Here is a 60,948-nt window from a genome sequence, read left to right as displayed (position 1 = left end):
ATAGCACCAGAAAATAGAAAAAAAAAAAAACAGAATTAGTAGTATGTGTGCTACACCCTTTGGAACCTGGTCTGAAGGATTCTGTGAGTGTGAGCGGCAGGGAAGTGGCCCTTTCTGCATCATCTCGTGGAGTTTCCATCCAAACTCTTTTGGCTGACTGTCACCCAGCTTTTGGCTTATGTCTACGTCACCAGGCCGGACCACCACCTTGCCACTAAAAATGACAGCAGAACTCTGTTGATAAAGAGAAATGTTTTATGAAAACACAGTGCAGGCAGGTGCACCAACAGTTCCTGAAAGAGAACTTGGAAGCCTAAGGAGTTGAAAAACCAGCAGTCTTTTTTTAATCCCAGGGACTGGGGGGATTACAGTCATTGAAGCTTTAAGTTTTTGCTCTAAACTCAGTGTCGATATGAAATGTACATTTGAAATCCCGCCCGTGTTTACAACGTCTGCTTCCTTCTAGGGTATTTTTAAGATGTAGTTGCTTGAACAGGTGCGGTGGCTTCGCTCTAGTATTGGTTTGCATGGAGATGGTTCTTCATCTCCGTTATCAAATGGCTTGTTTCTTCCTACCACTTCCTCAAGGCCACTGGAATGAAATGGGTGACTGCAAAGGTGGTCTTTGTGATAAGGAACACAGAAAAGAGGGGACTGGGGGAGAGAACAAAAAGTCAAAAAAACATGAAGCTGCCTGCTTTAAGAAACCCCAATGCAATCCTGTCAAGGGGGAAATGCCATGGCAGGGGCAGGGTGTGCTCCCATCTAAGTAGGAGGAGCTTTCTGAGCATAAGCTCAGAAGAAACGCATTTGAAGGATGTTAGTTCATCGGTCAACAGGGGCACAGTTATTGGCTGGGGAACGTGGTGAGGGCGCCCAGTCTCCAGGTGCCTCACTTGACCTTCCGGAGGTGGTGAAAGCTCTGCACTGTCCTCTCCATGGCGTCATCCATGGTGACCAGGGGCCGGTAGCCCATGGCCTTTTTGGCTCTCTCGCAGCTGTAGTAGTGGAATGTCCCAGCTAGCGCAACCCGCATCGGGGTGAAGGTGGGCTGGATCCGGATGACCGGACTGAGCACCACCACCAGCAGGGACAGCAGGAAGGCCAGATAGTAGGCCAGCCAGTAGGGGATGTGGTACTTGGGGGCCTTGTAGTTGAGGCCTGTCAGGATGCGGGACAGGAACGTCCAGAAAGGGATGGGTTCATCATTGGTGATGTGAAATGCCTGGCGAGAGAACAAGAATGAATAAGAAGTTAGAAACACTAGCTGTAGGCTCAACCCAGAGATCCAGAGCAAATACTTTGGGAAGCTAGCAGCCATCCCTGCCTGCCTGCTCCAGCTCTTCTGCAAGGCAGCTCAAAAGTGAGGCATACGTGCAGCCCGTGCAGACCGCACCCTCACGTGCCTGACTTCTGCAGCGTGTCACGTGGTCTGCCCCTCACTCTGCAATTGGGCAGTGTCAGCGTGTAGAGAGGGAAGGTGATGAGAGTTTTATCTATGGGCCAGTATTTTAAGTGAGGCTTAGACTACACTCAGGAAGGCACATTTGTTAATTTAATAATTGTTAGTCATGGTAAAACTCACCTTCTTATCTTAGGGTGCAACAAATGGGTCATATAACATTTCTCGGATGTGCTGTGTTTGTTCTAAATCAGAGGCCATACGGCCCCACTCTCAACCACTCTGACAGTTAGTTATGAGGGGGGAAATGGCAGAGGCCCAGGGCAATAAAAGAGGACCCAGCAGCGAGGGGGGTCCAAAGCAAGGGATGAGAAATGAAGAGGACGGGGCCCTTGGAGGGGGAGGAAAGGGTGAGGGGGACCCACATGTCCACCCTGCTGCAGAGAGGGCCACCATCCCAGCCCTGCTCTGCCCACCAGCTGCCAAATGCCAGCAGATTCCAATATATCACTCCTCTGGAGGGTGAAAGGTGACAGGGGAAATGGAGACCTGAGGAATAAGTGGGAACAAGGGTGAGCCATGGGACCCTGCCCCCAGTAGCCACAGCGACACGTGGGCAGCCAGGTCATGGGTGAGGGAAAGTTGTGTCCCGAACCTGTTCAATCCCAGCTCATTGGCTCCCAGATGCTGGCTGCCCCAAGTGCTGTGACACTACAGAGATACCATACTTCCCATTAGAGGGGCTCGACCTCAGCACAAGGGGGTCCTAAAGTGGACCCTCCATGATGCAGGATCATAGGGGCAATTTGCCTGCAATCCATACCAGGGAAGAGAAACCTGAAGGGAGGTACCCATGCAGAGGCAGGGCGTGGCGGGCCAGCTGCCGCAAGCTGGGGAAATGGGCGCCTTACCTTCCCACCTAGGGCTGTGTCTCGGGAGAGGTGCTCTGCAGCCAGGATATGTCCATGGACCACGTTCTCCACGAAGGTGAAGTCCACCAAGTTCTCCCCATTTCTGCAGGTGCACAAGGAGCAACTAAATTCATGCTGGGGGCGCTCAGCTGCAAGTCCAGCGGAGATCCTGCATGTGGGCCCAGGCCACTCCCATGTCTCAGCATTTGAGACACTAACTGCAGAATGGCTGCCACCTGCCTTGGCAATGCCAGCTGCCGGCACACATGGATGCCTGTACTGGTTAAAGATGTGCACTGGGCCAGGACTTCTGGGGCCCCCAGGGGTAGTGGAATATCTAAGGGCCAACCAGTGAATCTGAAAGCTCGGTGTACCACCCAGTCCATCCTAGCGTGGCCAACACTGGTGCTGTTTGCTCTGGCTCTGACGTGGGCAGCAGCTCTTCAACCCCTTCCCACGATACACTGGGCCAATGCCTTTCTCTGGCCTCACATTTTCCGACCAGTTGCTCTGCAGTCTCTCAAAGTGGCAATGAGGCTGAGTATGGAACGGGAAGGTCAGGTGCAGGGCAAAGGCAGGGAGAGAAAGGGAGGAGAAAGAAGAAGGAAATGAAGGAAGAGAAGGCGTATTTGGCGTATTTGGGAGACGGCTGCACTCTGTGGTCACCTGCAGAGGCCCCTCTCCCTGCGCTTTCCTCAAGGAGGAACGTAAAGCCCCCACCTGCCTTCCTAGATACAAGAACTGAGCCCTTTACCCCGGGCCAATCACTTTCCCTCTGAGCCTCGGTTTCCTCATTTCCAAACAGGGACATAAATATTCTCCCAGCCTATCTGAGAGGGTGTACTGGGTTGGATAGTGTCCTATCAAAACTCAGGTTCCCCTGGAACCTGTGAACGTGACCTCATTTGGAAATAGGTCTCTGCTGATGTACTTAATAAAGCTGAGGTCATACTGGAGTAAGGTGGGCTCTAAATCCCATGACTGATGTCCTTATAAGAAGACGGAAATTTGGACACAGAAATCAAGGAGTGCCAAGGATCGCCAGCAAACTGTGGAACCCACAACAGGCCTGGAACAGCTTCTCCCTCAGCGTCTCCAGAAGGAGCGAACCCTGCCAACGTCTTCATTTTGCACCTCTGGCCTCCAGGAGTGTGGGAGAATCAATTTCTATTGCTTTTAGAACTACGTGTGTGCTAATTTGTTATGGTGGCTGCAGGAAATGTATACAGACCACAGTAAAGAAAGTCACTGCTATGGTCTGAATGTTTGTGTCCCCACACATGCATATGCTGAAACCTAATCTCCAATGCAATGGCATTGAGATGTGGGGCCCCTGGGAGGTGATTAGGTCATGGGGGCTCTTCCCTCATGAATGGGATTAGTGCTCTGATAAAAGAGGCCCAAGGGAGCCTGTTTGCCTTTCCACTGTGAGGACACATAGCAGGTGCCACCTATGAGGAATGGGCCCTCACCAGACACCCAATCTGCTAAAGCCTTGATCTTGGACTTCCTACATGTTTTTTGCTCCAGAACTGTGAGCAAAACATTTCTGTGGTTTATAAATGACCCAGTCTCGGGTATTTTTTTATAGCAGCACAAATGGACTGAGACAGTCCCATCAAAAAAGAGCTATAAAGCTGCATGGCTACTTGCAAGGTGCTCTGTGATGGTGCAGGGATTGGGGAGGGCTGGGGAAGAGCCACTGTGGGCTGACTTACCCGATCATAAACTTCATCTTGCCGTTCCTGGCTGCCTCAATGAGGATGGGGACCAACTGGGTGTCCCTTGGGCCAAAAATGCCATGAGGGCGGATGGCCGTGGTGAAGAAATTCTTCTCAGGGTCATTGGCACCCAGCACCACCTGGAGGAGGGAAGGAGCATGTTTGCTGCAAACCCGTCGGCCTGAGCCAGGACAGTTCCTCACTGGGTGAGCAGCACCTGCCATGGGGGACAGACGACAGTGGTATACTTCTGGGCTACCTCTCTATCCCACCCCCTGCCACCCACATCTGAAAACGCAGGAGAGACAGCCAGGTACAGACCAGTACGATCAAACAGAAAGGCCTAGGTGTGGGTCCAAAGGCTAAAAGGTGCAAACCCAGCCAGAAGATGAGCCTCGGCAGCAGTCTGCGGCAAAGATCAGTGGGTTCCGGTTACTGAGTTAGTCTTGAGCCTCTAGTGAGCTGATGCCACCAAAGGGGTCCTGACTTAAGCTGTGCATGTGGCTGCATGTCCCCACCAGGCCAGGGCTGCTCCAGGAAAAGGACTCTGACCAAGTCCAGTGGGCCAGAAGGTCTGAGAAGGGAAGGGGCTGAAGATCAGGCCCTGGAGAAGCAGGGCAGCGCTGGAGGCGAGCTGGCTCGTGCAAAGGGCCTGAGCAGGCGCTCCACCAGCCACAGCTCTTATTCCTGTTACCACTGTCACGAAGACGTGAAAGATGTCCTCTGCATGGCTTGCTGCACAAACTAGAACTCAAGAGCCTGAAAACAGATTTGCCTCAAAGTAACAAAACAAAGGATTTGTGTATCATCGGTAAAAATGCGGATCATAAAGGCGCCAACCCTGATGGGGACGCCATGTCGGTTGCTTCAGTAAGGTGAGTCTAGTCACTGCTGTATCCTGTTGTCGAGGCTTTTTACTCTAGGGTGGCAAAATGCTTGTACATGTTTAGGTCCTAGCAATTTTAAGCTAATCGTTGACTGGGTTTGTAATAATCAGAGCTGCCCAACAATGGAGAAGCGGCTCTGTCAACACATTCCTAGAGCTGCCCCTCCTCTGGTCCCCACGCTAATAGAGGAAATGACTAAATAAGCCTTCAAACGACCTCTACCAAGGCTCGTCCCTGTGACTAAAGGGAAGAGAGTTGAACTTACATTTCCTTTATTATCAGTAAAGTGGTTTTAAAGCCAGCAGTGGGTGCTGACCTTGGCTGAAGGGAGGCTGCAGGTGACTAACTAGCAGGGTCATTTGCAAGCTTCACTTATTTCCAGTTGAGCACCCAAACGTTGGTGAAAGTGAGACACTGGTGGTTGGAGCCAAGGCTGTCATCTGGAGCTCCTGAGCCTACACGGGCTCAGCCCCCGTGCAGTCCTAGGCACCTTGGGTGAGAGTGCACAGGGTCTCCGTGGTGACTGAACACCTTGCAGGGCCCAGTGGAGACTTCAGTGCTCCTTGGACCAAGTCTGAGCACACCCTGGAGATAGACAGGACTCTGGCTCGCCAAAGGCCAGGCCTCCATCCCCTGGTTTGGGGCGGCCCTCATGCCTCCCTGTGGACCGGTTCTGCTGGGACTTTCTGAGCTGCAGTTATACCAAACAGTCAAGAGGCAGCCGGCTCTCAGACAGCACAGGGGGATGTGTGCCAGTTGGGTGCTCAGCTCCAGTTCAGTAAGTACTAGCTTTGAAAGAAAACCTCAGTGAGTACAATATGCTGCGAACAGCTGGGAGAGGTAAACTCAGCTACCCAGCTAAGGCAAGTTGTCTGGGGCTCAGGAGATCCCTGGCCTGCAGGTTAGGACAGCCTCAGGGCAGCGTCCTCCACCAGGAGCTAGCAGCTGTCAGCCGCAGCCCTGCGGCCCTGCAGCCTAAGGCTCCGAAGCTATAGCTCAACCCACTAAAACCAGGTGTCCCCTGATGCAGCTGGTTTGCCAAGTGGAAAAGAACTTTTCCTTAAAATAAAGCAAGATCCTTCCATTGCTTAGTTTTTTAAAAAAAAGGAGCAGGTAAGAGTGCCATGAGGAAGGTGCACACAGCCCGAGTCCTGCCTGCACACTTGCGGTCGGCACTCAATTCCCACAGTAGGTGAGGAAGCTCATGTGGCAAAAAGCGCGGGCTCTAGAGAGAGACTGCCTGGGGCAGCCACCTGCTCGGTGCACGGCCTCAGGAAGGTTCTGAATCTCTCCGTGCACAAGTCCTCATCCGTAATCTGGTGGTGGTAGGATTGTTGTGAAGTTTAAACATGGAAAATTCCCTTGGAAAATATTCAGAAGTATCTGGCCACATTAAGCTATTCTGATATTACTGTTAAAATTTAAGTTTACCCACAAATTTTACTTCCCAATTCTGCACTTAGGTCTCAGAATGCTAACTTCATAAGCTCATAAAGGTTTTCTTTAAGAATCTAAAGCTGTCAGATGTCCCCACACTGAAACAGTTTTAAGTACATACTCTCTCCTGTAAGATCTTAGTCTCTGTGTAGTAGTCAATAGGTTTCACGGCATAGGGGAGGTCTTCAGTTCCATTCTTGATGTCGACGCCCTCAAAGACGACACTGGCACTACTGGTTAAAATGAGTTTCTGGCAGAGGAAGATTAAAAAAATACCAGTCATGCATTATTGCTGTTCAAACAGTCTGATGAGCCTGTGTGAAAGAGAATCACATGGCATCTCTTTGCTACCCTTGCATTCGAGGCCCTCCCTGCACAAATTATCTGCTGCAATGCCTCTGCCTTTCATGCCTTCTTAAAGTAACCCAAAGATCACCATCTTTTGCAGCTGTGTGGATTCCAGACACATTGTGGTATTACATTCTAAAACAGCAGATCGTCATTCTATAACAAAGACACCTGCACCCGAATGTTTATAGCAGCACAATTCACAATTGCAAAGATGTGGAAACAACCCAAATGCCCATCAATTCATCAATGGATTAGCAAAATGTGGTATATGTATACCATGGAGTATTACTCAGCTATAAGAAATAACGGTGATATGGCATCTCTGGTTCTCCTGGAGAGAGCTGGAACCCATTCTATTAAGTGAAGTATCCCAACAATGGAAAAATAAGCACCACATGTACTCACCAGCAAACTGGTTTCCCTGATCATCACCTAAGTGCACATTTGGGAATAACACCAATTGGGTATCGTACAGAGGTGGGGGTCGGGGAAGGGGATGGGTGAATACCTACATGATGAGTGCGATGTGCACTGTCTGGGGAATGGACACGCTTGAAACTCAGACTCGGGGAGATGGGGGGGTATGGGCAATATATATAACCTGAACTTTTGTATCCCCATAATGAGCTGAAATAAAAAAAAAAAAAAAAATATATATATATATATATAAAATAAAACAGCAGATCTCACATTTTTTTCTATCCTATCACATGTGAGGGACAGAACAGACCCCCGTTATGCATGGTATCTCACTGCAAGAATGACTCTCCATGAGGGCAGGGTGGCCCACAAACTTCTAGAAGGAGGTCAATTTGGAAAAGATCACTGGTTGTTCTCACACTGACCGTGTGAACACATGCACACGTAAGCGCACGCACACAACTGCTTCAGAAATGCTATTCTTAAAGGAAGATGCTCTCTTCTGAGGGTCCCTAGCAACCAGCCTTCTGGTTAAGGGCAGCTCATCTAACACTGGACACTACTGGCTTGAATCACATCTCTACCACTTTTATTCAATATTGTACTAGAAGTCTTAGCTAGAGTGGTAGGATAAGACAACCAGAAATTTATAATGATTTCAAAAGAAACCAAAGTGCCATCACTTGCAGATGATAGAAATGTCTACACAGAAAATATGACAGCAGCAAAGCTGTTGAATTGAAAATCAATATACAAGAATTAACTGTATTCTTATACATTAGCAACAATTTAAAATATAATATAAAAGTTATTAAATAACAAAAAATGAGGTACATAGGAATAAATTTAACAAGAGATGTACACAACTTTTATGAAGTGAAGTATAAAGCTCTATCGAAAGACACTAAAGAGAGAGATAAATGGAAAGAGCCCATATTTATGGAACAGAAGGCTCAATATTGGGAAGATATCAATTCTTTACAAAAGTGCCTACAAGTTCAATGCAATTACAGTAACAATCTTAACAGCCATTATGAAAGAACCCGACAGGCTGATTCTAAAACCCGTGTGGAAGAACTTGGCTCAGAATAGCCAAAATCCACTGGATTTTGAAAAAGTTGCTCAGTGGGTGACTTGTCCTATGGGATACTGAGACCTATCCTAAGGCTATATTAATGAGGGCAGAGCTTCCTGGTACGGACACAAAGAGGATAATGGACCAGAGGAGAGAGCCTGGGGACAGGCCTATGGAGGATATAAACACCCAAGACACCCTGTGGGTGGTGTTGGACGGTGGGGAAAGAATGGGTTAGGCAATAAATGGTGCCGAACTGGTTATCTATATGGAAAACAATTAGATCTCTACTTCACACTGTATGCAAACATAAATTCCTGGTGGATTAAAGACTTAAATGTGGAAAGTAACACTGTAAACTTTTGAGGAAAAAAATACTTCAGACAATCTTTTGATCTCAGTGTTGGAACACGTTCCTTAGATATAACACAGAAATCATTTCCTGCACCCGTACCCACTAAGCCAATCTGCCCTTTCAGGGAATGAACCAGAGCCATACATACCAAGCTCAAAAACATAACATTGGGGGGAAAAATGCAAGTTACAGGAGGATATGTTCAATGAGATACCATTTTTGTAGGGTTTATAACATGTGGCTGCACATGGAGCAAATAGAAATGATAAACCCAAATTCAGAATATTGTTGCAGGCTGGGTGCGGTGGCTCACGCCTGTAATCCTAGCCCTCTGGGAGGCCGAGGTGGGTGGATCGCTCGAGGTCAGGAGTTCGAGACCAGCCTGAGCGAGACCCCGTCTCTACTAAAAATAGAAATAAAAATTATCAGGACATCTAAAAATATATATAGAAAAAAAGTTAGCCGGGCATGGTGGCGCATGCCTGTAGTCCCAGCTACTCGGGAGGCTGAGGCAGGAGGATCGCTTGAGCCCAGGAGTTTGAGGTTGCTGTGAGCTAGGCTGACGCCACGGCACTCACTCTAGCCCGGGCAACAAAGTGAGACTCCGTCTCAAAAAAAAAACAAAAACAAAAACAAAACAGAATATTGTTGCCCATGGCCAAAGGAGGGTAATGGCATCGAGGACGGGCAAACGGGACCTTCGCCTCCACCAGTAACATCACTTCTTCAACACTACGATGAGTGTCAGGGTGCTGTATTGTTCCTGAATCTTTTTTGTATGCCATTCAGATCTTCCATTTAACAAAGAACAACAGTGTACTTCCCAGAGCTCCAGCTACACTAGCATGGTGCAGTGCAGACAGTCTGGGATTTGGCATCAGAAAATCTACTTCAAATCCCACTTCTTCCATTTACTGGCAAAGAGACCTCACTAGCTGCTGGTTACCTAATGAGGAGCAGATTAGGTGATAATTGCAGCAGCAGAAAAGTGTCCTATCAACTGCAAAGTGTAGGGTCACTATTATTATAAGTGATCCTTTCCAGGGCATGGAGCCCAGAAGACCTCCTGCCCTGCACATCCCTGCTGGGGCAGCTGATGCCGGGGACTGGCCAACAGGACTCCCCTCCCCCGGCTCACTTCAGGCTTTTCTGTGGCATGTGTCACTGTGAGGGTCAGGGTGTTGGGCTGCGAGGGAGCTGTTTCACACAGTGGCTGGCATCCTATAAAGAACCAGAATTTCTAACAATGTAGCAAGCTAAGGCATGGCAGAAATTCACATCCCCTCCGGCCTGAGTTATAACATGCTTCTACTGGCTAAAAGTAAACAGTTTGTTTTTCTTTTAAGATATAAGCAAGGTCTGGAAAACAGTGTGGCAGTTCCTCAAAAGGTGGAACACAGCATTACTGTATGATCCAGCAATCCCCCTTCTGGGTATATCACCAAAAGAACTGGAAGCAGGAACTGGAACAGGTATCTGTAAACCATGTTCACAGCAGCATGGTTCACAACAGCCAGAAGGTAAAAACGACACAAATGTCCCTTGATATGTCATGGATAAGCAAAAGGTGGTCCATCCATACAACGGAAAGGACAGGAAGGAAATTTGGACACACACTACGACATTGATGAACCCTGAAACATTACACCCAGTGAAATAAGCCAGACATAAAAGGACAAATACTGTAGGATTCCACTTACATGGGGGGCCTCCAATGGTCAAATTCATAGAGGCAGAAAGTAGAATGTGGTTGCCAGGGGCTGGGGAGAAGGGGCACTGGGGAGTTGTTTAATGGGTACAGAGGTTCTGTTAGGGAAGAAGAAAAAATCCTGGAGGTGGAGGGCGGTGATGGTTGCAGGACACTGTGAACGCACTTGATGCCACTGAACTGTACACTTAAAAATGGTTAGGATGGTAAATTTTATGTGATCTATATTTTATCACAATAAAAAACTAAAAGCAAATCTCTAAATTCTGTAGCTCTTTAACCAAAGACTAACAGCCTTAGGGTCCTTAGATAGTCTATTTGTATACAGTTAGAATATAATTCAAACTGGCCTTGGCGAGCAGATCTTCACGATACCCAGCGACTTCTAGAGCTTCATTTCCAAGATCTTCACGACACTTTAAGAAGTAATCCTGGCTAGGCCCAGGAAGACTACAAGAAGAACCACGGCCTTCTGGCCCTGAGAAAGGGCCATCAGTGTTCCTGACAGCACTTACCCCAGCTTTCCCCTTACCTGAACCCCAGCCTCTTTGCAAGTTTCAATGACATTCTTGGTGCCAATGTAATTCACTCTATAAAAGAGTTCCTTGTTGTTACTGGCTGGTGGGGGTGATGCACAGTGGAAAACTGTGCTTACGCCTTTCAGAGCTGGGTACAGGTCCTGGAAAAGCAAACAAAGACAAAATAGTCACTGCTGCTCGGGCGGGTCAATAACCGTCTCACATTCTCACTGTCCAGCCTGGGGCTTGCGGGTTTCCTGTCCTTTTATAATTCTACAGTCAACATGCAAACACATTCTTATAAAAGATTCAACAATATAGAAGTGTATGGGATAGAAACCAAGTTGTCTCTTTAATCACCCCCCTCCCCATTAACCAGTCCCCGATCAAAAGGGGTCTGGGGCACGAGAAGCCTGTGCGATCCAGACAGCGGCAACACCGCTCTGGGTGTTTGGGGTACTTGGGGGTAAAACACCTGGGGAAGATGAGCACATAGACAGAAATTATGAATCCTATGAAAGCGCTCCACACCATTAAAGACAGTGTAAACAACCAATACACCAGGATATTCCTTCTTGGGAAACTAGACATGATACGGCAACCTGAAAGGGATCGTCCAATAGGTCTAACTTACTGCTAAAAGGAACCAGAGCTCCTGCGGGAAACGGCTGATTGCAGATCTGGGGCAGAAAATACACAGGATGAGCCAGGAATACCTTGTGGTACCCGAAAGTCAGGAAGCCAGCCCAGACTACCAAGGTCATATGAAAAGGACTCGAGGGCCAACCTGAAAAGGCTCCCACTGGTCAAAGAAGGACAAGACAGTTTGATTACCAGTAAGAATAAAAATTCTTTCTAAAACTGATAAAGGGAAAGAATCAAGCATTTAATCTGCATAAGGTACAAAGATTTGAGGCACTAAATGAAGAGGCAATGATAGCATGTCACCATTTTGCCAAACCTTAAGTAAACAGAATATGCTTCGTGGTGGTCACCAAAAGAAAGACAACTGTGAATTACGTGCTTAGATTCACTAACTAATATTTTGCCACAAAGTCCTCTCTCTACATACACAGAGACATGATTTTTTCTGAAACCATTTGAGAGGAAGTTGCAGACATTGTGCTGCTTTGTCTCTAACCTCTTCACCAGGCATCTCCTACATAACCACAAAACAATGACCACACTCAAGAAATTCAACAGATATGACATTCTTATCAAGTAATTAGTCTATATTCAAATATCCACAATTATCCCAACGATGTCTTTTATAGTCATTTTAATTTTTGGTTCCAAGACACAATCATGGATCACACACAATATCTAGCACTCATGTCTCTTCCATCTCTTTTAATCTGGAACAATTCCCCATCTTTTCTTTTTTGTCTTTTATAACTGCCATTTTTTTTCAAGGCTTCAGGTCGGTTATTTTATAGACTGTCCCTCAATTTGGATCAGTCTGTTTCCTCACTAGATTCAGGCTTAATAGTTTTGGCAAGAATACTGCACTGGGGGTTAGAAGGTATCCTTCTCAGGGCATAGCCCTAGGAGGCACACGTTTGTCCCACTGCTGGTGATGTTAAGTTGGATCACTTGGTGAAGGTGATGGCTGCCAGATTCTAGCCATCAAATAGATACCTTTCTCCCATTGTAATTAATAAGTAATCTGCAGGGTGATAATTCTACAGATTAATTTCAGCATTCATTGATGGTCCTTGCCTGGAACACTAATCAATGCACTAGTTTCAAAATGGTGACATTTTAATTATAGCATGGCTTTTACATTTATTAGCTGACATTCCTCTGTAAAGTATAGCTGCTGCTTCTTCTGACACCAATTTTTCTTTTCAGTATTTCCATGGCCCCACGTATTCTTTTATTCAATGCATTACAACCTATTATTATGATCCCTTTTGAGGCTCCAAATGTCCTAAATTTGACCAGTGGAGGATCTTCCCTTGGCTCCTGTGTTCTTTTGACATGTCCTCATTAATTTGGTCCTAAGAAAATGTTCCAGGCTCATTTTGTATTACCCTTGCCCCAGAGTCCTAGAATAGGCTATTTTCCCAAGGAGCCCTAGTTCCTTTAATGGGAAATGGTATGTAGAAACCAAAGTCTGGGCACTAGGCACGCTTATTACTATTGGGGTAGCAGCCCATGTTGCCCCAGTGGTAAAAACTGATCCAAATTCAGATCAAGTCTTTAGTCCAACAGAAATATAATAAAGCCACAGATATGACTTTAAATTTTGTAGTAACTACATGAAAAAGAAGAAACAGGTGAAATTATAATAACTTTGATATATTTTATTTAATATATCTAAAGTATCATTTCAACATATAATTAATATAAAATTATTAACGAAATATTTACATGCTTTTTTTCTGCACTCAGTCTTTGGAATCTGATGTAGGAGGGAGTGAGGCCAGACAAGTCGTGGGGGCACACCACTCGGGGCCTCGTGGGTGATTATACAGGCCCCTGCTGTTTGCTCTACACAGGACTGGACACGAAGGAGGCTTCTGTACAAGGAGCAGTATGGTCTGATTTATGTGTCAGAAGGGGCCCTCTAACATCTAGGTGAGAGGTGATGGTGGCTTGGACCTGAGTAGCAGCAATGGAAGGAGTGAGAAGTTGCTGGATTAGGGACCTATTTTGAGAGTGGAGTCAACAAGACTTGCTGGTGGATGGGATGGAGAGTATGGGAGAGAAAGGAATCAGGGATGAATCTAAGACTTTTGGCCAATGCAACTGGAAGGACAGAGTGAGTCGTTTATGGAGATGGAAAAGACTAGCAGGAGTAGGTTTGCTGCGGTGGGGGAAGGACTTGCGGTAGGAAACCAGGAGCTCAATTTGGGACATGGCAAGCTTGAAATGTCTGCGGGTATCCAAATAGGGCCGTCCAGTAGGCAGCTGGATATATATAAGGCCAAGGAGCAATGGTTGGAGATATGACACTGGGAGCTTGTCAGCCTCTAGACAGTGATTGATCCATGAGATACTCGAAGCCCATGGCCATGAAAAAGGCAAGAGGCAGCAGGCTCATGTGCTCCTCCCCAGCCCTGTTCAGCCACCCAGAGATGCACAGGGAAGAGAGAGGACCTGATTTAACCAGGGCTGGAGTCACAATGTGACATACAACGTGATGGGGACTTCTTTGTGTTACCTGGGCCAGGGTCTAGTCCCTACTGATCCCAGAAAACACCTGTCTAGGCATTGCTGTAGAGGTGTTTTGTAGCTGTGGTTGGCATGTACAATCAGCTGGTTTAAAATAAGGAGATTACCCTTGATAATCTGGATGGGCTGTATCCAATCAGTTGAAAGGCCTTAAGAGCAAAACTGAGGTTTCTGTAAGAAGAAGTTCTAGGACTGCAGTGTCCACTCCTGCTTGAGTTTCTGGTCTGCCCTACAAATTTCAGACTTGCCAAGCCCGCCTCCATAATCATGTTAACCAATTGCTTGAATTAAATCACAGTCTCTCTCTTGTTCTCTCTCTCTCCCTGTCTCTCTGCTCCCCCCTCTATATACTCCTCTACTGGCTGTTCCTCTAGAGAACCCTGAAGGATACATACAACAGAAGAGAAAGGGCAAGCGGTGACAACCATGCAAGAGAGCAAGTGGCCCCCAGAAGCAAAGGCAGTGAGGCACGAATGGGGCAACCGAGAGTAGGTGTGGCTGGGTGTCTGGGTGGGGCAGAGAACTGGCACAGCGCAGGCACTAGAGGCCGTGAGCTGGAAAGACAGGAGGTAGCGCTCAGAGTGGAATGCCTGCAATTAAGACGGAGGAGAGGACACATTTACTGGTGATGGCGAGGTGCAGGTCTAGGGAATGACAACGGAGGACAGGACAAGGTCATTGGGTGAGAGGCAGCCAGGGCTGAGAGGGGCGAGGGTGTAGGTAGGGTCATCTGTGTGAATGTTGTTGACGAGGCTGACATTGGCCAGGAGATGAAATCACTGAGGAACGAAGTGCAGTCAGTCACCCAGGAGGGGGAGCGTGTGGCTGTGGATGGTTAACACGAGGAAGGCTGCTGGGGTTTGTGCAGTCTGATGGTATCGCCTTCAATGCTGGACAGGGCTTAGGGCAGGGTGAGGGAGAACGGTCTGGGGGTAGCAATGACGAGCAAGGAAGATGTCTACGCCATCTCCAGCCCCACAGGTGTGAGCAGTGTGAGAAAGGAAACAGCTAGAGAAATAATGGCCTTAAAACTTGAACCACAAAAACAAGACCAAAAACTGTATGGCAAATGGCACCAAAGGCAAGAGTAAGAGCCCAGCGACAGGCTGAGGGAAACCATCTGCAATACGTGCAAACATGCAAAATGCTGGCATTCCAAATAGGTCAACAAGGAAAACAAGGTACCCCAAAGACAAATGGGCAAAGGACGCACACAAGCATGTCACACAGGAGGAAACCTGAATACCAACCAGGAAAGGGCACAGTGGCCAGTCACCTGGTCAGGGAGGACACATGACTCCGATCATCACTGAGGTACCATTTCATACTCTTCAGAATGGCAACACCAAAAAGTCTAATTATGCCCAGCGTTGGCAAGGATGGGGAGCCATGTGTATTCTACCACACTGCTCATGAGAATGTAAAACTCACACGGTGGCTTCGTCCAGCTGTCTGGCAAAAGCTAATAAGATTCAAAATACTAACACCCTTGCAATATGGATGAAGCTTGAAAACATTAGGTTGAGTAAAAGAAGCCAGTCACAGAAGTCCAATCCACAGAGATAGAAAGCAGATCACTGGTTGCCAGGGGCTGGGAAGGGAGGAGAAGGAATGGGGACCCAAGGAGGGCAGGATTTCCTTCTGGGGGGGATGAAAATGTTCTGGAATTAGATAATGGGAGATTATTGCCCAACTTTATGGGTACAGTAGTAAAAACCACTGAATTACATACTTTAACTTGTGAAATTTATGGTATATGAATTATATCTTAATAAAAACACTCTGTGGCCCAGCACTTGCTCTTTTGGGTGTCTACCCTGGAGCAGTAGTCGGAACACTACAGCCTTTTTCGTAAAGTTTGATTGGCACATGGCCATGCACATTCTTTATGCGTTGACCATGGCTGCTTTCACGCTACCACGGCAGAACTGGGAGTTGCAACAGAGACAACAGTTAGTCATTCTGAGCAGTAAGAACGTGGTGTGTGCTAAATTCTGTCCTGTAACTTTCACATTTTTCAAAACAAAACAATTTTTTCGAAGAACAAACATATTGGCTGGCCTCTGAGCACAGGAAGTGCCATGTTTTCCCTCTGGGTACCTGTGTGAAATCAGCAAGGCTGCCTGGTCCATTACCTGTTGGCTGCAGAGGTCACCCAGAAAGAACTGCACCTGGGGATTATCAAACCCTTGCCGGATATCGAATACATTGACAGCATAGCCTCTTGCCAGCAACTGCTCCACCATGTGCTGCCCCAGGAATCCAGAGCCTCCGATCACTGTGCACTTCTTAGCCTGTGGAAACAGGGAGGGTGCAGAGGACCAGAAGTTATAAGGAGCCCACTTACACATGCCGAGCCACTGCAATGGCAGATACATTTGTTTGTTTTGCTCGCAACTCTTCCGGAGCCAAGCTGGAAGCTTTATGTAATTCTGCTCTTCTATCACTAATGCAGCCTCCTCTCCTGGGATCAGTACGGAGGGAAGAGAGAACAGATGATACTGAGATAGACTTTGCTTGGATTTGATGACAAGAACCATGTTTTGTAGTGAAAGAAAATTAAACCACTGATGATCAAAACTGGACAATCGGAAAAAACAAACAAACAAAAAACCCAAAAGTGATACCTTCTTGGTCCCAATATTTAATCACTGGGCACTTCTCTGAGGCCAAAAAAGAAAAAAGGGGGAAAAAAACCAGCCATTTGATAGTTTCCACTTAAAACATCAAGTGACTATCAAATGCTTGCAGGACAAAGTCGGTCCCTTTTCCTCCCTGACCACAAAGGGGCTGTGGTCACCCAATCCCTTCTCGCCTCAGCCTAGCGATCTAAGACTGTCTTGATGGGGTCACCCAGCAGGGCTGTAGCAAGGATGGGTGAGCTGCTCCTCACGGGGCCTGGGCTCTGCTTTCCTTCCTCTGAACTTCCAGGAAGTTGAAGAACCAGAGGAGAGCTATGGCGTTTACACTTCAGCCTCCCCAGTGTGCACAGTTTCTTGAGTAATTCCCACACTGGTACCTGGGATAGCGGAAAGCCAGAGTACCACACACAGGCGCTTAAATATTCTGAGTCTAGCACATCAGTGCAAAATTGTGGCTGCTGCATGCTGAATAGGCTGGCTACAAATGTCCCCAAAGGATATCCCTCCTCCCTAGGGTCTTTCTAAAACTGCATCTGGGCTTCCTTAAGATGACAAACCCTCATTTTCTGTAGCTCATGTACAGTGAATCTAAGTTGGGTATGTAGAAACTAATTATTTTAAAGAAATTATGTTCCTGATTAGAAAACAGACCTCCCTACTTATTCCTTAAACACTGACACAATTGAGCTGGGCAAGAGACTCAGGGATGCCAGCGCCAGACACCTCCTACAGCTCTGAAATGGCCCTTGTGCTAGATTCTAGCAGGCCCGTCTGGAGACAGCGCTGTAACCTTGGCATCACTTGTTCACACGTAATCCACTGACACAGTTGGCCTTGGCATTCTGCCACCCCAAACTAACTTTCCATCCTTTTCTATGCTTCATTCTGGTTATTCCTATATACGTGTAATCACACCATGGTAAATAATTAGCACCTTGACTGAAATTGATAATATTTCCTCAGGTCATAGCCAAGTTAAATACAAAACTGCCATCAATCCCCTTTCTGGCAACCCCTCCCTTCTCCCCTCATCCCCAGTCACCTGCACAGGCAACCTACAGTTATTTAGATTAACTCCAAGCTTCCCCATTTCCCAACCTGCGTTTTCTTGGCTTACTAAAAGTTTGTAGAAGAGGGTCAGAATGAGACACGTTTGACAGCATCCTGAAGGATTTCAGCTTGCCTCATTTATATTATCTGGCACCTCTAGTTACAGGTGTTTAGTTTAATTTTTTCAAAAAATAAATAACCTTGCTATTATTTCTAATGCAATTCCATTTCACGATTTTAAATGTGACTTATCAGTATTCTACACTTGGGCAGGGTGCCATGGATTCTTTTATTATACTGAAATACTGCACCAACACTGCTTGGGATGAGCGGGCCAACAGCAGTTCCATAGCAAGCTTTGTAGTGACGGGAATTAAACTAGCCTTTACCCCTGAGAAGTCTATGTGTGATGGGCTGATGTCTTTATTTTTTATTTTTTTTTTATGTTTTTGAGACAGAGTCTCACTCTGTTGCCCGGGCTAGAGTGCCGTGGCATCAGCCTAGCTCACTCAAACTCCTGGGCTCAAGCAATCCTCCTGCCTCAGCCTCCCGAGTAGCTGGGACTACAGGCTTGAGCCACCATGCCTGGCTAATTTTTTCCATATATATTTTTAGTTGTCCAGCTAAATTCTTTCTATTTTTTTTTTTTTTTAGTAGAGATGGGGTCTCACCCTTGCTCAGGCTGGTCTCGAACTCCTGAGCTCAAACTATCCACCTGCCTCGGCCTCCCAGAGTACTAGGATTACAGGCGTGAGCCACCGCGCCCGGCCTGGCCAGGGTGATGTCTTTAATCACATCTATAATGCTATGCGGTTAGAGGAGATCATGTGAAACATCCATTTAACTTTTCATGGCCACAGTGGATGAGAAAGAGTACGTGCTAACAATTCAGAATAAAATTCCAGACTAGAAACAGGGAGAGGGACTCAAAAACAGGTTACTGAGGGGAGTTATAAAATCAATGTCTTGGAGATAGTGTTAAGAATAGGAAAGAGCCATCTATACAAACTAATTTAATTGCAATATAATCTTGACATAAGAGAATGGTCTAGGCCATTGTGTTTTTCCCAACCTTTCTTGTTTTGCTTTGTCATTAACACTGGGACTTTTTTCAGAGAGATCTTATGCAGAATATATAAGTTAAGACAAAAGTATTCTTTTTATTTTAGTAGTTTAAATTTAGAACTTTTACTTCCTATAAAGTCAATCAATTAGAAAAAAAGAAGATATTTTGAAGAACACAAAAATTTGACACTAGATGACAATGGCAGTTTGCAGTAATCATTGGAACCTAGACTTTTTTTTTTCTGGCTGCTAAGTAGCAATAAAATCCTAATTTACCCACATAAGGGACTGCGGATGGCAAGTGGCTCCAACCACAGATGCCCAGAGGCCTTTGCTCTGAGCTCTACACCAAAACCAGTGTGATCTGGTGGCCCAGAAGAACATCTTGGGCTTGGGAATCTTTAATTTATTAACATTTGGCATAAATACATTTCACCTTGGTGTGATTACTTTCTTGAAGTATAACATTCATTAAGAATGAATCAAACCAAGCCTTTGCAGAACTATATGAAGACTTTCCAGGAGGCCTGACAATGACTGGGCTCAACAATTCCTTCGAGTCTTTTCTGAGACTTGTGATGCTAGAACTTAGGAGGCCTGTTGCTGCCCTCTGGCAAAGCTTCTGCCCTTCTACCAGGAAGCCCAGTCTGGCCTACTGGAGGCCTCATGAAGGTAAACTGAGGTGTCCAGCTGACAGCCAACAGTTACTACCAGATGTGTGAGTGCAGCTACAGGCATGAGCCCAGGGGAGACCAGCCCAGGACGTCCCCAGCTGGGCCAACCCCAAACCACAGAGTTGTGAGCTCTGAAACCACTGCATTCTGATGTTTGTTACACAGCAATAAGTGACTGATAAATGTTAAATAAAGCTATATATTAATATCTTATATAAAAATACCCTACATTGATTGATTCAATAAATGTACAAATATAACTTTTGACTCACAGGTAAATATCAACAGCTTGCTGCTATGCATGTGTCAACTTTCCCCTTATCTGACTTTGATTAACCTTTCCCCATGTCAGTACTCACTTTGGGAAGGTCCTCGGTTAAATGTGTCTGCGCGTCCTGGCCTCTCATTGGCTCACCAACTGCTTGTTTCATTTCGAGGCAGAATGCAGTTCCGTTTGCAATCAAGTCTTCTTTTCTTAAAGATATATTTAGAGATAGACGTTAATGTTGCATAAGCCAAAATAGCTTTAGCTGTTAGTGTTCTGAGTGGATGCCATCCTCCCATTGAGTTTTCACAAATAGCTGAGCCATGGCTATCGCTGTGCAAGGGAGCGTGCAGCTAACATTCCTGTGACGTCTGCTGTTCTCTTAGAGATGGGCATCAGTGGGCCCACAACTCACCATACACTTGGATAGAGGCAGAATGGGAAGCCGGTTAAACCATGTCATCTTTTGCAGTATAGCTTTTTCCACGGCACTCACATGCTTCGATTATCCTTAAGTTCTCTCGTGGTGCACATTAGACTGTGGCAGCGCACAGGCCTGGGGAGTCCTGGTTCCAGTCCTGGCCCTACTGTGAACTGTGTGAATCTGCTCCAGTCACCTCTCTCGGCTGCAGCACAGTTTCCCCATCAATGAGATGAGCTCATGCACGCATCCCCAGGATGTCAGGGCATAGGATGCTGGGGCAGGGGGTGGCCAGAGTGTAATGGGAGATGGGGCTTTCCTGCCTGGAGAAGTTAAAGCCACCCTGACTATGTGTGGAAGAACCGAGTGTCTGGGGCCACCAGAACCCTTGGGAAGTGGTCAGAGTATGATGGGGACACAGCAGTTCACAACCAGGAGGCAGTAGTGACAAAGTTTGACAATGCTACCAAACAGAGGAGTCCGGCTTTAGTGAGAGCCCCTAGGACGTGCTCCTCCCTTCAGCCATCTGCACTGCAGAACTGCGGACACAAAGACGCCATTTGATTAGGACGCATTTGGCCTTGCACCTATGTTTTCTTGGTAGTGGCCAATTTACTTAGTTACAGATCCCCTGACACGTGGAGATGACAAAAGCCATGACGAGAAAAGAGTGTAACTTTGCTCGTGAAAGGCTAGATTCTGAGAACACTTCAGTGAGGAGGCAGCAAGTGGCAAGCAGCACCATGACTGCTCCAGTCTCATCCCACATCTCTAGTTCTAGACCCCTCACCACCTCTGACAAATGGACACGATCATGTGTCCCTGTAGGGTGCTGATTCTGTGGGCGTGTTGAAGGCCAAAATAGCCTTGAAATGGATGTTTGGACCTTCAATATCTGATGGGGCCATTTGGGGGAGCATTTTTCTGAACTCATAATGAAAGTTATTAGGACAATATATTTTAAAACTTGACTTTTTGGGGCCCTTTTTAGAATGCACACAACAAATAAGCAAAGTTAACCTGTAGTTCTGTGCTTGTCCCATCCCTCCCTTTTCCCCACAGTCCCCTTCACGTTGACAGGGGCCCTGTCATCTGCTCACCCTACACAGATGTGGCTGAGGTTTGGTTCACTTGGCCCAATGTGTACCAGGACCAAAGTCTTTGGAGAACAAGGGTTTTGACTCCTCGCTCACTGCTGTATCTTGGGTGCGAAGCACACAGTGGGCACTCACACATCTGCTGGCCTCATGACTACTGTGGTGCTTCAGTGGGGCAAGTGGCTTTGTTATTTATTTGTCTGGTGGTGCTACAATCACGAACATCCACTGCTAGCATCTTACTCAATTTCCCCAGGTACTCAGACACATGAGCAAATGAGAAGGCAGACGGCACCCACGGGGCCAAGGAGCTCCCTCGCATTTGGCCTCTGACCCCTCTAAGTCCTTAATGCCCTCCTGGGGCAATGACAGGATTCCAGGAGGGGCTTGCCAGGCTGACTGGGAGCCTCTGCTCACCCTCATCACCTGCCAAAAACGCCAATCACACCACTCTTCAGTGCAGTTGGCAATAAATTAGTGAACCCAGAGCCTACTGCCTGGGTTCAAGTCCCAGCTCTTGTCCTTACCAGCAGTGGGGCGTCGGGGGAGCTATTGAAAAGAACTGAGCCCGCGGCTCCTCATCTGTAAAATGAATGGCCTCATAAGGTCATGATGAGGATTAAATAAAGTTAAAGGAGAAAAGGTGCACAAAGCCCTCAGCACAGCGCCAAGCACCTGTTAACACCTCATTAAAGGCAGCTGATTTTATTATCATCGTAAACGTTACTTCCTCTGCAGGAGTCGCCCTTTCCATGCCTCCTCTGTGGCCCTCTTTGGAATCCCTCTGCCACTTCAGACCTCTCCTGCCTCCTGCCGTACCTGCTGCCATGCCCTGTAAGCTGGGGCAGGCAGGGGCTGTCCTGTCTGCCCTGGAAATGCTGCCCGGTCCTGCCTAAAGGCTAACTCCTGGACTTCTCGCAACAACCAGATGCTGGCTAATGAAGATGTTAATACAACCAAGGATTTGTTTTGTAAAGGGTACACTCAGCAGTAGTTCAGGGCAGGGTGTAAAGAGGAAATAAGACAGAGGGAAACTCACAAGCCAACTATTCCCCTTTCCCCCTCATTTGGGGAATAGCATAGCGACTGGCCCCAAACACTTCACTCAGCTCTTCTAAATAAACATTGGAGCTGAAGGACAGATTTAAGCACCTCCACAATCTCAGGGTTTGCATGAGAAGTAGGAAAAGAAATGGACCAGTGGAGGGGCTGTTCATGGTGTCTGAGGATGACAAAAATCCTTCTGAGGCCCTTTAATGATAGAAGGAAAATAAGTGGCTTTTTTGCTTAAGATCTCTGTGGCAGTCACAGGGTGGGAACGCTCTTGGCACCATGGTGGCTAGGCTGGTCCATAGGTTAACACTCAGGACACCAGAGCACTTGTTTCAAAAGAATCAGGTGACAAGAGTAATCTCTAGTGAATGGACCCCTCTGCACAGGGATGGCCCTCGGGAGGGGGTCAGGAGTGCTCTCTGCCAATGAAGGGGCACAGGGCTCTAAAGAAACACCACGGCCTCCACCTTGACATGTGAAGAAAGTTTTGGACTGTTGTAGTCAGGTGAATGGTGGTCCCCCAAAAGATCTGTCCACGGCCTAATCCCTGGAACCTGTGAATATGCCCTTATATGTAAAAAGAGTCTCTGCAGATATAATGAAGTTAAGGATCTCAAAATGGGGACATTATCTTGGTGGGCTCTAAATCCAACGACAAGTGTTCTTATAAGAGACATATAGAGGAGAGATACAGGGAGAAGAGGAGGAGGCCATGTTAAGTCAAAGGCAGAGATTGGAATGATGCAGCCACAAGCCAAGGAACATCTGGAGCCACCAGAAGCTACGAGAGGCAGGAAGGATCCTCCTCTAGGGCCTCTGGAGGGAATGTGGCCCTGCTAAAACCTCGATCTCAGACTTCTAGACTCCAGAACTGTGAGAGAATGAATTTTTGTTGTTTTAAGTAACCCAGTTTGTGGTCAATTGCTACAGTAGACCCAGGACACTCATAGAAGTATTGTTTATAGCTCTGAAATCCACATAGCACAGCTGCCAATCCCATAGGTCCCCGTACTACTAGCAAAAGCAAGAAGCTTCAGTGTCTATACCGCTCCTTGATTGCTACAGGAGGATGCCAGAGGTGAAAGAAGAAACACGTCCTGCCCTGATGGGACTGTAATGTTCAAACAATGATCACACAATTCTTAGCAAACCAGCCTATTGTCAAAACAAAACCTACTTTTCCTCAAATTATACACCAATTCTTTTAAAGTTTGTAAATATTATAAGTCAGATAAGAATTTTGGTGACAGCCTAGCTGTCTCTAGGGAGTGGGGTATCCAGGACTAGCCTAGAGAATAAGCCACATTCCACTGGCAACCCTCTTCCCCTGCCTGCCCACCTACATCAAACGTGTGATATACACTCAGGTTAAAATGATCAAGAATAGCTCTGATTGAACAGACATTTCTCTGAAGAAGATCTACTTTACAGAAGGCCAAGAAGCATATGAAAAGATGCTCAATATCACTAATCATTAGGGAAATGCAAATCAAAACCACAATATCACCTCATGCACATTATTAGGATGGCTAGCATCAAAAGCCAGAAAACGGAAAGTGACGAGAGCTGGAGGGGATGTGGGGAAATTAGAACCCTCGCATACTGTTGATAGGAATATAAAATGGCACAGCTGCCATGGAAAACACTATGGCAGTTCCTCAGAAATTAAAACAGATTACCAGATGATCTAGCAATTTCCATTCTGGGTACACATCCCCAAAAACTGAAAGCAGGAACTTGAACAGATTGTTGTACATCCACGTTCATACAGCATTATTCATGAAAGGTGGTCTTACTAACAGCCTACGTACAAAGGATAATAAAGTACCAAACAGAAAGTAAGAGAAATAAACTCACAACACAACTACCCTTTGTTTAATTAAAACACTGTGGCCTAACTTGTTATGTCTGAGTTCTTTCTCAGCCTTGAAAAAGTTCCTGGGCGGATGGCAGGAGTGCGAGCTTCCCCTGCTTCCTCAAGGAGAGACGGCACCGGCACCAGATGCCTCCCGCTATCAAGAAGAAAGAAACTAATGTCTGCTACTAATCTGCTACATGAGAGACAGAAAAGGCCAACACAGCAGCTTCATAGCCACTTTTGTTATCAGTCCCCTGAGGCAGAGAAAAAAGCCATTTCTACCCTTTAAAAGGACCAAGCAGTTTTCCTCATGGCCCGACACTTTCTTCCTCCCTCTGTGTGTTGTGGGCACACTCTCACTCTCTCTCTTCCCTGCCTTTCTTTCTCAGGAAAATAAATAAACTTTTACTTTTGGATATCCTAGTCATTGTCTGAGAATTCTTTCTCCCCCGCATACAGACTTCACGGCCTAACCATTCGCTATAGCCAAAAGGTGAAAGCAACCCAAGTGTCCATTGATAGAGGACTATTATTCAACCATAGAAAGCAATGAAGTTCTGAGACAGGCTACAACATCGATGGACCTTGAGGACATTATGCTCAGTGAAATAAGCCAGCCACAAAAGGACAAATACTGTAGGATTCCACTTATGTAAGTGACCTAGAGTTGTCAAACTCCTAGTGACAGAAAGTAGAATGGTGGTTGCCAGGGGTTGGGGGAAGGTGGAATGGGGAGTGACTGCTAATGAGGACAGAGTTTCAGTTTCATAGGATGAAAAGAGGTTTGGAGCTGGATGGTGGTGATGGTCATACAACATGGGAATGTACTCAATGACACCAAACTGTGCACCTAAAAATGGTCACTATGGTACATTTTGTTATGTTTACTTTACCACACACACACACAGAAGAATAGCTTGAATTATTGAAAATAAGACCCCAAAGAGCACTGTTCTAGGGGCTGGTGGATTGTGAGGGCTCACAGAGCAGAAGCCTCAGGTCATTTTCCTTCAAGATGTTAGGTCTTTGAATCAATTAGAAACCAATGTGTGCATCTACTATATACATTGAGACAAAGTCTTACGCTAAGAAGCATTTAGGAAAAGAGACCCATCTTGTACTGGCGAAGCTGCCGGTAGGATCTGATGAAAAGAGACTCCTGGAGACAAAAGGAAGAGACAGTCTGTCTGTTTCAAACCAGACAGAGAGATGAGAATGTCTCCTCCTCCTAAAAAGTGTTAGCATGGTCTCTTTGTAAAGGGGAAAGGTCATGAGAGCCCTGCCTTCCACGGAGTCCAGTGTAGGAAGCTGGAATGTGGCCACTGAAAGCTTGTCACTTCAGTCCGCAGGCAGACAGCACGCTCCTCCCAAACTCCTCAATCAGTAGAGTGTGGCTATCCAAGGGAAGCCAAGGAGCATTTCTCAGACCTTTCTTTGCAATCCTGATATGGGGAACGGAGCCTGGGATTGTAAAAGAGGATTCCCCTGTCTCTTGTCACCTTGTGCCTTGTGCTCAGCCCCCCTGCAAGCCTGGCCCTGGTGATCTAATGGAAAGAGAAGAGTTCACCTGAGGCCAGCACATGCCTTCATTATGGATACATTTCTTTGAAAAAATTATGTAAAGCAGGAGTTCTGTGAGAGCAAAAGCAATGCCTACCTTTCAGAACTCAAACATATGATATGGGGAAGAAAATACAGGGGTTAGGACCAGTGAGGACGATGGGTAGGGGGGTCATTTCTCTTTAGAGCTCTCAGTTTAGCCCTTACTACGCTGGGGCAATCCAGCTCAACCTCACCCTCCCATAGACCTGCGGTGTCTGCATGTTTCTGTCAGTCGTTTGTCTCTTTGGTAGTCTATTTTTGGACACAGTAGGCCCCTAGCTTGGATTTTGTGGAGGACCACTCAGAAACTCAACAGCATGCCTGGGACCCTGACTCGTGCTGCTCCCTCTGCCTGGAATACCTTCCCTCTCCCCTGCATGGTGAGTCTCTCCTCATCCTGCAAGGCCTAGCTCAGCCGCTCCCTGTGAAACCTCCTCCCCCTCCCTGGGAGAGGCGAGCTGCTTCCCTGTTTATGCTCTGGTCCTAACATTTAGCGCACCGCATTAGACTTTTTTTCATGCCTGTCTTGACCCAGTGGGCTGTGAGCCCCTGGAGGCCCAGCAGAGAGCCTGGAATGGAGTATGGTTTGAGTGACTATTGGTGAATTGTGTCACTGCTGCTGGTGAAGAGGCCTCATCTGTAAAACAGTAATCCTTCCTGCCTACCTCAGAGCTGGTGTGAGACTCAAACAAGCCCCCGGGTTTAAAAGGGGAGCTGAAACGTATAAAAAGAACCCCCTAGGTGTCACCTCATTCATTCATTCCCAAGTCACCACATGCTGGCCACTGCCAGGCACAAGCTGACTGAGACACAGTGTCAACCTTCAAGGAGCCCACCATTTAGCGTAGGAGACAGGGAGTGACCAAAGAATCACAGAAGTCCATTTGCGCTCCAATGCTGGGCACCTGCCCCAAGGTGGCCGTCTCTAAGCCGAGTTCTAAAGGCCCAAGAAGAGTGAGTCTAACAGAGGGCGAAGGTGTCCTGAAAGACTCCATGGCCACGGTGGGAAGGACGTTATGCCACACAGCCAGTGTGTTCTGGCAACTGTGACGAGTTGTGTAACAGCAAGTGTGAAGCCAGATTGGGAGCAAAGCTGAGAACATGCAGAGGCTGTGTGCCATGCTAACGCATGCTCTGGGGGAAGATGGGGGAGCCCCTGGAAGTTGTAGACAGTGGTGTGTTGTGACCAGAAATATCACTCTGGCTGCAGTGTGGGGAAGAGATTTGGGGCAGGCCTCAGGCTCCAGGCATGCCAAGCACGGGGAATGACAAGAGCAAATCAGAGAAAAGAACTACAGTTGACCCTTGAACAATGCTGGGGTTACGGGGCATTGATCCTCCGCACAGTTGAAAATCCATGTATTTTGACTTTTGACTCCCCTGAAACTTAATTACCAATAGGCTACTGTTGACCAAAAGTCTCACCAATAATGTAAACAGTCGATTAATACATGTTTTGTATATGTATTATATATCATATTCTTACAATAAAGTAAGCTAAAGAAAAGAAAATGTTATTAAGAAAGTCACAAGGAAGAGAAACTATATTTACTACTCATTAAGTGGAAGTGGACCTCATAAAGGTTTTCGTCCTTGTCATCTTCACACTGAGTGGGCTGAGGAGGAGGAGGAAGAGGAGGGGTTGGTCTTGCTGTCTCAGGGGTGGCAAAGGCAGAAGAAAATCTACATATAAGTGGACCTGTGCAGTTCAAACCCGTGTCGCTCAAGGTCAACTGTAATAGTGCCTGAAGCCCTGCTCACCATCAGGCCCTTTTACATGTGAGTACACGATCCCATTATGATCCCAAAGCATCCAGTCAGGTAGACAGTTCTGGTCTCAGTCAACAGATGAGAAACTGAGGGCCAGAGAAGTCAAGTGACTTGCCAAAGTCACACAGCCTGGGTGGAACTTGTGTTTGTTCCTTGTACTCTGAGAGTAGACCAAATGACTGGGAAACAGGGTGTGGAGGGACAGGAAGCTAGAAGGGCCAGCATGGGCAAACCTGGGCAGGAGGCTCCCCCGCCAGGCTGTGGTGCCTGGACTTTACCTCATGGTCATGGGAAGCGTCCAAAGGCTTAGGAGCAGGGAGCTGATCTGACTAGAGTTGATCGCTGGGAAGAACAGCCTGGTGGAGGAGGGGGGCCTAGTTAGGTGAGAGGCAGGAAACCAGGACTACTCAGCAGTCATTGGACCAAGATTTACTGAGCACCAAATATGTGCCTCTCTCTGTCCCAGGTCCTGGAGCACCAGTAGTGAACAAAACAAAGATGCCTGTCCTCATAGAGCCTGTCTTCTAGTGCAGGGGCAACAAAGAACAAAACAAATAAACAAAATATACAGTAGGTTAGAAAGTGGTAAGTACTAAGGAAAAAAAGTAGAGCAAGGTGAGGAGCTTGGGTGTACTAGAGGCTTGCAGTACTTAAATATGGTGCTTAGGGTGGCCTTGCTGAGGTGACAGCCAAGCAAAGATCTGGAGGAGGGAAAGATACAGGCCAGCAGGCAAAGGGGACAGTGAAGGCAGAAGTTCAAGGCAGAAGTGTGCCCGGCACACGAGGCCCAACAGCAGAGCCAGTGTCCTGGGGCTGGAGGGAGCCAGAGGAGAGGAGGAGAAGAGCAGGCATTGCAAGATGTGAGGGGACATGTCCTGCCAGGCTTTGCAGACCATGGTGAGAACTCTGGCTTGTACTACTTGGGAGACTGATGATGAAGGCCTAAATCAGGAGAGGAGCATCAGAGGTAGAAGAGAGAAAAGAAACAGCACTTCAGGGTCAGAACTAATAGGACTTGGAGGCTGGATACGGGGGAGAGCACAGGGAAAGAAGGAGTCAAATATGACCCAACTGTTTGAACCTGGTTCAATGTTCAAAAGGAATGAGGGCAAAGGGCAGAAGTTCCATTTAAGAGGTGCTAACAAGCCTCAGCCCTTTCTCAGCCTGAGAAACTTGTGCTTTGCCCTCTGCCCCTCTGAGTTACTGCCCTAATGCCCAGAGGGGAAGCAAGTGAAGGTCAAAAGCCACAGAGCTGGCTAGGGCAGACTCTGGACCTCCACTTCTGCAGCTCCAGCTCAGTCCACAGCCTTGCACACGTGCTCCCTTTTAATTCTCCAAGCACACCTCTCACTTCCAAAACTCCTGCAACTTTGCTCATGACAGCCTGTCGGCTTGGAATGCTCCTCCCTACCTGCCTTGAGCGTTTGGGTGTCAAAGAGTATACTCTGATGACCTCTCCTAGCCCCTCATGCTCACTCATGTGCCTTCACTCCTTTCAAAGTCCGTTCCAAGGCCACCAGCTCACCGTCCTGGTCTGCTTTTAGCCAAGTGAGACTAAAGTGATCCTCTCTTGGAACCTGGTCTGGGGTCTATTCATCTGGCCTAGGCTGGGGGTGCTCTGGAAGGAATACCCTCAAAGAAAGAGCCTCAGCTGGATTCCTTTTTTAAGTCCCACCCATCCAACCTGTGCGACGACACTTAGCATGCCCCTTCCCCTCTCCGGGTCTCAGTTGCTCCGTGAGTACAGTCCCCAGGATGCACTCTGTCCGTAACTCAGTCTTAAAAGCACAGCAGAAAGGACCCGACCCCGGCCACCCCACCTAGCCCCTCATCCACCCATCCTGCCCTGTCGCCGACACAAGGCGGCCTCCAAGGGCAAGGACACGACTCTTACCCGTCTGTAGGTTCCCCCCTTAGCCGGGCTCAGCTCGCACACAGCCTGCACCCACCTCCAGCTGCGGACCTCCACGCCTTTCTCCCCGCCCGCATGAGCCGAGAATCGGCCGAGTTTCCTCAACCAAGAGGATTGGCCCGGCTCGGCGCGGGCTCAGCCAATCGGCGCTCGTGGCGTGATCTTACCCAATGAGGCCTGCCTTGGTCGCCAGCTTAGCGCCTCCGGCCCTGGGTCTGGGCTTTGCTAGGTTAACCCCGCCTACTCCGACCCCACGCCAATGGGGAGCGGCGGCAGCGAGCAGACGGCCAATGGGGAGCGGGGCCGCGCGCGCGGGGCGGTGGGAACGGAGCCGAGTTCGTGTGTATGTCGGTTGCCGTAACAACAGCCAGCGGAGTCGGTCGGTTATGGTGAGTGCTGGCCGCCCCATCGCGCCCTGCACCTAGAAGCTGAGCCCTTCCCAGGCCCCTGCCCGGCCACGCCGCCTCTCCTGAACCTTTCTCAGCTTTGGCGCACCCGTCCTTCCTTTGAGCTCTTTCCTGAAAGGGTAGGGTAGAGACGCCAGCCGCCCCGCTGGGCCTGCGCTTGCCTGATGTCTCCCTTTCACCCACAGCAGGCCCCCACCCGCCCCTCGGGCTCCCCTGGCCTTCCCTGGTCCCCTCGGTGACCCTTTCTTGGTAAAAAAGACTCGAGTTCCCCACAGGCCCGGACCCCTCTCAGACCGTGGCCTCCTGGCCTCCCGGCCGCCTAGCTCTGCCAAAGTTTCCGCGAAGAGCTAGGAGGAGGTTTGTTGTATTCTGATTGTTAATATGTATTTCACAATTTAAATACAGAAGTCTTCAGGAAATGCTTTGGACTTCTTGGAGAAGACTCAAAGGTGCTGAATGCATTGAGTTTTATTACTCGATAGGGATAGTATACATGTTAACAACTTAACTAATACTTGGCCAAATCTAGAAGTAATTGGAAAGTCGTAGTACTTACTGGGAAGGAGAGTACTGCGAGTGGACGTTGCAAGGTCGTTTCCAGAACCAGGATCCCCGCATATAGGGAGAGCTTATTATCTCTAGTCATCCACAGTCAGTTCCTTGATTAGCTCTCTTTTGAGATGAGCTCTCATTCAGGACGGTTTTCAATAAGAGGTATCCAAAAAACCCCAAGTGATCTCCTTGCTTCTAGAAACAATAGTAAAGAAGAAGGAGGGATAGAGGTTCATGGAAAGATTCACTGTTATTTCCAGTAAACCCTGTTATCTCTCTTCTTAAGCTTTAGAATTGGTTGGTATAAACTATTTTAAAGATAGAAATGGATGACTGTAGCTATCTTACTTTAAAAATGGACTACATTACATAATATAATATGTGCTTATATGTTTGTATAATGTGTAAAGGCCTCCAACTTTAAGAAAGGTAACATGGCATCAAGTGCCCAGCGCAAAAGGATGAGTCCTAAGCCTGAGCTTACTGAAGAGCAGAAACAGGAAATCCGGGAGGCTTTCGATCTCTTCGATGCTGACGGAACTGGGTCTATAGATGTCAAGGAACTTAAGGCAAGCTCTACACATTCCTGCTGTACTGCCTTGCCTTGCCTCTGCATTTTCCTTGTTTTATCCCTGTCACTGCTCTACTCCTTTTGTCCTCTTCTTCCTGCAAAAAGTAACAAGGGAGGTTGTACTGTGCTGTTTTCTTGTGTTTACTTACCTCAAGAGTTATTAAATAAAATTGATTGCAAATGTCTATTAGATCAATGTTACAGTGTTCCCCAATCATTTTAACATTCTTGTGTCAGATGCTAGCTTAATGCTCTCAACACTGTCATTTTTGCTCCTGCTATGTTTAGATGTGCATATTGAGACAATCCTGTTTTCATTATAGGTGGCAATGAGGGCCCTGGGCTTTGAACCCAAGAAAGAAGAAATCAAGAAAATGATAAGTGAAATTGATAAGGAAGGGACAGGGAAAATGAATTTTGGTGAATTTTTGACTGTGATGACTCAGAAAATGGTAAGTTAGCTAAGACAACCAGCATATTTTCCATCCCTAGTGGTAGATAAATTTGAATCTACATATGGAAATGACTTCACTGAAGAAGAGTCAATAAAAACTGGAGAGTTTACCTGAGAAAGGATAGTATTTATGACTAAGAATTAAGATGCCTAAGTTCTGTTTGGGTTTCTGCAAGGTCACAAATTTACAAAAGACACTTTACCCTCTGTCATTTTTTGGTTATTGTCTTTCTCTAACTGATACATCAATATGATAACCATAAGTGGTGAAACCTATAAATATGAATAATTTTTAAATGTCTCTCATTTTGACAATACGGAATCCATATACTTTAAATTTCAAACTTCCTCTCTCTCCAATTTCTTGTTCAGAGCAGCCTCAGCCTGAGGGTTGTTTATTTCAGCAGTCGTGCTTTGCTTTTTCCTGCAACAGGGATGTGATTTTTTAGTGCTACTAAGGTTGATTTCATCCATCCCTAATCTCTCAGGTATCACTCTTTTAAAGGGTTCAAAGGGCCAAGAGAACATAAGCTATTACCCCACCAGGAGGTCTGTTCCCAGTGGGCCAGCAGCTAAGTAAGGTCTTGCTCTTTCATGGGCCTCATGGCTCCTCCTTAGCGTGGCTCATCTTCCCTCTACTTGCTTGTTTCCCGTGGCACAGGCTATCCCTCTGTCCCTACTCTAATAATTCTCTTGCTTTGAAATCATCTAATCATACCTTCAGTTTTCTTTGTGGCCCCATGTAAGAGATCAAGAAGCTCAACATCCTGTAACCACCTAGTAAAACTATCCCACGTTTGAGGGTGATTCCCAAATTGCTCTTCTTAGGCACTCTCTCTATCTTTAGCTACTGGCAGGTGCCTTTCAGTAATATCTGGGGTTTGAGCTCCTGGAGATTTTACTCTCTTCCTCTGTTAGAGTGCTTGGGGCCCCAGTAACACTCTGTGATCTAATAACAAGTAAAATAGCCCTCTTTTTCTGCCCTGCCTCCTCCCTTCACAAGAGGATTCCTCTTCTACTAGCATAAGCAGTATATTTTCTCCAATTTTAACTCTACCCACTGCTTCTATATTTTAAAAACGAATCCACTTTCTTCTTGCTTTGTACAGACAGAATGTTTTAGGTACAACCTTTTATATTTAGTTTTAAATATCTGGGTTTGTAATAATTTTATTGAATTTATTGTCTTTTTCTACCCTGGATGATATTTGATCTTTTGTGACCTAGGACCCATTATATCATGAAGGCCATCACCAAGATCATGTGGTGATGTGGGGGCAGGGTGGAGGGGTTAGGGAATGAATCGAAGAAGTTAGTTCCCCCACAAATCCCTCCTTGGCTTTGGAACACTGGATAAAGTTCTTAACAAGAGAAAGAAAATCACAATTAGGAGCAACTGGTATAGATGCCTAGTGATACCTGACGCTGCACATTGAAAAGCCAAGCCCAAGTCCTCTGCAGAGGCAGAGGCCCACAGCCTCTCCCAGTTAAAACAATCGTGTGACCAGACAGCAGTTAAGGCAGCAGCTGCACCAGAAGGCCTGCCCTCCCCTTATGTTACTTTGGGCCCCCAAAACAAGTCCTTGTCCCTATTTCTCAAGATTTATTGGCTTGTGCACTAAGCAGACACCTTACCTCACTGTTTATGAAATAGATATGGGCTAGGGCAATAGTTAGGGAGCAGACATCACCTTGGATTGGAGAGCCTGGTTTGCCTGGCATGGCTCTGAGGCCAAAATGGGCTTCTTAACACTTGCCCCAAATCTAGACTCGAGTTATGTTGTTGAAAAAGAGAGGGTGACTGGGCAGAGGTGGGGATACAAAACATGAGTAACTGTAGTATCACCCTACTCACACATTTTATGTTCTACTTGTTAAGTCTGAGAAAGATACCAAAGAAGAAATCCTGAAAGCTTTCAAGCTCTTTGATGATGATGAAACTGGGAAGATATCATTCAAAAACCTGAAACGTGTGGCCAAGGAGTTGGGTGAGAACCTGACTGATGAGGAGCTGCAGGTTTGTAATGTGTCAGACTGGGATTCAGAATTTCCACCTTTAAGCTCTCTGTGACTTTTCTTTCTTTCTTTCTTTTTTTTTGAGACAGAGTCTTACTCTGTTGCCCAGGCTAGAGTGCCATGGTGTCAGCCCCTAGCTCACAGCAACCTCAAACTCCTGGGCTCAAGCGATCCTCCTGCCTCAGCCTCCCCAGTAGCTGGGACTACAGGCATGCACCACCATGTCTGGCTAATTTTTTTAATATATATTTTTAGTTGTCCATATAATTTCTTTCTATTTTTAGTAGAGATGGGGTCTCGCTCTTGCTCAGGCTGGTCTCGAACTCCTGAGCTCAAACGATCCACTCACTTCGGCCTCCCAGAGTGCTAGCTAGGATTATAGGCGTGAGCTACCCCACCCGGCCTCTGTGACTTTTCTGAGTCACATTTTCTCTGGTGTGAGCACCTCTTTGAAGGAAAGCTAGTATACCCTTGTCCCTCTGCTGACAACTTAATTCTCCTTTGATAGTCTGACAAACCAATGAACCTTGCTTCCAGAAAAATGTACATATATACAATTTTACTTGCTATTTTAGGTTTCAGGAATCCCTCTAGTCAAGATGATCTTCAAGCTGTTGTCCAGATGCTATGTATGCCAAAGTATGACTTGGTTTTCAAGTAGTTTTTCAGGAACAGAGCTATTATAAAAAGTGGCACATTGATGTTGAGCGGACTACAATTATCTATTCACGTAGCATTATTAAAAGTCTGTTGCTTAATTGCCTTTCAGTTTAGCTTATGAATTAACCCAGCCTGAATCGTACTGTCATGCAGGAAATGATTGACGAAGCTGATCGAGACGGAGATGGAGAGGTCAATGAGCAAGAGTTCCTGCGCATCATGAAGAAGACCAGCCTGTATTGAGATCGGCGTCTTTTCGACCGCAAGCACATGTGATGAGACGTAGTGCCTGCAATTGTGTGAAATCTGGCTTTTGAGAACACAGACTTTTCCCTTTACTGACCTCCCTGTATAACTTTAGTAGTGACCTTGAATCTGTTTTAGACTTTTGGAAGTGTTCTTTGATATTAAAGTTCCTTGTAAAGTGACTTGCTGATTACTTTAATTCTCAAAAACAAAACAAAAGCACATTAGAGTGGAGAAAAAGGTCTTAAAGCTTTGATCACCTGCCATTTTGCCTTGCATTGCTTCATTCTTGTCGCATATTCCCACATGTATGCAAACATAGAATGACTTTTTAGACAAGCACATGTTGTACCCATGTCACCACAAGCAGTTGGTCATTCTTCAGTAGTTCCAGTTTTTAGTTGATGTCTGAGTGTAATTTTCTCTCTTATAAAATTCAGTGAACTCTTGCACTGGCATTTGGGTGTGTGTTAATGCTATTTGTTTTGTCTTAAAAATAAAACCTTTCTTAGTATGAGCCTTTGTTCTCTAAGTGTGAGTTCTGTAGGCCTGATTATGAGTTCGTCTTCTCAACCATGGTATTGAAGGCAGCCTATTAGATACACAACTCCTTACCAGCCTAGGGACAGAAAATGAAATATTCCTTTGCTATTTTCCTGGCATGAATTTCTAGCCTTGGGAACCCATGGGTTTGTAAAACTAGTACAATTTCCGTTTCACCTAAGCCTAAATGATGCTCTTCTTTTTTTTTTTTTTTTTTTTGAGAAAGAGTCTAAGTGTAAGGCCAAAAAAGAGTCTTTTTGGTAATTTGTGTTTGAATAAAACGGGAAAAGCCAGGCTATTCTGACGCTATTCTGACAGATTCAGCCAACTTCTGGTGAGTTTATGTGCTTACGGTGTCTCATAGACTCTTGGGGTCAGGTTGCACTGAGTGACCCTGCCCAGCTGCCTTCCTGGCCCTGCACAGGATTACCTGCAAGAGAAGCCCTGGTAGATGGCGTTAAAATCTCTACTCTGGGGTGAGGGTGGGGAGCTAGAAGGGATGAGGGAAATGGAAGATGAACAACAATGATGGAATGTTCATTTGTCCACATATGACTTCTGGGGGCATCCTAGTCCCCTGGGGATAAGGTTGCCTGATTTAGCTAATAAAAGAAGAACATCTAGATAAATTTGAATTTCTGATCAACAATGATTTTTTTTTTTTTAGTTTAAGTGTGGCCTATTTGGGCTTTTGTTATTTGTTTATTCGTTGTTAATCTGAAATTCAAATTTACCTGGGTGTCCTTTATAGCAACTGGCAACCCTACTTGGGGAGCATGATAAAGAGTCCTGGCCCTGGTATCCTGGAGGACTTGGGGGCCCAAGAATATGAACTTGACTGTGCCCCCCAGATGAGTCTCATGCAGAGGGACCACTCCTTGAGAAACACTGGGGGAAAGAGCCCAGACTAGCCTCAATCTGGGTCCTCACAGTGCTCCCCTATTTCCTGGCCGGGCCTAGAGTTTCTTCTCTGTGTGATGAAGAGTCGTGCTTAACTCAGAATCACTGAGGGTCAAATGAAAACTTACACAAAGGACCTGGTTTTAATGTGTTCAGGAAGAAGGGGTTCAGAAATGTTCAGTCTTACTCTCATTCCTCATTATGGTTATCACATAAGCTTTGTTGCTAAATGTGGGTTCATGACGCTTTTATAATTACTGTCCCCAGAGTCAGTTGACAGCATTTCCTGGGAGGATTTGTCCTTTGTCATCTTGCTATTTTCTAATAAGAGGCTAAAAGACATGCAGCATTGGAAAGGAGTGGAAAGACTTGGCCCTGCCTCCCGTTTGCTCACTGTAACCCTGGAAACATTCTTTTTAGTAAAAAAAAATATTTTTTAAAATTGACAAAATTGTATATATGGTATGATGCTTTGCAATACGCATACATTGTGGAATGGCTAAATTGAGCTAATTAACTACCCTGGAAACATTCTTGTCTCCTCCTGCTTAATGTTCCCATAAATGAGACAAAGTCCCTTAGGAATCTCTTGACAGAGGACAGAGAGTGGCCAGTAACATGCTATCCCTAAGGCCAGAAACAAGCATTAGGTGCTCGCAGCCATCCTAAGATAGATCTGCAGTGGCTCAGTAGGGCACAGGGATGGAGAGGGAGCGCGAGTCAGTGAGTCAGTGTGAGTTAGTGAGGTGGGGCTGGACCAGGGAGTTGAAGGGAGTGAGGGAGATGGAGCAGAGGGAGCTGGGGAGTTCGTGTGGAGGCAGAAGAGAGTGCCGGAGGCGGGTGGGCAGAGGTGGATGGTGAAGGAATTGAGGTCAGTTCATGCAGGACAGGACTAGGAGACCTAGGGGAATGGTGGGGCATGGGGACAGAGAAGTAGAGGCTGGTGCATGTGGGGTGTCCCAGAGGGGTGTAGGGGAGTGTGGGAGGGAGACAGTGAGAGGGAGCAGGGGTGAGTTCATGTGAGGGGCAGTGGAAGGGATGGCGAGGGAGCAGAGGTCAGTTTGTGTTTCTTTGAAAGGACCATCCAGTGCATTAGTCTTTTCTTTGCTGCAAAGTGTTAGAACCGCTGTGAACAGCTGCATGCATTGGTGGACACACTCAGGCTTGGTATGAGTAGACTGCAAGGAAGTTGCTTAAAGAGAGAAGGCAGTTCGGTTGCTCTCACTGTAAGACGCGGAAGAGCTGCCAGACACAGCACGTCGGCAAGTACTGAAGGGCTGAAATGCACACTGGCTTCCCTAGGGCCCGCTGGAGGGCCTTTCACCCTCTACCAGATTTTACATTCTTTGTTTTGAGCTGTTTTGATATTTTAAGTTCTAGGATGACCAGGAAGACAAAAAAGAACACGTGTGTTACCGTTTTCTTGGCTAACGACCTCTAGTGTTAAATAGACTGTGAGGTTGGACCCAGGTCTGTCAGGGACCACGTGGCCACGTGAAAGGGCTAAGGGAATCTCCATTATTAAATGGGAGAAATTTCCCTCAAGTTAAATCTGGCTTCTAAGAGTGTGACCTTCCAAACACAACCTTAAGTGCCAGGATCCCTGACTCTCCTTTGGCTAATCTCAAAACTCAGTCTCAGACAAACTCTCCTCTTGAGGGAGCTCCTGCTCTCGACTACAACTGTGTGCCAGGGCTGCTCAACTTTATTTGATGTTTTTGGCACACTTTCAAATACTAGAATTTTGTCAGTACGCTCAAAGGAAGCAAAACACTCAAAACAACAGTTTAGCAACAATTGCAACTTAGTCATTGCTCTATAGGAAATGGCCAGCAGCCAGCCCACTATGTACTTAGTCACCCTTCAGTTTGACTGGAACTGCTTGCTGCAGGATGGTGCTCACTCACAGTGCAGGAAAAGCCCCTTTTTGAGCCCCTCCATCACCACCGTGCTGTGTCCTCCACTCCACCTCTCAGTTCACCATCCTACGTGCTGGGAGTCGCTGGAATAGCCTGCATTTTCTACTGTAGCAAAAGTAGTCCGTCTGCATTGACAGCAATTCTGAAGCAGTGTTGCCATCCTAGCGTGCTGTGCTGGAACATATCAGACACAATTGATGACCCACGTCTCTGTCAGCAGCCCCCCAAACTCTTACAGGAGCTCTAGGCCCATTTCCAAGGACATCAACTTCAGCACTTGATGTATCTGGAGCTAAAGTCGCCTTCATCTCTAGCTTTCCCCCTTTGACTCCCAGTCTCTTGCCTTCCAAGCCTCCCCTTTTAAACAATTTATTTATTTATATTTATTTTTTATTTTTTAAATTTCAGAATATTACAGTGGTACAAATGTTTTGATTACATATATTGCCTTGCACCACCCAAGTCAGAGCTACAAGTGTGCCCAACCACAGACATCGCTCACTGCACCCATTAGGTGTGAATATACCCATCCCCTCCTCTCCCCAACCTGCCCGACACCTGATGAATGTTACTACCACATGTTTGCTTTTAGCTTTCTGATGTCAGTTTCATTTCATTTCTCCTCTTTGTTCTGGATACCTACTACGTCACCAAGACTTTCCCTACAATATTCACTCTGACCCACCCCTTCCTTTTTCATTTCCAAATCCACCACCTCAATCCAAATTTGGATTTCTCCAATGTCCTCTTAGCTGAGGTCTCTGTCTTGTCTTTTCCCAGGACAATCTGCAGTACCATCTTTCCCACGCCATTATCTTGCGCAGGAAGTGGCTTGGCCTTTAGACTCAGTCACACCTGGTTCAAATCCTAACTCTTCTGCTCAGCAGCTTTGGCCTTGGGGAGAGAGAACTTAACCCTCTTGAGTCTCAGTTTGCTCATCTAGAAAACGGGGGTGCTGTGAGTTCAAAGGGAGCTAACAGATGTTGGGTGCCTAGTGTGGAGCCTGATGCCTGGTGGGCACGCAGCAGATGTGCCAGTGCACTCCTCTTGGCCACCAATAATCACTGCCCATTAATTAGCCTGTTTTTCTTTTTTCCATAACTTGAATGCTCTGTCCTTAATAAGTGCCTATGTGTGTTACCCTTGAAATAGAGTTAATTTCTGTATATACACTCGTGCCTCTGCCATTGTCCCCCCATCTTTCAGTAAATATCGTCCTCCTGATCTTATCCCCAAATCTGTGGTTTTCTTCTTATGAAACTCCTCTTTAGAGCTCCCTCCTTCCAGAAAATTGTTGTTTGGGAGTAGAGGACTAGTACCCAGCTGGAATTCTAGGAGACAGCAGTCTTGCGGATATGTCCCTTGCCACTAGGTGGGGTGCCAGGACAGAGGCCCCAAGGCAGAGCCCAGAATCTCTTGAGCTCAGCAGTGATTTAAGCTGGATCTCCCTGGCGTCCCTAGAGGGCTGTGGTCCTGAATAGCCTTGGAGCATGATGGAGAGGATGCCACAGTGGGAAGAATCTTGGCAAGGCTATGGGCCCCTTGGAAAAAGCTACCAGCTGTGGGCACTGATGGAATGACAGCTCATTTGGATGGATGCCCTATTAAGTCTAATTAAAAGAGAGAAAAATGACATGTTTGCATTTCTGAGTATGTGTGATCAAAATTGTTTACCTGCTGCATGGACTTATCGAGACTCCCCAGCTACACCAAGCACTTCTCAAGGCAGAGCAGGGGTGCCTTTGATTTCTTCAGAGCTGGGCTTTGTGCCTGCTGCCAAACTCCGTCCATCATAAGCCTCACTCCTTCACTAAGTTTGTCGATCCTATAGCAAGGATTTATTAACTCATTAAAATTTTCTAGCTTTTTGTGGCTCTTTTTCTTCCTGACCATTATCCTTTATTATGGGTTGAATTGTGACCTCTCAATACCTATGTTGGAGTCCTAACCCCAGGACCTCAGAATGGGACTGTTAGGTTTAAAGAATTCACCCTCCCCAAACTTCCATCCGAACCTCCTGTAAAACCCACCGCTCTCCCCTTCCTAGGGATGTATTAGGCAGGAGCCTTTGCCAGACCCCTGGGAGATAAAGGAATGGAATGCGAGAGGGGAACTTACTTTCCTTAACCCTCCTGATAAGGGCGATGCTTATCCCTCTCTGTTGTTTGAAAAGAATTCATTACAGTGGCTGTTCTGTCCCAGTTGCTCACTCCTCCCGGGAAAACCCTCTATAAAACCCAAGGCTCTCCCCTCCCTCAGCGTGGATGCTCTTTAGGCCTCCACCCGTCTGCGCCCAGATGCTCAAATAAACAGCATTTTGCTACACATGAGGCTTTCCGTGTCTCCCTCTCAGCTTCAGACCTAACAGGGACCTTATTTGGATATAGGGTCTTTATAGAGGTAATCAAGTTAAAGTGAGTTTATTACAGTGGGCACCAATCTCATATGACTGGTGTCCCTATAAAAAGGTACACAGACACACACAGAGGCAGATGATATGAAGAGACACTGGGAGAAGATGGCCATCTACAAGTCAAGGAGAGAGGCCTGAATAGATCCTTCCCTCACAGGCCTTAGAACCAAACCTGCCAACACCTTGATCTTTGACTTCCAGCCTCCAGAACTGAAAGATGATCCATTTTTGTTATTTCAGCCCCTCAGTCTGTGGGACTTTGTTATGGCAGCCACAGAAGAGGCATACATCCTTCTCTCTTACTGAAGAACTTCCCCTGTTAGCTCCAAACTGTCCTGACCAGAACGGTACACAATGATGTTGCGGAAACAAAACCTGAACTTGGAATCTGTGCTGCAGAACACACTGCTCTGTGGACACTGAATGTGGCCGCTCCTTCGAGATCAGTGAGCACCTGGTGGTGTGCAGCATCGCCACCTGAAAGCTTTTTTTTCTCACCTTGGAGTCTGAGCTTGAACATATATGTGAGGCCATGTCTTGTGAGATGCTGGATGTGGGAAAATATTTGCTCAGCCCCTCATGCAAATAGATCCAAAATGTACGCTGATGATTAAAAACTGAGTCAGCAAAGCATGGGAAAGATGAATGAGTGGAGGCAGGGTGACAGAGCCTCTGGATGTCATTGTGGCAGGTTTGTTTTTTCTAATCTGCTAGATATAGTTTAAGAGATATGCTTTCAGGATGAACCAGGCTATCTGAAAGAACAGACACCAATCTTGTAAGAGGCATTGTGGGGTAGTGGTAAAATATCTCTGGAGCTGGACTTCTGGGTTCCATTGCTAGCTCTACTCTGACTACTGAATGACCTCCAGTAGCTTACCTAAAGCCTCAGTACCTCGTTTGTTTTATCTGTCAAGGTGGCGGGAGGGCATTAATATAACCCACCTCAAGGGCAGTTGTGGGGATTAAATAAGCTAATATGTCTAAAAAGCTTAAAAGAGAGCCTGGCACAATAAATATTTATTGAATGAATAAATTTAGAATTTGGCTGTAATCTTCAACTCTAGGGTTCAGGAGTTATGTCATTAACCCCAGCGTTGCAATTTAGGGGTATGTCTTTAGAACAAGGCTTCTTAACCTGGGGTACCCAGACTTCAAGTGTCCATGGATCACCCTGAGAAGGTTCTTAAATCTTCTGAAATGACGTGCATGATTTGTGAGCAATTTTTATCAGATTTATTCAAAGAGTCCATGAGCCAAAAAAGATTAAGACCCACTGCCCTGGAATTAGACATGGCCATTTGGGGCATGAAGAAAAATATGCAAACCCATAGCATTGTGCCATAGTAGCGTGTGTGTGTTTGGAGGGAGCACCTGGTTTTGAGATCCTTTGTCCACACCAGCATTCCCTGAGATCTGCCTGTTTCCTGGTCCTGCCTGGATTTTTCCAGTAAGGCAGCTAGAGCATCATTTCTATGCTATGCCTGAGGGTATGAGACTGCCACTTCCTTGCTGCTCTGGGGCCTGGGGATCTCTATGATGCTGTCTCTGTCCCTATCTAGATGCTCCCTGCAATCCTTCGCCCCTTGGAGCCTCTGGGATCCAGCAACCTCACCAGTCACCTGGATTTCCCCCTCTTTCTCCTCCCTCCCCTCCAAGTTTTTTAGCTTGAAGATCAATCTTCTTGAAGGAAAAATGCCAACAAAAGAGGATTTATTTTCTTCCAAGAAATTGCTCTCTCACTTCCTTACACTGACTAAAAGCCATTTTACTTATCTGTCTTCAGCATTTTTTGAAAGCCTCAATTTATTTTTGGCTTCAGCCTTCCCCAAATTAATTATCCTTTAGGATCCACATCACTGTGTGTGTGCTTTTTAACCATCATTAGATCTGTTCTCTCCTTCTAGCTTTTGCATTCATTCATTTATTCACTCACTTAGCATTTATTCTGACCAGGCTCCGTGGTGAAAAAAATAAAGTCTCTGGTCTCATGAGATTTACATTGTAGTGAAGGGGACAGACAGAAAACAAGCTCAAGAAAACAGAGAAAGGTAAGGAGGTAGAAAAGGGTGGAGGGGTGCTATCTTGGTCGGGGTGGTCAGAGAAGGCCGTGCCGTGGAGATGGTATCTGAGCAAAGACCTGAAGCCCTGTGGAGAACTGGGGAAAGGCTGCCGAGGCAGAGAGAGCAGCAAGTGCAAAGGCCCTGAGGCAGCAACAGGCTTGGCATAGGTGAGGAACAATGAAGGAGCTTGTGTGGTTGGCAGAAGGAGGCAGGGGGTGGGTGGGCCTCATAAAGCTCTTAAGTTCCATGGGGGATGGGGAAGCATCACGGGGTTCTGAGCAGGAAGGTGACATGACTTGCATTGGCACTGCATTTTCTTTCTCTCCCGTTTGATTTACATGCTTTCTTTTCTTAATTTATCTTACTTAGAATTTTTATTGACTACATTGCCCATTAGGGCAATTGCTTAAGTGCACCACAGTCTCCTGCTATGGATTTAGGCCCCCCAAATGGCCCATATGTCCAGTGTGATGATTGATTTTATGTGTCAACTTGGCTGAGTCACAGGGTGCCCAGATATTTGGTCAAACACCATTCCAGGTGTATCTGTGGGGGTGTTTTTGGATGAGATTAGCATTTGAATTGGTAGACTGAGGAAAGAAGATGCCCTCCCCAACATGGGTGGGCCTTATCCAATCAGTTGAAGGCCCAAATAGGCCGAAGAGGCTGACCCCCTACCCAGTGAGAGAGAATTTTTCCTGCCTGAAGGCCTTCAAACTGGGACATCAGCTTTTTCCTGCCTTTGGACTGGAACTACAGCATTGGCTTTTTCTGAGTCTTTTTCTTTTTCTTTTTGGAGACAGAGTCTTGCTGTGTCACCCTGGATAGAGTGCAGTAGCATCATCACAGCTCACTGCAACCTCAAACTCCCGGGCTCAAGCGATCCTCCTGCCTCAGCCTCCCGAGTAGCTGGGACTACAGGTGTGTGACACCATGCCCAGCTAATTTTTCTGTTTATAGTAGATATGGGGTCTGGCTCTGCTCAGGCTGGTCTCAAACTCCTGAGCTCAAGTGATTCTCCTGCCTTGGCCTCCCAGAGTGCTGGGATTACAGGCGTGAGCCACTGTGTGCAGCTCTCTTCCTGAGTCTTGAGCCTGCTGGGTTTCAGACTGCAGCTAGACCACCAGAAATCCTAGTTCTTAGGTCTTCGAACCAGGACTGGAACTACATTATTGGCTCTCCTGGGACTCCAGCTTGCCAACTCACCCTGCAGATCTTGGGACTTGCCAGCCTCTATAGTAGTGTTAGTAAATTTCTTGTGATAAATATACCTATCTATACGTCTCTCTCTCTCAAATATATATTCTGTAAATATATGTTTGTATTTATAATGTCTTTATATAGTTAAATATATATTATTCTTTACAATATCTCTATGTGTCTGTCTATTGGTTGCTGCTCCGGAGAGCCCTGCTTAACACAGCCGGCAGAGGGCGGCCTCTCACGAACACTGCCTGTTTCCCATGTCAGTCCTGTTGGACAGTTGTTTTATTCAAAGAGGAGAAATTCTTCCTAATTCTTTTTTTTTTCCAGACAAAAGAGGGCAATTTCAGAGAAAGAGAGGAGTTGTTGGTATATGCGAGAAGAGAAAGTCAGTCCATAACAGGCCTGAGATGACCTAGGCAATGCATGTGGCATGAGGGAGACACCAAAGCTCTGCTGCTAGTGATGTTACCCAACACAGCTTACTCTTCCTGGAAATTAAATACAACACTACAGCCAGTGGGATAGCTGTAGGGCACAATGTTAGATGTTGAACTTCTCTAACAGAAAGAACAGTGGAGTGGGTGAAAAGGAGGAGGGACACTGACAGTGCTGACGGAACAGATGTGTATACATTATGCATAATGTCATCTCACACACACATAAGAATAGAACTGCAGAGAACAAAGTCTGGGAGAATCCACACCACATTTTTTTTTATTTTTTATTTTATTTTATTTTATTTTTTTTGAGACAGAGTGTCGCTCTGTTGCCCGGGCTAGAGTGAGTGCCGTGGCATCATCCTAGCTCACAGCAACCTCAAACTCCTGGGCTTAAGCGATCCTACTGTCTCAGCCTCCCGAGTAGCTGGGACTACAGGCATGTGCCACCATGCCTGGCTAATTTTTTCTATATATTTTTAGTTGTCCATATAATGTCTTTCTATTTTTAGTAGAGACAGGGGTCTCGCTCTTGCTCAGGCTGGTCTCGAACTCCTGAGCTCAAACGATCCACCCGCCTCGGCCTCCCAAGTGCTAGGATTACAGGCGTGAGCCACCGCGCCCGGCCAACACACCACATTTTTAACAGTGGTTTTCTCTGGAGAGGGGAAGGAGCTTGGAGGTGACTACAGTGAAATGGATTGTCTCCTTTTATTCTGTTTTGGATTGAATTTCTTAGAACAAAATGTATTCATGTGTGGCTTTTATATTTTTAAAAAATATTCTTAGATGCCACTTCACAAGTGCTAGGATTGCTATAATAAAAAATAAGGAAAACAGCAAGTGTTGGCAAAGATGTGGATAAATTGGAACCCTGATTCATTGCTCCTAGGAAAGTGGAATGTGGCAGCCACTTTGGAAACAGTGTGGTGATTCCTCAGAAGATTACACAGAATTTCCATATGATCCAGCAGTAACACTTCTATGTATATATCCGGAAGGATTGAAAGCAGGGACTTAAAAAAGTTATTTGTACACCAACGTTCATGGCAACATTATTCCTCACTGTCGCCAAAGTGTCCATTAACAGATGAGTGGATTAGCAAGATGTGGCCTAGCCACACAGTGGAACATTATTCAGCCATGAGAAGGGGTGAAATTCTGATACATGCTACAATGTGGGTGGAATATAAAATCATTATGCTTAGCGAAAACAGCCAGACACAGAGGACAAATGTTGAACGATTCCGCTTACATGAGGCACCCAGAATAGGAAATTTACAGAGACAGAAAGTAGAATAGAGGGTACCAGAGGCTGGGGCAAAGGGGAAAGAGGAGTTGCTATTTAATGGTGCAGAGTCTTTGTTGGTAATGGAAAAGTTTGGGATATAGATAGTGGTGATGGCTACACAACGTTGTGAATATGTTTAATGCCACTGAATTATATACCTACAAACGGTTAAATGATAAGGATTATGTTATATTTATTTTATCACAATAAAAAACCTGAAAAAAATTCTTAAGAGAAAGTGATGTTATACTATTACATCAGCTGGACCCTTTCACACAGAGGGAGAGAGTGGATTCCAGGAACTACAGAGGGGCAGCCCCAGTGTTATAGGCGGTGTGCTTGTGTGAAGTTTCTCACAGCTGGAAATATAAGCAGACATGAGGATCTGCTGTCATCCAGTTCACAGTAAACTCCACAAGTGCATTTACTGGTTCTGTCATTGCTTGTCACTGCAATCTTAGTGCCTAGCATGGTGTCTGGTGCACTGCTGGCACTTGATAAACATTTGTTGATGAATGAATGAATGTATGAATCTCTGTGACTTCCTAGTAATCTCTCTCTGTCCTATCATTTTGGCCCTATTGTCAATTATTTGATGTACAATTGGAAGCACAAGCATGGTATTCAAATATTTGGTTGTCATTAGCACAGAGATAGTGTATTAGTTGGGCCAGGCTAATTGCATCAAACAATTTCTGTATCTCAGTGACCTGACTCAATAAAGGATTATTTTTCACTCATGTTATAGTTCAAAACTGGTGGAGGTGGGTTGGGGTAGAGGCTGGGCTCTGCTCTATGCTAGCTATTAGGGGCCCAGCTTCCACTTGTCCAGTAGCTCCAGGGGCCCCAAGGCACTCAGAGATCTCCATTGGCTTTTTTGCACCTGGCCAGCAGATAAGTGAAGAGAGAAAATGTGGGAGATCATGCATGAAGTTTGAGTGGCCAGACCTGCCAGTGTCAAACATCTCTTCTCCCAACATCCCATTGGTCAGAACCAAGTCACATGGCTACACATAATCCAAAGGGATTCTGGGAAATGTGATCCAGCTGCACATAAAGGAGGAAAAAGAAATGGTGTTTGGTGAATATGTAGCATGGCCCATGTCACAGACAATGATGGAAACCATAGATGAGGGGGAGTGCTCCCAGGAAAGCTGTATAGTGATCATGCTAAGAGAAAGTAGCCCTGCACTGAAATCCAACGAGCTTCATTGTTTAAGAAATGGGAAGAGGAGGAGACTCAAAGAAGGGAGATGGAAAATAACGAAAGTGACTGCAGGAAGCCCAAGAGGACAGAAGGGAACAGAAGCAAGGGGCGAGTGTGTCAAAAGAGCAGAAGTGGTCAACTGTATCAAGGTGCTAAAGGCTAGAATTTTCCCTTTGGATTTAGCAACAGAGAGTTAATTGATGACCTTAGCAAGAGCAATTTCCGTGGCATGGCGGGAGCAGAAATAAGATTGCAGTGGCTTGGGGCTGCAAAGTGGGTGAGGAAATAGAGGACCATATGTACAATCTTTTTGAGAAATTTGACTGTAAAAGGATGGCAAGAGATAGGATACTAGCTAGTGGCCATGTGGAGGTGGCATGGGAGGATTGTCCTTTTAATGGGAGACACTTGAGAGTCTTTGAATGTTAAAGGAAAGGAACCACAGTAAATAAAAACGCTGTTATAGGCCCAGGAATGAGCAAACGGACTATTAGAACAGAAAAAACAGTCTTGAAGCAGACTCAAGTGTGTATGGTAATTTGGTTTATGGTATGGGTGGTATGAAACATCGGCGTGAAGTGATAGACTGCTTCTGAGGCAGACAGGGATGCATCTATGTGTGCGGTCTTCTATGTATATGTGTATACTTTTCCTTTTCCAAGAAAGGGTTTAAAACAGCTTAAACAGATACATTATAGACAGCAGGATAAAGCAAATGTTTAAAGAGGGAGAAAATGGCATGTCGGGACAATGAGGGAAACATGCATTTAGATTTTATAACTTTAAATATCTCTTTGATACTGACTGCTTTAAACATCAGTGGTGAGCTGATTTTAGATACCTTGATCAATTAGTGCTGGGATCTATTAGATGGATAATTTTGTTTATGTAAGTTGCTCTGCAATGTCCCATTTCATACAGAGATTTGCATTTATTCTGGATGTTGCTCTGAAAAATCACGCAGTTCCTGCTCTTTGCTCCATGTATTGGGCAACAGCCTTTGACCGCAAGCAACATAACCGCACACGGACATGAGACAGGCACTGACTGTTCTGGCCTCAGAAATAGCTGCTAAGTCAGACGACAAGCTCAATTTCATTTCTCTATGATCCTATCTTGTCCCTGACCCCAGATGGCACCCTACGAGCCATCTTTTGTCGTATTTACTCTGAACTCTTTCTCCTAAGCCTCTGGGTACCCCTAAGCCTCTGCATACCCTCATGTGTGCACTATCCCTTTATTTCCTGTCTCCTCTTAGCAGACTCCTTATTCTACAAGATCCAGCTTACCTGTCACATGCTCTAGGGAATCAATCTTTCTTTCTTTCTTCCCTCCCCCCTCTGTCTCTTTCTCATGTAGAGATGAAGTCTCGTTCTGTTGTCCCAGGCCAGTGTGCAGTGGCATGATCATATGTCACTGGACCTCAAACTCCAAGGCTCAAGTGATCCTTCTGCCTTAGCCTCCTGAGTAGCTGGGACTACAGGTGTGCTTAGCTACACTGGGCTAACTTTTCCTATTTTTTTGTAGAGACAGGGTCTTGTTATGTTGCCCAGGCTGTTCTTGAACTCCTGGCCTCAAGCGATCCTGCGGCCTCGGCCTCCCAAAGTGCTGGGATCACAGGCGTGGGCCACCGTGCCCGGCCCAGGGAGATCTTTAGAGACTCCTCTAGGCTGGATCTGTACTCCTCTCTGTGGTTCCCTAGCCCTTGTCCCTGTCTTCTTTGTCATAGCTGTTGTCCTGCCGGGTTAGAAAGGTCATCTATGCCACTGACCTTGTGCTTCAACTCTGTATCCTCAGTGCCCAGCACGTGGTGTGGACAGAGTCGGTACAGTATGCACAGAAGCCTCAGAGCAGAGAGGTAGGATTTCTATTTAGAAACACACCTACCATTTTGACTAGCATCATGGTTGTGTGGGAGTGTATATTTGTTAAATTTTTCACCAGTCTTGACACCTAAGATCTGTGCAGTTTATTGCACGTACATTGCACCTCAACAAGACACCATTAACCTAAAAGTTTTCTTTAAAATGAAACAGGAAGAAAAAGTCTCCCTAACTATCTGCAGTTGCTTTGGCTTTCTAGGAGAGGAGCATGTTTGCTCTGGGATTGAAAGGAGAGTCAAAGAGAGCTGAAATCCTCCTCTACGAAAAGGCAACAGAATCTGGGACCTCCCGGTGCAGCCACTTTCCTACAAAAGGAAGGCTGTCCCCTTGATGGGGAAGTGTACGGGAACCCCACGTGGCTGCCACCTTGGTGAGTGACACTTTTCAAAGGCTGTTCATAGCCTCTCTTTTGTTTGGTCTTTAAGAGAGTAAGGGTTGATGGGGCACCAGACTCTTTCTGTCAAGATACCCAGACAGGGCAGTCATCTCAGCTTGGGGCAGGGGTGCCAGCCACAGGGAAGCTTTGAGAAACTGGAACGTGAGGTAGAAATGTGCTGGTGATGAGCCTGGGGTCGGGAGACCTGTCCAGGCAGTTCCTGAGCCCTCAGAGGAGAAGAGGGATGGGTGTGCCCAGCAAAGGGAGCCCAGTGCTGTGAACTGGGTGAGCTGGGCTGCAGTCCCTCCCAGGCAGGCCAAATTGTAAAGACGGGCCTAGGGGTGAGACAAAGCTAAGCTCAAGTCCTGGCATGGCCACCTCATAGCCTGTGTGACCCTGAGTGAGACAGTTAACCCCCGAGAGTCCTGCATCCCTTCTCTGTGAAATAGTCCTAGTCCTTACCTGGCCGGAGCGGGAGTGGGGAGGCAGCCTGCGCTGGTCTGCTCCGGCTGCTGAAACAAAGCACCGCAGACTGGATGTCCTGAACCACAGACGTTTATCGCCTCCCAGCATTTCAAGTCAGTGACAGCAAAGCATTAACTCACGGGTGCGGAGCCCTTGTAAGAAGGGGACCTGTGTGACTGCCTAGGCTGTACACCCGTGCCACTGACCTTCGTTCTAATCTTGGGCCTGCTCTTTTTTTTTTTTTGAGACAGAGTCTCACTCTCTTGCCTGGGCTAGAGTGCCGTGACCTCAGCCTAGCTCACAGCAACCTCAAACTCCTGGGCTCAAGCGATCCTCCTGCCATGCCACCATGCCCAGTAATTTATTCTATTTTCAGTTGTTTGGCTACTTTTTCCATTTATAGTAGACATGGGGTCTCGCTATTGCTCAGGCTTGTCTCACACTCCTAAGCTCAAGCAATCCTCCTGCCTTGGCCTCCCAGAGTGCTAGGATTACAGGCATGAGCCACTTGCCCGGCCCGGGCCTGCTCTTGAAACCAATCAGGTGTGCCCTATGGGATCATCTTGGGACAGGGCTTTAGAAACATCCAAGTGCTGGACTTGAAGATTGAGAGCTTCCTGAAGTCGCATGCCTTCCACTTCCTAGTGTTTGGGCTCTTTTGGACTTTTCAAATGAGTTTGCTTACCCTCAGCGCTCCCTCCTCATTCCCTGCTCAAGATCCCCTCACCCATTGTACAGCAGCCTTTCACATGGGTGTCCTGGAAGGATCAGAGTCAAGGGAAACCATCCATCCCCTGGGGCTCAGACCCACAGCTCTGCTTGTGCCTCTGCCCTGGGGCTGGAACAGTCTTGCTCATCCTGCAGCCTGGGGAATTCCCTCTTTCCCTAGCAACAAGATCCATCTGGAGCTGTTGCTAGGGAAACCCTGGGATTTCCATAGCTACCGAGGGCACACCGAACATCTCTGCCCCCACAGCTGCATATATCTGGTGTCAGCAGAAGAGGGGGAAGGGAGCTGATCATCTACTGCCAATGGGGGGCAGAGCTGGGCTTTCTGAATCTCATTACTTGCACAGACAAACAGGGGTAAATAGGTCATCACGGACAGGGCCACTCCTCTAGGCTGATAGTCCTTCCTCACCCAGAAGTCTCCAAAAGATGGCTGGTCAATTTGGAGTTGTGCTGTCCGTTGGGCTCCCATAGCGCCTGATGCCCCTGGCACAGGAATCACCAGACCACACTGTATCTCTGTATCTGTGTGTCCTCCCACCCCCTTCGTCATGGGCTGCTGGTCCCCGGTGCCCAGCACACAGTAGCACTTCTGAATCTTCTCCTTGGTTTTCTGGGGGAAGCCTGCGGGTCCCTTCTCAGAATAATGTTTTTAAATGAAATACAATAGGCAGGAATACAAAAGAAAGAAATTTTACTGAAATACACTCATCAGAATATTTATAAACCTGTAATTGTGATACCATAAAATATATGTGCATCATCATTAATGTGTTAAGTAATAAAATCAAGTGGCAGGTCTAATAACTACTGTAATTTGGAAGTAGCGACAAGTGAAAAGGACATTTAGAGAGAGCTGCTGCCACTGTTACTGTGACATGAAAATACCAGGGATTCCTCCTGGTGACAAAGTGACAAGTACTTCTAACCTTCTTGTGGTTGGTTGCCTTCTTTCATTACCCATAATGCTAAATTTCAGCTAGAGGTTAGTGAACACAAAAATGTATTCTTCCACCATCGAATTCCACAGACTCCCTGAATTTCTGGAGGTTGTGAACTCCAGGTGTGGACATTGCACAGTGCATGAGTGAATGAATTCATGCCCGGAGGCCTCAGGCGAGTGAGTGTCTCAGCAAAAGGGAGGGAGGCTTTGTTACTCGCAGTCGGTCACCCTGCTCTTGGTGACCTCTTCCTTCAAGAGTGGAGGAATTTCAGCAAGTGATGTTGGGACAACTGGATAGCCTTAAGCAAAAGAATGAAGTCGGACCTCACTTTACATGATATGCAAAAAATCAACACAAAATCCACCAGAGTCCTAAACAGAAGTGCTAAAACTATAAAATGCCTAGAGGAAAACAGGAAAAGCTTGATGGCATTGGATGTCACAGTGCTTTTTTAGATACAACAGCAAAAATACAGGCAACAAAAGAACAAATAGACAAATGGGACTAAATTTAAAACATCTGCACATCAAAGGAACAATCAACTGTGTGAAAGGCAGCCCATGGAATGGGAGACAATATTTGCAATTCATGTATCTGATGAAGGGTTACTATCTAGAATATATAAAGAACATACACAACTGAACAACAACAACAGCAAAAACAAACAACAAGATCAAAGAATGGACAAATGACTGGAATAGATGTTTTTCCAAAGAAGATATACAAACGAACAAAAAAAAAAAAAGAGAAACACATGAAAAGATGCTCAACATCACCAATTAATAGGGAAATGCAAACCAAAACTGCTGTGAGATGCCACCTCACACACATTAGGATGACTGCTATCCAAAAAACAGAAAGTAACAAGTGTTGATGAGGATGTGGAGACACTGGAATCCTTGCGCAATGTAAAACAGTGCAGCCACTGTGGAAAACAGTATGAAGGTTCCTCAAAGAATTAAAAATAGAATGACCATATGATCCATGAGCCCACTGGTGGGTACACATGCAAAAGATTTGAAAGCAGATTGAAGAGCTATTTGTACACCATGTTCACAGCCTCCTTCCTAAGAGGCAAGAGGTGGAAACAACACAAGTGTCCATCTGCAGATGAACTGATAAGCAAAATGTGGTCCATGCATAGAATAGAATATGACTCAGTCTTAAAAAGGAGGGAATTCTTTTTTTGTTGTTGTTGTTGAGACAGAGTCTCAGTCTGTTGCCCAGGCTAGAGTGCCGTGGTGTCAGCCCAGCTCACAGCAACCTCAAAATCCTGGGCTCAAGTATTCTTTCTGCCTCAGCCTCTCAAGTAGCTGGGACTACAGGCATGCGCCACCATGCCTGGCTAATTTTTTCTATATATTTTTAGTTGGGCTGCTAATTTCTTTCTATTTTTAGTTGAGACAGCGTCTCGCTCTTGCTCAGGCTGCTCTTGAACTCCTGACCTCGAGTGATCCTCCTGACTCGGCCTCGCAGAGAGCAAGGATTACAGGAGTGAGCCACCGTGCCTGGCCTAAAAGGAGGGACTTCTGACACAGGCTACAGCATGGATGAACCTGGAGGACGTCATGCTCAGTGAAAGGAGCCAGTCACAAAAGGACAAATACTGCATGATTCCATTGATATGAGGTCCCTAGAGTAGTCAAATCCATACAGCTAGAAGAAGAGTGGGTGCCAGGATCTGGGGGAGGGTCACAGGGGTCGGTGCTTCCTGGGGACAGAGTTTCAGTTTGGGAAGGTGAACAAGGTCTGTGGATGGACTTTGCGGATGGCTGCACAACACTGGGAATGGGCTTAATGTACTGCTGAACTGTGTACTTAAAAATAATTAGTATGGTATATTTTATGAGATGTGTATTTTACCACAGTTAAAAGTAAAAAGAGGTGAGGAAAGGAGCAGCAGCCTCTTGGCTTGGAAAAGCTGCCCATGAATCCTGACAGTGGCCTGGCAGGGAACAACCTCCCTTCGTGGTCCTGCAACCTGAGGATGAGCAAGCTGGCATTGGGGACAGGCGACCCCAGCGCCCACACTGCCTGTGGGCTATGGTGGGAGGACTGTGGGGCCTGGGGATCTCCCAATGGCTCTTAGCTCCAGGCATCAGTTGCAAACTATTAGTGAGGGAAAGGGGCCCCTGGTGGCCTGGGGGATGTCGGGGCAGCCAGAAGAGGCAAGCAGGCTGCTAAAGGTGGGGAGGTGGCAGAGGCAGATACAAACCTTGCCACTAAGCTGGCCTCACCCTCAGAAAGAGGCTTCCTCTTCCCAGGACCGTTGCCTCTTGTGTCTTCCCAGGCTTCCTTGCCAAGAACCCTGCTTCCTACCTCAGCCACTGCCAGCTTAAATCATGATGCAAATTATGCATTTCTAGGGACATTTGTGAGGTCTGGTGACTTTGACTTTTGTCCAGCATCAATGTCATATTCTCAGTTATCCAATGCTAATGGCTGGCCATGTCCCTGCAGCCAGACCTCCGGAGACTTGGCAGATAGGTCTGAAGTCGCCGGCCTCACTCCGAAGTTACTGGCTGCTGAGGGGGACACTTAAGGTGGTGGAGCTCTCCCCGCTCTCTGGGGCCTGCTCTGGCTCATTTTGACCTGGTTCCTTTTCCAGCTGGTGATAAAGGTCCATCAGTGTCGGCCCTGTCCCCTCCTTGGGTTTAATTGAAGGGGTGGTCAGTTTTGGAGAAGGTTTCTCCTCAAAGTCCCTCGAAGGGGTCCTTTTGCCTTCCTGGGCACCTGCAAGGACAACAGGGAGATCACAGAAGGGCACTGGTTTGCGGGAATAGGGTGGAGGTGGGGTGGGAGCATGGGAAGGGGTGCGGGCCAAGGGGGGTTTGTGTTGGGTGAGGGCAGGGGGCGAGTGGGGGGCAGGATTTGAGGGGAAGGCAGAGAGGAGCCTGGGTGGGTCGCCCACATTGAAGCCACCACTGGACCAGTGCTGACGAGAGGCCTTCCTCTTCTTCCTCCTTTTCCCTGCTTTGGCATTCGCAGTTGTTTGTTCAATGACGGTGCTAGAGGCTTGTGGTTGTCTGGTCATCTTCTGAAAAGTAACATGAAAAAAAATCCAGGTGAACTTGGATTTGGCAACAAATTCTTAGATACAACAGCAAAGGCATGACTCATGAAAGAAAAAATTGACAAGAGAGACATTATTAAAATTAAAACTTCTACTCTGTGAAAGACACTGTTAGGAGAATCCTCCCCAGACTGTTGTAGTTCCCGTGCTGGTAGGGGAACCCCTCCCTCCTGTATCCCTGGAGGTCCCCTGCCCACTTGGACTGAGTTCAGTGTCATCCCATGATACTTACCCCTCCACATTTAGAGTACCTCTGACCGCAGGAAGGAGAGATGCCCTCCTTTGCTCCATCAAGCACTCCAAATTCTATTAGCAGGGGTGTGCAGAGAGGGATTTCTGCAAAAGAGCAGGATCTGTGGTACACCTTGAAATGAGCCAAACAAAGAGAGTGGCCAAAGCCCCCAAGGCCCTCCCTCCATCAAGAGCTCTCATCCAGGTGAGGAGGGAGGCAGTACTCTGCTCCCATGACATGTGGACAACCTGGCCTTGCCTCTAAGCCACTAAAGGCCTCCTGGGCCTGCTCAGGGTGTCAGTCCAACACCCCTTGTCAGGAGTCTCTGGACTCGTACATCAAGTCACACTTGTTGGAGCGCCAGGGCTCTAGTGGCCAGCAGGGTGTGCTGTGGGAGGTGGAATGAACACATCATTGGTCCAGGTAGCCTTCTCTCAAGCTGCCTCTAGCCACCAGGTCCAGCTCTTTGAAAATGAAGGCCCATGAAGGTAGCAAGGCCATCTGTGTCAGAGACAGGGAGAAGAAGGAGCTGCCATTTCCTCTCTTTGTCCCCAGCTCATATCATCTCCATCCCTGTGGCACCGAATGATGTCCCCAAACTCTTTCAGTCCTTTCCCCTCCAGCATTTTCAAAGCCCCACTTGACCCACAATGCTAGGTTCATTCAACTATTCAATATAGTTTTGTGCGCTTTGAAATGTTTTATAACAACAGTTGAAAAAGTAGACCTTAAATCCCTCTGCAATTGATTTTTATGTAGCTTCAGAAGAATTCCAGTTGCATTGGAGTTTCTACATGGAGATCCATTTGTTTCACTGTCATTTACTAAAAATACTGTGATTCCCCACTGTTTCTGCAGTAGCACTTTTTTCGTAAATCAACGGTCCATATATACGCCTTTCTGTCTCAAGAGTACGCTGTTTCCGTTGATCTGCTTGTCAATCACGGCACTCATACCAGTACCTTAATTACTCTAGCATTTTAATAATTCTTACTCATGTGGTAGAGTAACTAGTTTTATCTTCCTCTATTCCTTCAAGACGGTCTTGGCTATGCTTGGCCTGTTGCGTACCAATTTAAACATTACGCTCATTGGGTCACATTTCACACAGATATGTACAAAAACAGACATATTCACCCACAAAGCCTTTGGGATTTTTATTTAGATTGCAGTCAGTCTGTAGATTAATTAAGGAGAATTAACATCTTTATACAACTGGACCTTCATATCCATGATCATATTATACTTTATTTTAAGTTAGGTGTTTATTAATTTATCTAAACAGTGCTTTTATGTTTTTCCATACAGTTCCTAAAGGTTTTTTGGTGAGGTTTACTCTTCAATATGTAATATTTTGGTGTGATAGTTTACAAGCCACATTTTGCTGACTTTCATTTTCATTCTGTACTATTTGTTGCTGCAGAAACAAAGTTTACTTTTTGTCTATTGATGTTATACCAAGCAACCTTGATATTCACTTTTTTTCATTGAATAGTTTAACCTTAGTTCTTCTGGATTTTCTTCACACACAGTTTAACATCTGTTAATCACGGACACTGTATTTCTTATTTTATGATTGCTATCTCTTTTCCTTCTCATTACTGCACTGGACAGTATCTCCATCAAAATAGTGAAGAGAAATGGTAATGGGAGGAATCCTTGTCTCATCCTCAGTTTCAAAGCCAAAGCTTTCATATTTCCCCATATCTGTATGATGTTTGCTGTAGGTTTTTCACACATATCCTTTATCTAGTTGACTAACTTTTCCTTTTTTCCATTTTAACAAGCTTTTTATTTTAGAATAGTGTTGGATTTACAGAAAAATTGCAAACATAGTACAGGCAGTTCTCACATGGCCCACACTCGCTTTCCCCTATTAATTAACCTCTTAGTATGGTACATTGTTTACAACTAAGGCACCAATAGTCATACGGTGTTATTAACAAAAGTCCACACTTTCTTTAGATTTCCTTAGTTGTTACCTAATGTCTTTTTTCTGTTCCAGGATCCTATCCAAGATTCTACAGGATATTTAGCCATTATGCCTCCTTAGACTCCTCTTGGCTATGACAGTTCCTCAGGCATTCCTTGTTTTTCATGACCTTGACAGTTTTGAGTGGTACTAGCCAGGCATATTGTAGGCTGCCCCTCTCTTGGAATTTTGCTGATGATTTTGTCATGATTAGCTTGGTATTGTGGGTTTGGAAAGGGGAGCAACACAGAGATAAAGTGCTATTCTCGTGACATCATATCAAAGATACGTACCAACAACAATGAGTTTTCACTGTTTTGGTTTCATTTCAGAATATTACGGGGGTGCAACGCTTTGGTTACATGTACTGCCTTTGCACCGCCCGAGTCAGAGCTGCAAGTATGCCCATCCCCCAGACAGCGCACTGCACCTGTTCAGTATGAATTTACCCATTCCCTCCTTCTCCCTCCCACCTGCCTGACAGTTATCACTGTGGATTTCAATCTTGATCACCCAGCAGAAGGAGTGTTTTTCAGGCTTCCCCACTGTAAACTTACTCTTCTCCCCCTTTTTTACACTGTATTTCCTTGGGGAGGAAGACACGGTGAGGAGCCAACACTTGAAAAGTATGGAGTATCTACATAACTGATTTGTAATTCTTCTGCACAGGAGATTTGTCTATACTCCCCCATTGATGTATTCAGTCATTTATTTATCAGTATAGACTCATGGATATAAATTTTATACTTTGAGGAGAGGGTGGGATAGAAAAAAATTTATACTTTGAGAAATATCTCTTTTTATTGGGAATCTATGTCTATTTTTATTAAATACAATTATGGATAAATGTACTGTAACCAGGGAAATGCAACTTAAGACCACAATCAGATACCATCTTACTCCAATTATAATGGCCATTATTAAAAAGTCAAAAGAACATCCCCGTAGGGGGCCCGACAGTCCATCCTTGTCCCTGCTGTCAGCCCTGGGAAGCCCAGGTACGGGGGCCCGGATGTGACGCCCACCGACTTGCGTCCGGGGGGCTGACAGAGGAGAGGTCCTTGGTCTGAGGTCCCGACTTCCGGTCGACCGTGAGGAGAGGGCCCAGGTTCTGTGAGGAGTCAAGGTGAGACGCTGAGGGGGAACTGAGGGGGACCCCTCCTCCGGTAGAGGGTCCCCAAATAATCCAGCTCTGCCTCTCCTGTCAGCCTGGGGAAGCCCGGGTGGCGGGGGCTGGCTGTGACGTCCACCGACGTCCATCTGGGGGGCCGACAGAGGCGAGGCCGTTGGGCTGAGGGGCCGACTTGAGATCGGCGGAGGGGAGCGGGCCCAGGCTCCGTTAGGAGTGAGGTGAGACGACGAGGGTGGACTGAGAGGGCCCCACCCCACGTAGAGGGTCCCCGAATACCCCATCCCCCCCTCTGCTGTGGGCCATGGACCACGCCCCGGCAGACATGTCAGGCTGCGCCCCTCCCCCCCAACTTCTTCCTCAGGGGACTCTGGGAGTCAGAGCGTTGGTGTGACCCAGCGGACTGAGGTCCGCCCCACTTCCCGATAGGGGGCCCCACAGTCCATCCCCGGGAAGCCCCGGGTGTGGGCACGGATGTAACGCCCACCGACTTCCGCCAGGGGGCGGGCGGAAGTGAGGGCCTTGGTCTGCGGGGCGGGCTCCAGATCAGCAGAAGGGAGCGGGCCCAGGCTGAGTTAGGACTCAAGGTGAGACGCTGAGGGTGGATGGACGAGGCCCCCAGCCCACACAGAGGGTCCCCGAATAATCCAGCTCTGCCCGGACCGTCAGCCCTAGGAAAGCCCGGGTACAGGGCCCAGAGGTAACGCCAACCGACTTGCGTCTGGGGGGCCGACAGAGGCGAGGCCGTTGGCCTGAGGGGGCCGACTTGAGATCGGCGGAGGGGAGCGGGCCCAGGCTCCGTTAGGAGTGAGGTGAGACGACGAGGGTGGACTGAGAGGGCCCCAACCCACGTAGAGGGTCCCCGAATACCCCATCCCCCCCTCTGCTGTGGGCCATGGACCACGCCCCGGCAGACATGTCAGGCTGCGCCCCTCCCCCCCGACTTCTTCCTCAGGGGACTCTGGGAGTCAGAGCGTTGGTGTGACCCAGCGGACTAAGGTCCATAGAGGCTGGGATCCAGGCTGCCCCACTTCCCGATAGGGGGCCCCACAGTCCATCCCCGGGAAGCCCCGGGTGTGGGGCACGGATGTAACGCCCACCGACTTCCGCCAGGGGGCGGGCGGAAGTGAGGGCCTTGGTCTGCGGGGCGGGCTCCAGATCAGCAGAAGGGAGCGGGCCCAGGCTGAGTTAGGACTCAAGGTGAGACGACGAGGGTGGACTGAGAGGGCCCCACCCCACGTAGAGGGTCCCCGAATACCCCATCCCCCCCTCTGCTGTGGGCCATGGACCACGCCCCGGCAGACATGTCAGGCTGCGCCCCTCCCCCCCAACTTCTTCCTCAGGGGACTCTGGGAGTCAGAGCGTTGGTGTGACCCAGCGGACTAAGGTCCGCCCCACTTCCCGATAGGGGGCCCCACAGTCCATCCGCGGGAAGCCCCGGGTGTGGGCACGGATGTAACGCCCACCGACTTCCGCCAGGGGGCGGGCGGAAGTGAGGGCCTTGGTCTGCGGGGCGGGCTCCAGATCAGCAGAAGGGAGCGGGCCCAGGCTGAGTTAGGACTCAAGGTGAGACGCTGAGGGTGGATGGACGAGGCCCCCAGCCCACACAGAGGGTCCCCGAATAATCCAGCTCTGCCCGGACCGTCAGCCCTAGGAAGGCCCGGGTACAGGGCCCAGAGGTAACGCCAACCGACTTGCGTCTGGGGGGCCGACAGAGGCGAGGCCGTTGGCCTGAGGGGGCCGACTTGAGATCGGCGGAGGTGAGCGGGCCCAGGCTCCGTTAGGAGTGAGGTGAGACGACGAGGGTGGACTGAGAGGGCCCCACCCCACGTAGAGGGTCCCCGAATACCCCATCCCCCCCTCTGCTGTGGGCCATGGACCACGCCCCGGCAGACATGTCAGGCTGCGCCCCTCCCCCCCAACTTCTTCCTCAGGGGACTCTGGGAGTCAGAGCGTTGGTGTGACCCAGCGGACTGAGGTCCGCCCCACTTCCCGATAGGGGGCCCCACAGTCCATCCCCGGGAAGCCCCGGGTGTGGGGCACGGATGTAACGCCCACCGACTTCCGCCAGGGGGCGGGCGGAAGTGAGGGCCTTGGTCTGCGGGGCGGGCTCCAGATCAGCAGAAGGGAGCGGGCCCAGGCTGAGTTAGGACTCAAGGTGAGACGACGAGGGTGGACTGAGAGGGCCCCACCCCACGTACAGGGTCCCCGAATAGTCAAGCCCCACGCCTGCTGTCACCTGTGGACAACCTAGGTGCGGACTTCTCAGACTGAGTCCCTCCCGCTTAGGATTTAGGGGACTCTGGGAGTTGGAACCTGGTGTGACCCGGGGCTGACTCAGCGCCATGAAGGGCAGGGTCCTAAGGGAGGACTGAGAGATCCTGGTCCATCCCGATAGGGGGCCCCACAGTCCATCCTGGTCCCTGCTGTCCGCCTGTGAAAGCCCCGGTGTAGGGGGCCAGATGGGACGTCCACTGACTTGCGTCTGGGGGGCTGACAGAGGCGAGGCCCTTGGTCTGAGATCCAGACTTAAGGTCGGTGTAGGGAAGAGCGCCTAGGCTCTGTTAGGAATGAGGTCAGATGATGAGGGTGGGCTGGGGAGGCCCCCACTCCAAGTAGAGGGTCCCAAATAATCCAGATTTGTCCCTGCTGTCAGCCTTAGGCCAGCCGGGGGCAGACATGTTGGGCTGAGGCCCTCCCCCTTACACCTCAGGGGACTCTGGGAATCAGAGCCTGCTGTGACCCGGGGCTGAGTCAGGGCTGTAGAGGGTGGGGGTCCAGGCTCTGCCCGGCATCAAGGTCAGGACCCTGAGGGAGGACTGAGGCCTCCCACCGCCCATCCCGTTCCACCCCTATTGTCACCGCTGGGATGGCCCGGGGTGTGGGGGCCACTGACTCACACCTCAGGGCTTAGAGAGAAGTAAGGGCCTTGGTGTGAGTGGAAGGGACGCCGGCTGTACGAGGCAGCCAAGATGAGAACACACAGATAAGGAGGAGGGGAGGGAGCCTTAGACTTCAGGAAAGGGGGGAACCCCACAGATGCCTGTCCTTGCCATCAGCCCTGGGAGGCCCCATGCAGGGCGGCCTGTCACGTGCGTCTTGACAGCCATCTCCGGGTCTGAGGGAGGGTAGGGGCTTGGTATAGTGAGCACGGCCTCAGGTGAGCGGAGGGAGATGCCCAGGCCCTGCTGGGAGACAAGAGGTGGACGGAGACCCAGGATCCCAGGACAGGGGGGCCCCAACCTTGCCCCTGCTTTCATCCCTGGGAGACCCTGGGCAGGGTGACGGCCATGAGGAAGGTGCAAACCTTGGTGTGAGGGAGGACTAGGGGTACCCCACTCCAGAACAGGGGAGGCCTCACAGAAACACCCTGTCCCCACAGTCAGCCCTGGAAGCTCCAGGCAGGGTGGCCAGACCTGGTGCTCCCTCACTACTGCCTGAAGGGGCTGAGTGTGGCTACAACTTTGGTCTGAGGGTCGCAGCTCCAGGTCGGCACAGGAAAGAGTCCCAGGCCTGCTAGACATCATCAAGGTGAGGACACAGGGGGGTGAGTGATGGGACCTCGCAACCCAGATAGAGAGAGCCCGTCCATCCCCTACGCCAGTTGTTGGCCCTGGGAGGGCCCAAGCATGGGTGACCAGATGTGCTGGCCCCAGACTTCTACCTGGGGAGCGTGACGGGGAGGAGAGGACCTTGTTCTGAGCGGTGCAGCCTCACATCAGCTGAGGGAGGAGTCCCAGGTTTTGTCAGAAGTCAAGATGAGTACGCTTAGTGAGGACTGAAACTACTTACCCACCCCAGAAAAGAAGGGACCCCACACAGTCTGGCTTCTCTGTATCCAGACCCCCGAGGGTGCAGGTGGGAGCAGCAAGACACGGCAAGCTCTGGC

At 47.5% G+C, this 60,948-nt stretch overlaps 2 protein-coding genes across 3 annotated transcripts; one reads left to right on the top strand and one right to left on the bottom strand.

The window, feature by feature from the left end:
• Nucleotides 1–235: 235 nt before the first annotated feature.
• On the bottom strand, nucleotides 236–29,451 carry NSDHL (NAD(P) dependent steroid dehydrogenase-like). Of its 2 annotated transcripts, none has more exons than XM_045538584.1 (8): nucleotides 29,354–29,451; nucleotides 19,753–19,867; nucleotides 16,098–16,256; nucleotides 10,800–10,946; nucleotides 6,480–6,608; nucleotides 4,032–4,174; nucleotides 2,314–2,416; nucleotides 236–1,225 (listed from the first exon to the last, which is right to left on the bottom strand). In XM_045538584.1, exons 2-8 carry the CDS (start codon nucleotides 19,822–19,824, stop codon nucleotides 893–895), a joined length of 1,086 nt encoding a protein of 361 aa, XP_045394540.1. In that variant the 5' UTR covers nucleotides 19,825–19,867; nucleotides 29,354–29,451; the 3' UTR covers nucleotides 236–892. The 2 variants fall into 2 exon arrangements, with proteins under 2 accessions (XP_045394540.1, XP_045394541.1); XM_045538585.1 differs by having other exon boundaries at nucleotides 29,409–29,449.
• A 224-nt stretch (nucleotides 29,452–29,675) lies between these two features.
• Nucleotides 29,676–34,459, top strand: CETN2 (centrin 2). The gene is made up of 5 exons (XM_045538586.1): nucleotides 29,676–29,760; nucleotides 30,741–30,899; nucleotides 31,225–31,353; nucleotides 33,235–33,372; nucleotides 34,185–34,459. The coding sequence occupies exons 1-5, from the start codon at nucleotides 29,758–29,760 to the stop codon at nucleotides 34,272–34,274; spliced, it is 519 nt and encodes a 172-aa protein (XP_045394542.1). The 5' UTR covers nucleotides 29,676–29,757; the 3' UTR covers nucleotides 34,275–34,459.
• The last annotated feature ends 26,489 nt before the right edge of the window (nucleotides 34,460–60,948 follow it).

Source organism: Lemur catta, chromosome X (assembly GCF_020740605.2).
Source record: "Lemur catta isolate mLemCat1 chromosome X, mLemCat1.pri, whole genome shotgun sequence".
In the NCBI taxonomy this organism is placed as follows: Eukaryota; Metazoa; Chordata; class Mammalia; order Primates; family Lemuridae; genus Lemur; species Lemur catta.
The sequence above is the reverse complement of the archived record's forward strand: the minus strand, read 5'-3'. Positions and strand labels throughout refer to the sequence as shown.

What these genes read in the sequence shown, in the direction of transcription:
- NSDHL (XM_045538584.1), bottom strand. Translation starts at nt 19,824, where the DNA reads ATGAAACAAGCAGTTGGTGAGCCAATGAGAGGCCAGGACGCGCAGACA. An exon ending in GTGACCTCTGCAGCCAACAG is followed by an intron (nt 10,947 to 16,097) that starts GTAATGGACCAG and finishes TTGCTTTTCCAG; the next exon opens with GACCTGTACCCAGCTCTGAA. An exon ending in AAGATGAAGTTTATGATCGG is followed by an intron (nt 2,417 to 4,031) that starts GTAAGTCAGCCC and finishes GTGCACCTGCAG; the next exon opens with AAATGGGGAGAACTTGGTGG.
- CETN2 (XM_045538586.1), top strand. An exon ending in CTGTGATGACTCAGAAAATG is followed by an intron (nt 31,354 to 33,234) that starts GTAAGTTAGCTA and finishes CTACTTGTTAAG; the next exon opens with TCTGAGAAAGATACCAAAGA. An exon ending in TGACTGATGAGGAGCTGCAG is followed by an intron (nt 33,373 to 34,184) that starts GTTTGTAATGTG and finishes ACTGTCATGCAG; the next exon opens with GAAATGATTGACGAAGCTGA.